The sequence below is a fragment of the Bos indicus genome, chromosome 1 (assembly GCF_029378745.1).
Source record: "Bos indicus isolate NIAB-ARS_2022 breed Sahiwal x Tharparkar chromosome 1, NIAB-ARS_B.indTharparkar_mat_pri_1.0, whole genome shotgun sequence".
NCBI lineage: Eukaryota > Metazoa > Chordata > Mammalia > Artiodactyla > Bovidae > Bos > Bos indicus.
Genome location: NC_091760.1, coordinates 57523691 through 57576970, shown reverse-complemented (window position 1 = coordinate 57576970; position 53280 = coordinate 57523691). Strand labels below are relative to the sequence as shown.

Here is a 53280-nt window from a genome sequence, read left to right as displayed (position 1 = left end):
AATTTTCCCTTTCAAAACAATCATCCAAAAACTCTTTTGTCTTTCAATTGTTGGCCAGCCTTGCCACAATTTTTTAAAATCCCATGTAAATGGTTTCAATCCTTCTACCACAATGCTTCATTCTATCATTTTAATGAAAAGTACGAATTGTTAGTTTTGTTAGCTGTTTGATGGTTTCTCTGCACACAATACTACCGTGTTATTGCTGAAAAAATGTCCCTATGATATGGTTAGACCAAATATTGGAAAATGACAATATAGGTATTTCCTCTGCCAGTAACAGAGTTTGCCTTTATTTGCATTTGTGAAGGAGTCATTTTATACATTCCATTAGAACACCAAAGATCAGGTGTGGCTTTTTTTATGGAACTTATTTCAATAAATCATTTTTACCTAGATCTTTATAAATATCTGCCCTTGAATAGGAACATAAATTAAGGTGTGGATTCCTGAACATCTCACCGACTTATCATTTTAGAGGCTTGGTTCATGGCATTACATTGGTTTTCTTCCATTCCTGAATCGAGGGCCCTTTGATCCCTAAGAATGAATACAGCTGTATCCTAGATGCAATTTTTCTTGGAATAAAATACATATTAATCTTTCTATCTTTCAATCAATATCAAATGTATGCAATCTGAAATTTCCAGAAGAAAAAAATTATCTCATTTTATTGACACTTACTGCATTCCTTTTAAAAGAATCTATCACATAAAACACAGTCAAAAATCAAACTTGCACAATTACAAAAGGGAAGGGACATATTTATGAATCCAGGGAACAAAGTTTGACACCCTTGTGTAAACACCAGGAAAGTTTGGTCTTCCACATCCATGACCCCAGCTAACAATGCCAGTCAAAATCCATTTTCCATCACTCTTTCTTCGACAGGATAAAGGTCCACCTGAATCTCCCTATAGAAGAAGATAACGTTAAGTAAAAAGCATTTTTGTTCCATGGTTGTCAATTTTGTTATTAAAGTGCCTAATGAATTGTGTTCAAACTCCCAGTCTTACAGGGTTCTTAGCTAATTCCTATGCAGTTTGGGGAAGTATCAAGAAATAATGTGAAATTTCTAATGTCATTTTAGAATTATTTTTCCTGTAATCAAAAAGGTGCATTCATCATAAGAAACTTGATTCTTTAGGCCAGGAGTAACACTTGAAGATTCTTGCAAAGGAATCAACTTTCACATACCTCCAAACAGATAGAAAATCTCAATAATAAAAGTAGTAGTAATAGTAATAATAATAGCTAACATTTATTTAGTGCTGGGATGTGCTAAGCACTATTTTGGGTCATTGAATCCTCATAATAACCTTTTGCCTCTTCCTGGTTCACAGCCTTGTCATGGTGAAAGGGCTTGCATAACTCAATGAAGCTATGAGCCATGCTGTGCAGGGCCACCCAAGATGACCAGGTCATAGTGGAGAGTTCTGACAAAACATGGTCACTGGAAGAGGGGATGGCAGACCACTCCAATATTCCTGCCATGAAAACCCCATGAACAGTCTGAAAACATGAAACTATATGACACCAGATGAGCCCCCCAGGTTGGAAGGTGTTCAGTATACTACAAGGGAGGGATCAAGACGACTTGTACACGATTGAGTGACTTTCACTTTCATTTAGTGGTAGTATGTGCTAAGCACTGTTTTGGGTCATTTAATCTTCACAATAACCTTTTGAGGCATGGTTATCTTAGAGGATTGGTTGACTTCTACCTCTATGCCATGCAACTTCAGTGTTGGCTCATGGCTGCGAGGAAAAAAAGGAAAGGAGACCCGCTTTAGTTGGCAAAGTCCAATGACACAACCCCAAGGATCACTGGCTGATAGTTGTTACAGAGAAATCACTCTCACTGGAGAGCCCTTTCTAGTATCTTAATTCCAAAAGCAAAGGATGAAATAATAAATGTTTAAATAGAATTTTACAGTGCTCATTATTTAAAGTATAATACTTGAAATTTTATTTTCAGCTAAAGGTGTTTGTGAGTGCTTAGTCATGTTTGACTCTTTGCAACCTCATGGACTGTAGTCCACTGACTCTTCTGTCCCTGGGATTCTCCAGGCAAGAACACTGGAAGTGGGTAGCCATTCCCTTCTCCAGGGGATCTTCCTGACCCAGGGATTGAATTTGGGTCTACCTGCATCGCAAGCTGATTGTTTACCATCTGACCCACCAGATCAGATCGGTCGCTCAGTCATGTCCGACTCTTTGCAACCCCATGAATCGCAGCACGCCAGGCCTCCCTGTCCATCACCAACTCCCGGAGTTCACTGAGACTCACGTCCATCCAGTCAGTGATGCCATCCAGCCATCTCATCCTCTGTCGTCCCCTTCTCCTCTTGCTCCCAATCCCTCCCAGCATCAGAGTCTTTTCCAATGAGTCAACTCTTCGCATGAGGTGGCCAAAGTACTGGAGTTTCAGCTTTAGCATCATTCCTTCCAAAGAAATCCCAGGGCTGATCTCCTTCAGAATGGACTGGTTGGATCTCCTTGCAGTCCAAGGGACTCTCAAGAGTCTTCTCCAACACCACAGTTCAAAAGCATCAATTCCTCGGTGCTCAGCTTTCTTCACAGTCCAACTCTCACGTCCATACATGACCACAGGAAAAACCATAGCCTTGACTAGATGAGCCTTTGTTGGCAAAGTAATGTCTCTGCTTTTGAATATGCTATCTAGGTTGGTCATAACTTTCCTTCCAAGGAGTAAGTGTCTTAATTTCATGGCTGCAGTCACCATCTGTAGTGATTTTGGAGCCCAGAAAAATAAAGTCTGACACTGTTTCCACTGTTTCCCCATCTATTTCCCAAGAAGTGATGGGACCAGATGCCATGATCTTTGTTTTCTGAATGTTGAGCTTCAAGCCAACTTTTTCACTCTCCATTTTCACTTTCATCAAGAGGCTTTTTAGTTCCTCTTCACTTTCTGCCATAAGTGCTGCACTCAATATGCCAGCAAATTTGGAAAACTCAGCAGTGGCCACAGGACTGGAAAAGGTCAGTTTTCATTCCAATCTCAAAGAAAGGCAATGCCAAAGAATGCCCAAACTACCGCACAATTGCACTCATCTCACACGCTAGTAAAGTAATGTTAAAATTCTCCAAGCCAGGCTTCAGCAATATGTGAACTGTGAACTTCCAGATGTTCAAGCTGGTTTTAGAAAAGGCAGAGGAACCAGAGATCAAATTGCCAATATCCTCTGGATCATGGAAAAAACAAGAGTTCCAGAAAAACATCTATTTCTGCTCTATTGACTATGCCAAAGCCTTTGACTGTGTGGATCACAATCAACTGTGGAAAATTCTGAAAGAGATGGGAATACCAGACCACCTGATCTGCCTCTTGAGAAATTTGTATTCAGGTCAGGAAGCAACAGTTAGAACTGGACATGGAACAACAGACTGGTTCCAAATAGGAAAAGGAGTACGTCAAGGCTGTATATTGTCACCCTGTTTATTTAACTTATATGCAGAGTACATCATGAGAAACGCTGGACTGGAAGAAACACAAGCTGGAATCAATATTGCCGGGAGAAATATCTGAGCCACCAGGGAAGCCCTAAAGCTGCCTACTCAGAGGCAAAGTTAAAAAAAGCATTCCAGATTTGTCCTTGGATGCCACCCTCACAATTCTAAACCTGATTAGGTAAATTCTAAGTAGTAGAGAGACTGGAATCTTTTTATTTTAACTGTTCTCACACCAACTCTCTGAAGCCTCATTTAACCTCTAAACCTTGGTAGCTATAGAGAACAGGACTATATAACCAACTACCTGCAGGTAGCACCCAAAATACAGTCGCTTTCAGAGATAAGAGTTCAAATCCCAGCTCAGCTAGCTGACTTAGGCTCTCTGTGCCCCAGTTTCCTCTTGTATAAGATGTGGATGAAAGAATAATTTGAATGAATTTGTGTAAAGATCCTAGCACAGTCCTTGTCACAAAATAGGAATTCAGAAGATAGAAGTCATTTTTATAACTGAGGTTTTGTAACACAGTGTCTAAGGTTATGGAAAGATGTGGGAACAACTCCTCTGCCTGCACGTGTGCTCAGTTATGTCTGACTCTTCACAACCCCAGGAATTGTAGCCCACCAGGCTCCTCTGTCCATGGGATTCTCCAGGCAACAATACTGGAGTAGGTTGCCATGCTGCCCTCAAAGGGATGTTCCTGACCCAGGGATGGAACCTGAGTCTCCTGCACTGGCTCATCCTCTAAAACATCTGCTCACTTTTTGGGAATCATATAGGTATCTGCATAGATTGGAATCTAAGACTCATAGAAATATCCCCCCAAAGGTGACCTTCAACTTCACCACTGTCAGGAGGCCTCCAGTCACCTTTCCCACTCCTCTTTTCTTTCCCCCAGCCTGTGTGTCAAAGGAGTAAGTGAATAAAATACTTGTTATTTTAGAAGGTACACAGCCACTGCTAGGGAAATGGGTAGCAATCCTAAAACACTGTGTGTGGGTGTCTTGCTATGTTTTTTAGTTTCTGGTATAAGACAACCATGCTGCTGCTGCTGCTAAGTCACTTCAATTGTGTCCGACTCCGTGCGACCCCATAGACGGCAGCCCACTAGGCTCCACCGTCCTTGGGATTCTCCAGGCAAGAACACTGGAGTGGGTTGCCATTTCCTTCTCCATGGCAAAATGATAAATGCTGACCCCATTCTAACTGTTGGAGAAAAATACATGGGACTAGAAAATGAGTTTTACAGATCCAATTAGTATTTAATCCTTTCCCTCATCTCAGACAAGTGGATTATAATTAGTATCTGAATTAAGGCAATCACCTGCCCAAGTTATTGCCATTATTATTATTACCATTATTATTATTACCCAGTATGGTATAGATTAAACATGAAAGCATTTATGGAAAGTACAACATGTTAGGCAAAGAAAACATAAGATGACTTACTCTGCAAGCATCTTTCTTGCCTGACATGACACCCGCACAGAGCATCCTCGAAGTGATGATGCCATAGGTGGAAACACAGAGGGTTTGGTCAATGAGTTCTACCTCTGCTTGCTGCAAAATGGGGGAGCCTTTATTGTCTGGAAAATACACAGAAGTGGAAATCAAGGCAATGGTTACATTTATTTTATTAGACAATTTATTAATTTTCTCCTTTTACTCTATAACAATTTTTTTAGGTAAATTCTATTATGATTCTCATTTTTTCAAATGAAGACATGGAGGCTTAGGAGAATAAAGGACTTATCTAATGGCACACAAATAGCAAAAAATAGAGCAGGATTCAGACCCAAGGTCTGATTCAACCATCTGAGCCATCTGATGGTGCCAATGTCAGACTCAACCATCTAAGCCATGGTGCCATGGTCCTTCTCCACATACCTCCTGCCTTCAAGACTGTGAGTCAGCAACAGCCGTTACCAACACTCCCTGGTTAAGAGGGCCCCTTAAGTGGAACATGATAACTGACATCTGGGAGTATCCTAGGAACCGTAAAAACATAACAGTTCGGATACAGCCCTTTCACTTCCTTTTTAACCTATATGGCTAAGATAATTCATTGACGCACTCATGCTTGTAAAGAAAATACCCATCAGCAGTGTCAGGCTGCCCAGGCTTCTGGAAAGGTGTGGGAGTGACCTCCACCTGCTCACAGCTGCGCGGCAGCTGCAGTGGTGGTCACGTCCACCTCTGGGGTTGGGGAACACAGCAGCGTCGTGCAGTTTTGTACTTTGCACGAATGTTAAAAATGTTCTTTGTGTGTAGTAAATATTCAATAATACTATCAGAAACATTAAAGTCAGCGGAATGATTTTTTAAAAAAAGAAAAGAAAACCCCCATGATAAAGTGGTTGAAGAAACTCTTTCCTCTTATGATATACGATGATGTAATGAAAGCTCTGAGCACAGTCCTGATGGTTTATAGGTGTTTGAGCAGTGATCTGCCTTCTCCCAGAAGGCCCAGACAGGTGGTGAATTTCGTGAGTTCAATAGCTAAATGTAGGTAGTTAGCACTGGAGAAACTGCCCATAGTGACTCTTTAGAGAGTGTCAAAGCAAGGCCAAGATACGGTTCAAGATTTAAAGATAATGTACCTGTTCTAAGCAGTTAGAAATGACTATAAGGGAATCCAAGATAAAGACTAGGAGATCGAGGGAAAGCATCAGCTCTCACCTCTGGGGAGATGTTCACAAAGTTTTGGATTATTCTCTTTACTGTGTATTTAGAATCCTAAGCCATAAAACCTTGGCAGGACAGATGTAAAGACTTCCCTGCCATATAATCTGACCTTTGTGCATATGATAAAGATGCCCCCTCTGGGCGGGGTAATTGTAAAATGGCATTCTCTCTTGGTGGACCATTCCTAGACTAATGTGACCACCCTCCAGGCCTGAATCTGCAGTCTGGGGAACTGAGGACAATCTGGGTTTCAGCCTTCACTCTCATCCACTTGCCCAGTTGCCCTCGTGAAGGACATACTTGCACAATCCTCCAGACAATTGTCTATGAGCTGACATAGTAAATTGTGTATGGGCAACCTTCTCTTTTTTATGAAAATGAGTCATTTTTTTTTTTTTTGCATGAAAGAGAACCTAAAAATACGGAGGAAATGTTCTTTTATAGCAGAAAACATAGCAAACTCCTCCGAGATTGAAAAGGGCCTGTACTATACTATCCTGTCTTGCTCATAGGCCTTCCCTTAAGAAGAGGTTCTCACTTCTTTGGGGGACAAGGGGAGAACATCATAAAACCGGAATTCTAATACTCTCCTCCAGCCTATCTATCAGAGTTGTCAGAAGGCTCAGATAAGATCATATATGAAAACCCTCTCCATGAACTCCAAAGCACCACATCAACATGAGTAACTGTTATCTGGAGGGGAGGGGAGGGCATTCACTGACACACACCTGCTTCGTGCCTGCGCCCCCAGCCGGTCACCCAGCACTTCTCTCCACTGCGCACTTTCTGGCCGGCAGGAGGAATGCATATTGGCTGGATGAGCTGCTTCAGGGTCTCAGGCCAGGCAACACTGAGCTGTAGCAAGGCAATATCATAATCAAAGGTCTGGCTGTTATAGTATTCATGGACCACAATTCTTCTCACTGGGGAGATGAACTTGGCATTCCCCTGCACATTCATGCCAAGGTGAGCAGTCCACGGTGTGGGATCAGACAGCCTGGTACAAAAGGAATGAAGCAAGAAGTCAGAGGCTTGTAGAACCATATATGGTTTGGAAAGAGCACTCCATGGAGAGAGAGGGGCTGCGGGAAGGGAGGTCTGACTTTCACTCCCTATTGTAGTAACTGACTCTGCCTCTGAGCCTCCCTTGTCTCCTTAGTAAAACCGAAAATGAAGTAAGGTAGAGTAGGGCTGGCAAATGAGAGCTGGGTTCCAGAACATTTCCTCAGTGAATTCTAAGGACATGCTGGAAATTTTCTTGCCATCGGTATTTCAGGAACCACCCACAAGTCAAGATTGTTAGTGACTGGAATTTATTTGGTACCTTCTCCCTATTCATGCTGACAGTGGTATTTGACAGAGACAGACAGGGCCAGTAAGACAGTGATCTGGGGATCCTTTTACCAAATTCAAGTGATACCAAGACAGATTAGAAATCAAAGTGTTTCAAGCAGGAATTTAAGGAGATTTCTTTTTGCAAACTACCAGAAGCCTTAAAGATTGCTGTTCTAACTGCTCAAGCTTGACTATTCACAGGGCCCCACTCCCTATGAGCCCCACAGTGGACTGGCATGAAGTCATGAGGGCTTTGTAATCTCCATCTGGGGTTTCTTATCTCCAGCAAAGAGATAGCAGCCTTGCTCTGGTGGGGTGAAGAAAATGTGGACGCTTTGGAAGAAAAGTAAGGACAGATCCCAAAGTGCTTGGTCCCTAATCCCACCTGTGGTACAGGGACCCAGGGGAGTATTAAGGGTCATATATTACATAAAAGACTAGCGATGGAACAAAAGCATAGCCATTTCAGTCATTAACATGAATCCTGTAATTTCCAGGAGAAACAAATACTCTAACTGTATAAATTCATTGAAATACTTTTAAAAATTCTAAGTGAGAAATAACTGATATATTTTTGTACCTAGGATTCAAACTGGTTCCAATTAAGGTTACATTTTAAGTGAAGTTGTTTTCTGAGCTTTCCTTTCACCCTTAGCGGGGAGAACGTCTGGCCCACGATAATCCCATCGGTAAGGGCAGACACAGCCCTCCCGACAATTACCCTAAAGGACTTGTTTGTGATCCTCCTCTGTGATATTGTGATTTATAATAAAAAACATACATTTGGTCATCCTTCCATTCCTGGCACAGAGCTCCTAAAACTCATAGAATTTCCTAAGTGATGAGAGGGACCAAGGTGTTTTTTGTTGTTACTGAGGTTACTTTGGGACTGCAACGAGGGCTGAAGGGGCTAAAGGTTGAATCTGTGTCCAGTGACCAATGATACAGTGAATTGTGCCTGTGTCAGGAAGCCTCCATAAAAGCCCAGAAGGTTTGGAGAGCTTCCAGGTTGGTAGACATGTGAAGATTGGGAGTGAAACTGTACATGCATGGAAAGCTGCACTCTTTCTCATACCTCACCCTATGTATGTCTTCCATCAGGCTGTTCCCAAATTGTATCTTGTTATAATATACTGGCAAGCCAGCAAGTAAAGTGTTTCTCTGAGTTCTGTGAGCTGCTGTAGCAAATTAGTAAAATCCAAGGGAGGGGGTCACTGGAACCTACACTCTATAGCCGGTCAGTCAAAAGTGCAGGTGACAACCTGGACTATCTACTGGTGTCTGAATTGGGGGGAGGGGAGTAGATTTGTTAGACTGAGCCCCTAAAGTGCTTAATCTGTCTATCTGGGTAGACAAAGTCAGAACTAAGTTGAATTACAAGACACCTAGCTGGTGTCAGACAATTGCTCGGGGGTGTGGGAACACTCCCCACCACCACACTGGAAACTGGATACAGAATCGTTGCCTTCACACCCTGAATAGGGATCTCCATACTCCAGTCACCAACTGAATTGATTGATTGAATGGATCCAAATGTGAGCTTCTTCCCACAATGTCGGAGCAGCTATGTGGTCTGTGGTCACGTCAGAGTAAGAATTGAGATGCTCTACCTGCTTCCATGGAAACAGTGGGCAGCAGAGAGGAGCCACTCCCTGGAGATGACTGAGGCACCACAGTAGGCAGATCCAACGAAGTGGAGGCTGACTTGCCACGGCCAACCCCCCTCCTGGGTGTCAGTGCCCCCGATGATGCGGTGGAGGGTGGGGGAACTGCTGCTGCAGCCTTTAGGAGAGGAGGGGTCCCATGAGTTAAAGGCAGACTTGGAAGAAAAACCAAGCATTCAGTCAAATTTTGAGCTGGGTTGGGAAGTAACTAACCAGGTAAGCAACTGGAAATCCCTTGCTTATCTAGAGAGGCAATACGTGGGTCTGTCTGAAACCATCACCAACAAACCACTACCTCCTTCCTGAAAACAGGCCTTGATGCAGAGTCTCTGTAAAGTAACACACATGTGGGGAGGAAGGGATCTATTAGTAACAGCTGTATCGATAAAAACAGCAGCTATGGAGTTCAGGTTGTTAGGCAGAGAAGAAAGATTAGTGCCAAAAGCAACCAAATTGAGAGTGTCCTTGAAATTGTGTTGATTCAGGAGAGAATTTGTAAGTCCAATACAAATGAAAACCTAGTTAAGAAAAACTAGGTATCAAAGCAATTATTTTCCAGTGTAAATAGTATTGCTGCTGCTGCTGCTAAGTCACTTCAGTCGTGTCTGACTCTGTGTGACCCCATAGACGGCAGCCCACCAGGTTCCCCCATCCCTGGGATTCTCCAGGCAAGAACACTGGAGTGGGTTGCCATTTCCTTCTCCAAAGCATGGAAGTGAAAAGTGAAAGTGAAGTTGCTCAGTCGTGTCCGATTTAGTGACCCCATGGACTGCAGCCTACCAGACTCCTCCATCCATGGGGTTTTCCAGGCAAGTGTACTGGAGTGGGGTGCCATTGCCTTGAGAAGGATATATAATTAATATGTCGGCACATGGCCAATTAGAGATCCTGTGGTTAATAATAACACATGGCAGACTATAGTTCTCAGGTTATAGCTAAAGAAAGAACCAGCTCTTGACATTGATCACAACATAAGGCATAATTAATAAAATCATCCACAGTATTCCAGTACCTATTTCTTTTCTCATAGGTTTTTTTTTTTTTTAAGAGCTTATGCCTTGATTAGGGTTATTAGAAAGTGGGAGTTCTCTATGTAAACATCTAGTGCATGAATAGTTATTATCAAGAAATAAGGCAGAAAATAAGGAATAAGTAATTTTTAATTATTTCTTATTCTTAAGAATTAAGAAAGAATGAAAAGAATTCACTCTAGAATTTTTAATTCTGAGAAACCATTTCAGATTCCGTTCATCAGTATCTACTCTTCTTCCCTGGTCTGTGGCAACTTCTGCCAGGGGAATTATACCAAGAAGGAAATTAAAATGAAAAACAGATTGAGGGAGAAATACAAAAGATCCGAAGGAACATGTTTCTACTCACGACAGCCTTCTTCATCGGTTCCATCCGGACAGTCCACGTTGCCATCACATTTTGCATTTTGTTTCCTAATGCAAACATCATTGCCACACTTAAAAGTTCTGTCATTGCATGGAATACCTAAAAACCAACAAAAGAAGAGACTGATTTGAGTGAATGACACTGAGCTCTGTCCACCGAGGATGGCTGAGCCACAGGGTCAGTATTTGCTGCACATGGCAGAGGGAACTGAAGCAAGCCCACAGTGTCCTGTCCCTGCGTCTCAGCAGAGCCACAGAAAGGCAGGCAAGCACTAGCTGAGAATCAGTCCAACAGCCTCTCCTTTCTTCCACGGTAGGGGAGATGCCAAGCAGTCGGCTGGATCAGTGGCTTAAGCTATGCCCTCTTTGCCATTACTTTGACTTGTTCTCCAAGAAAATTTTAAAGCAAAAATCATACTCAGTCCTTTTACACCGTTGGGGGTGGTGGGGGGAGGGTGGATGGACAGATTTTGTGAATATACAGCACATTTGTTCACAACTCTGGCTGTGTGTGTTTTTGTAGGGGCTAAATAGACTATACCTGATCACAGTATCTGGCACATTCATCTATATCAGATCCACAGTATACTTTAGTCAAGAGCAACATTAAAATTACGTCAGCAAGGAAAATCTTCCAGTATTCTCTCTCGCTCTTTCCTTCTCTCTCTCTCCACACACGTGCACAGACTCCACCCCAGTTAGTGAACAATTCATCCATTTTATCTGGGCCCAGGAGGATTCCTGGGACCTGAGACTTTCAGTGGGGAAACTAGAGCAAGTCGATCGGCCTAGCTCAACAGAGATATTTTGATTTTGGCTTAGAAGAGTGTGCTAGGTGTATATACCCATGTCTGATTCATGTGAGTGTATGGCAGAAACCACCACAATATTGTAAAGTAATTAGCCTCCAATTAAAGTAAATAAATTAATTTAAAATAAATAAATAAATAATAAAATAGGAAAGTTGGAAAAAAAAAAAAAAAGAAGAGCGTGCTAGGGAGACCAGCAGAGTGCAGAGCACTCCTGCTCACTGTGAGTGCAGTTCTGCTCGTCCTGGCCATCCTCACAGTCCTGGAAGCCGTCACAGATCAGAGGGCTCTGCTGCCCGAAGGAGCTGGCATTGCAGGCAGGCTTTAGAGTCACTGGAAGGAAAACAGGCAGAAGCTGGTGAGCCTGACATCAGCAGGACCCCTGAGGACCAGCAGTGCCCCTGGAAACACCTAAGTGGTTAAGATGACTTAAACAAAACAAAATGTGGGTTTGCTCAAAACTGACGGCTCCAAGAGGAAAAGTAGATGTTTAAGCTTTGGTGTAATTCTTTGTACTGTGAGTTTGTCAGATCTGACTTTTGCTGTATGTAAACATATTACATTTTGGTGGTTTATTTCATTATAATTAAATGTATCATAAGATTTTAAGGAAAATAAAAATTGTAAGCTGTTAGCTAAATTGAACTTGTTTAACCTCCTAAACAGGATGGAGTGTCCTGAGATTGGGGATTTTGTCTTACTCATCTCTGTACTTCAAGTGCCTGATCGAGTAGTTGTTATTGTTTAGTTGCTAAGTCGTGTCTGACTTTTTCGTGACCCCAAGGACTGTAGCCCACCAGGTTTCTCTGTCCATGGGGTTTCCCAGGCAAGAATACTGGAGTGGGTTGCCATTTCTTTCTCCAGGGGATCTTCCTGACACAGGGATCAATCTCCTGCATTGGCAGGCAGGTTCTTTACCACTGAGCCACCAGGGAAGCCCGATCAAATAGTAGGTGCTCACTAAAAGTTTATTGAATAGATTAACGAATGTGAGATCTTAAAAAACAACAGACTTGTAGTCTATTGGTAAGGAAAACTCTCTTTAAAATTATTTTACCCTGGAGATATTCATTTCCTGAATTAGGAAATACTAGTATAAATCTATTACAATTTTTCTTCTTTGAAATATTTTCAGGAATTTCCTTTAAACCAGTGACAGATACAACATATTGGCGAGTACTCTTAGAAGGTATAATTTCTTAGACATTTCTGGTTTTTTGAGAAGTCATTATTTGTGTTATCTGCTCTTGTTTTTTCAGAGGTACATCTTGAGGGGAGCAGAAAGGAGGACATTGCTGCTCTGAAATAGTTCATTTATCTATTCTGAGAGTATCTAGTAACCTAGTCAACTCCTAGAGAACAGCTCGCAACATGGCATGATGAGAAATGATGATTACTAAAACACGGTTCTCATTACAAAGTAATAGTAGTCACTTTCACTTGGAGCGTCAAGTGATGCATTAATAGGAAATAATAACATAAAAAACAAAGGCAACATCAATCCCTATATAATAGTATATATTTTCTTAAGAAATAGAAGATCCTATAGATTTAAATTCTTCATGAAGCCTAAGTTAAGAGAGTTTTATTTTGTTTTGCCAATAAAAAAAGGTGTAGAGTCACAGGTTATAAGTTTTCAGTTATTTATGTTCCTCTGAAATATGAAAAAGATTAAATAGCTTCACCATAGCAATTGTACTGGAGTTAATCTCTGGATCTTTATTTATTTCTAATATTTGTTTATTTATTTGGGCTGCACCAAGTCCTATTTGCAGCACACATGATCTTTAGTTGCAGCATTCGAACTCTTGGTTGCAACATGTGGGATCTAGTTCCCTGACCAGGGATCGAACCAAGGTCCCCTGCATTGGGAGCATGGAGTCTTAGCCACTGGACCACCAGGGAAGTCCCAAACTCTGGATCTTTAGGAGAAAGCGTTGCCAGTGGCGTCATATGGTCTGGTGAACTATTCTCCCCATATTGCTCCCTGAAATTGGAGAAAGATTCAGAAATGATGTGCAAATAGTAATGAAAAGCCAAATCAGATTCTTTGCCCCAAAATAATACTATCCAATACCCTACCATTTAATTATCACCATTGTAATATTGATGCAAACAATACAGGGGGAAAAAAAATCTCTTTTTATTTTCAACACCTGTATTCACTCCGTAAACGAGCATTCTGAAATAGTTTACTTCTCCACAGATTCTGAACTTGTTTCTAGAAGAAAGATATGTGCTTTAAAATGAGATCATGTTTAAAATTGTGGTAGATTGAATTATTAGCCACAGTTCTTCACTCCCTATAATAGTATTATGCACCTCCACTTTTGCCATGGTCCCAAAGCGTAGAGAATAAACTCTCCTGCCCTTAACGATGGCCTCACTATTTGACTGATGGAATATGATACAAGTAACACCGTTCCAGCTCCAAGCCCAGGACTTAAGAGGAAACTTGTATTTTGGGTCACCCCTCCTTTGTTTCTACCACTGCGGTAGCCAGTCCACTAGTTCAATGAGGAAAAGAACCGTGAGAAGTAGACCAGACTCCAGCCTGAGAAGAACCAAGCTCAGGAGGACCCACGGCTTAGGTAATGACACCCAGCTGAGTCCAGCCTAGATCAATCATACCTCATACAACCCACAGAGGGATAATCTGGAGCAAATGATTGTCATAAGTCACTGAGTTTGGGTGTGTGTGTGGGGGCCGGGGCGGGGGCGGGGAGGGTTGTTATGTGGCAATAGATAACAGCTACAAAGACCAGGATAGGTATCAGCACCAACAATGGTCCTGGCAAGCTACTTATTCCTAAGAAAAGTCATAGCAAAAGCTTGAATACCCACCACAGAAGAGTTCATCGCTTTCATCAAAGCAGTCATTTACTCCATCACATCGCTGGGCCTGAGGGACACACACACCGGAGGAGCATCTAAAAGATCCAACAGGACAGGCTAGAGACGATAAAAATAGGAAATCTTGTGTGGGTTCCTAAAGCGCACCAGACCACATTAACAAAGAAATGTGAGTTGCTAAGTGACGGGGGTAGCAATGTGGCAATAGTAATAACATAATTTCTCCATCAAAGCAAAGCTATAGCTGATATTTGAAAGAACAAAAGGGAGAATTTAAGAGAGCAAAGAAAGCAAATGAACCCACGAGAAGCTGAGTCAACACTGCACCCAGGTCACCACGTACAGTCAAACTCCTACACCTCCATCCTTGACTCAGCAAGGATGTGAGTCTTGGCTTTATCCCAGACTCGAAGAGAGAGAAAACTGGAGCAGGACTTCGAATCTAGTAGGCTCAGAGTGCAGTCTTTATAGTTTCTGGGGAATTTAAATGGCTTTCTGAAGTCTCTGAAACCTCTATGATCAGATGCATTATTCTGAGTCTGTGCATTTAATTACATTTTCAAGTGGTCTCTGCCATAAAATGTATTAGTAACCACTGATCTTAAAGGTTAGACCTAGAGAGATTAACAATTGTTCTCAAAACTCAGGACTCCTAAGGCACTTCAACCAGCCTATTCATCAAAGATGCATTGCCTGCCTGGCCCAGAATATTTACTCCTGGGCTTGTAGCTAAACATGGTAGTAATAATGAATGTTTTCTCTCTGCCATGGTCTAAAGGACTGTGTTCTTCACCCCCCCAAATTTTTATGTTGAAATCCTAATGCCCAAGGTGATGGTAGGAGGAGATGGGGCCTTTAGGAGGTGACAAATGATGAACACAGAGCCCTCATGAATGAGATGAGTGCCTTTATTTCAATAATAGGCCCACAGAGCATCCTCAGTCCTTCCATCACTCTAGGACATAATGAGAAGTCTGAGGCCAGAAGATGGCTCTCCTTCAACCAAGCTGGAACATGATCTTGGACGTCCAGCCTCCAGAACTGTGAGAAGTAAATTTCTGTTCTTTATAAGCTACCTAGTCTATGCTTTGTGCAGATGAATAGGCATAGTGCATGGTCAGGTCAACCACTGTCTCAATAGCACACAATGGAGCGGATGAGTTCCTAGAAAATATTCATCGTTTGAAAAAATAGTTAAAAATAAGATAGCTTACTATTTACTTCTATCCTCACTGGTGACTGTAGTATTCTGATATTCAGAAGTGTAACATTCTGAATCCAGAAGGAGATATATTAGCTTTGGCAGAGATGGAAGGGTCTAACTGAGCTTTCTCTCAAGTCTTAACCTCATGGATTCCTACGTGGTTAACCCTTACTTTCCCTGCTTTTAAAACAGGTCGTGAATTTCCTGAGTCAGTGTCTACTCACTCCAGCACTAATGACTTCCCTCAGACATTGCCTTTTCTGCTGACTGCTTTCTGGCCATGTTTCCAGTAGTTCTCAGTGTGAAGTTCAACATTCTGAAGATGGACATTTGGACTGTCCTTGGACTCACAGCTCTCCCTGTGTATCAGAGGCCACAGTAAATTGCACCTATTGCCCTTCAATCCACCAAATGATGGTGTAAACCTCATATTTACAAAATATTATGGATAGCAAGAAGAACAATGAATCAAGAAATTGATATTTCAGGAATAATGTAAGACACTATTTTTCAATTATAACAAGCAATTATATTATTTTTCCTATAATTTAGAGTTCAGCAGAATAAATACATAATTGTATGTATTATTTATCATATATTTTGTTTCTACTATACATTTATTTAAATATTATTATAAAAGTATGCTAGTCAATAGCAGAAGTAAGGAAGCAGTTTTCATCCCTTAAATTCTCAAAGTTTAGAGTCACAAAATGTTGGCCTCTGTTTAACCTTTTGTCACGGTTTCTTAAGGCACTGATCTCCATCTTACGTTGACTGATGTTGTAACTGCCATATTCCACCAAAAGCGGCTTGTCCGAAAGCCTTGAACTGCACTGCAGCTGAATGTGAACCAGAGGACTGGGCACTCGGAAAATCGTCTGGTGATCCATGTAGGAGCCGCAGTACCTACCAGCAAGGGTTGGGGGCACACGGCAGGAGACTGTGTTAACTGCTTGTTGACCAAACTCACTGATACTTTGGTCATCTGAGCTTCGTAAACAGAGATGCTTATACTAACACTGATGGTAGTCATCCATCGTATGCTAAGTGGTTGTGACTGAGTCACTTCTGTCCCCTCGATTTTCTCCCCTGCTAAATAAAACAATAGTAGTGCTCTAAACGTTATTACCTGCTACTTTCCTCACCAATACTTAAAATTGGAAGAAATATGGGTTTATATCTCTTAGTCTTCTCTCTTCTTTCAGCATATATATAACTGCCTAACAAAAAAAGAATTACCTACTTTGTTCAGCTACAGACCTTTCTACAGAACAGAGTGTAATCCATCAACTAAAATTAAAAGCATGCAAAAAATTCCAGCAACACTTAAAACAAAAGACAATAATATTTCAGTCTAAATTGAATTCTGGTGAACTTCAGGGCTTATCCTTGGCAAAATTTCAAAATAGTGATATCTATCTGCAATATTTCCCTACTTCAATTTCTTACTTCTCATCAGCTAGTAGAAAATGTCCCTCCTATTAGTAACTTTTATTATATGAGCACTAATTAAAAAGCCTCTTGATGAAGGTGAAAATGGAGAGTGAAAAAGTTGACTTAAAGTTCAACATTCAGAAAACGAACATCATGGCATCAGGTCCCATCACTTCATGGGAAATAGATGGGGAAACAGTGGAAACAGTGTCAGACTTTATTTTTCTGGGCTCCAAAATCACTGAAGATGGTGACTGCCACCATGAAATTAAAAGATGCTTACTCTTTGGAAGGAAAGTTATGACCAACCTAGATAGCATATTCAAAACCAGAGACATTACTTTGCCAACAAAGGTCCGTTTAGTCAAGGCTATGGTTTTTCCTGTGGTCATGTATGGATGTGAGAGTTGGACTGTGAAGAAAGCTGAGCACCGAAGAATTGATGCTTTTGAACTGTGGTGTTGGAGAAGACTCTTGAGAGTCCCTTGGACTGCAAGGAGATCCAACCAGTCCATTCTGAAGGAGATCAGCCCTGGGATTTCTTTGGAAGGACTGATGCTGAAGCTGAAACTCCAGTACTTTGCCACCTCATGCGAAGAGTTGACTCATTGGAAAAGACTCTGATGTTGGGAGGGATTGGGGGCAGGAGGAGAAGGGGATGACAGAGGATGAGATGGCTGGATGGCATTGCTGACTCGATGGACGTGAGTCTGAGTGAACTCCGGGAGTTGGTGATGGACAGTGAGGCCTGGCGTGCTGTGATTCATGGGGTCGCAAAGAGTCGAACACGACTGAGCGACTGATCTGATCTGATCTGATGGTCAGTGGAACATGAAGTATAATCATTAATACACTGGGTACCCATGGTATGTTAGGCTCTGCCGTGTGTGGTCAAGACTTTTCCAGATGAAATATGTAAGTTTCCAAAGGGAACCAGTAAACACTAGGCTTGAGGGGGGGTCATTCTCCTTTGGAATCTGTGAATGGCAATCACTCCAGGTCCCCAAAGCATTTGGGAACCACACATGTTCCATGGATCAGATGCTGTTGTTCAGTGGGAAGAGCCTATCATTTCACAGTTCAAAGTAAGTGAAGTGAAAGTCGCTCAGTTGTGTCCAACTCTTTGCAACCCCAAGAACTATACTGTCCATGGAATTCTCCAGGCCAGAATACTGGAGTGGGTAACCCTTCCCTTCTCCAGGGGATCTTCCCAACCCAGGGATTAAACCCAGGTCTCCTGCATTGCAGGTGGATTCTTTACCAACTGAGCTATCAGGGAAGCCCCACAGTTCAAAGCATTCATGTATAATTCAGGAAGAATCTTTTGCATTTGGCTGAAGTTCAGGAGCTGATGGGTGAATATACCAGCTCTGGAGATATGAGGAGCTGCAAGGGCCCAACTGGCTAAGTGGGAGCCAGCATCCAAGAGGCACCTAAAAGCTGAGTCAAGCTCTTGGGTCCAGAGTCTACTCTAGGTGTTCATCTTGGAATCAGAATCCTGCTTTCTAATATCATGATGATTGTATCAGTATCTCACAGTGATTTTAACATTTACTAGAGTTTTCTTGCAAAGATGAGCCTCACTATGATGTTAAGGAGAAGTCAAGGGGAAAGGGACCTTTGAAACCTTGCTTGGGCTAGACTTTACAGGGGACAGTATGGAAGAGGCATACTGTAGTTCTGATGCAAAGAACTGACTCTTTTGAAAAGACTCTGATGCTGGAAAGATTGAAGGTAGGCGAAGGGGACAACAGAGGATGAGATGGTTGGATGGCATCCCTGATTCAATGGACATGAGTTTGAGTGAACTCAGGGAGTTGGTGATGGACAGGGAGGCCTGGCGTGCTGCAGTCCATGGGGTCCCAAAGAGTTGGACACGACTGAGTGACTGAACTGATAGTGGTAGTTTATGAAACGAACGAAAAATAAAGTAAGAGACTGAGAAGCCCAGCAAATGTTAGTTTACACAGACAGACGGGTGACAGGTAAGAAAACTGAGATGTAAGAAGTGAAGTAATTTGTTAAAGTTCAAATAGCAAATAAGAAGAGACAGGATTAGGATAGAGTTCAACAGATACTAAACATTTACACTTTCTAACAAACCAACTGCCTTCCTCTCAGGAACTTGATTGTATAAAAGCTGTGAGGGAGGGCTGTTTCTTTTTCAGGTTTGTGTAGTGCATTCTAGTTGCCCTGAGCACTCATACCCTACTCTGTGTTCTCTAAATTTAGGATCACCAGGCTTCCTGGTATCAGCGTTACTTTTTCTTCCTTCCCGACTATAGATCCAAAGCCTTTAGGCTACTTAGCAGCAAAGTTTGAGAAATTAATTCAATTAGAGCCTTTCTGATGAAAAGAACTGATAATGAAAAGGGCTGGCATTTAAAATCCTTTGGGTACTGCCAGTATCAAAAGAATCTGACAGGATTTCAGCCAACCCACAAGATGAGGGGAAGAACTGGCCCTTCAGGAAAAGTGTTTAGGGCAGGGAGCTTCCTGGTATTTGTGGGAGGAAACTGTCCATATTTTGGCAGCAATACATCGTGAGTGGTAGGGGTTGTTACTTAGGTGGGGGAAGTATCCCATTTTCAAAGGACTGCTTTAAGCATATAAGCTTACAAAAGATTTGTGAAGATTTGTGTTCTGGACCTCTAATTAAATACCAAAATGCAGTATCTTTAAAGCCTTGGGGCATATGCCACAGTATTTATGCATCTGATATCATTTCCTTAGAAATCTTAACATATTAATCATAGCTAATATATTTTGATGTATGATAAGCATCATTTCACTGAATGCTTACCGAAAAAACTCCACCTTATTACCTCATTTTACAGACCGACAATCAAAGCAATTAAATAATTTGTCCTAGTTAATATAGCTACTAAATAACAGGGCTGCAACTTGAACCTAGGTCTTCTGCCTTCTACATAATAGACTCTTGATTCAAAAATACTTTCCAAAGGAGCATAGGCCACATATTAATAATGGATCCAAAAAAGTCTTTAAAACAAGCAGAAAATGAAAGAAAAGTGTTAGTTGCTCAGTAGTGTCTGACTCTATATGACTCCACGGCCTTTAGTCCACCAGGCTCCTCTGCCCATGGAATTCTCCAGGGGATCTTCCTGACCCAGGTGTCAAATCTGCGTCTCCTGGAAAGCCATCTAAGAGTCTAAAGAAAATCGAAGAAGTTTGCTCAGGAAAATCATTTAGAAAGGGAAGGCTTCATTCATGGAAGAGCAAGGAGCAAAGAGTCAGCAGACAGATTCCTCAGGCTAACTTCACAAGGATCCTTATAGTAAACTGAGAAGCTAATTGGCAAAAACAGGGCATCCTGTAATTTTTTTTAATATGAGACCTATTTTAACTTTAGAAGCAAATAAACAGTAGGAACACCAAAGAACGAATTAAGGGAAAGAGTGAGGACCTACAAGGTCAATTCAGGAAGCCCAGACAGCTAGATTTCTCTCAGTTTCTTTCTCCTGCACAGAATTGGCTAACGGTTTCTAGCTTTTATAATCACCAAGGCTTCTCTTTACTATTTTCCTTCAGGACTGCAATGGTTTATCTACAATTATTTTTGCGAAGTATGGAGTATGTATATCCATAGCTCAACAGCACGGAGCAGCGATGGAAACAGGGATTTATGAATCCTGGCTTAATCTTTTATGAACTGAGCAACCTAGAGAAAATTACTTAACTTCTGTATTTTCAGTTCCCCTGTCTGTAAATAGCAAAGTGAAAACTCTGGAGAAAAGGCACCCAAGGCTTTGAACTTCTGGGCAAGGCTTTTCATTAAATTCTTCACATACAGTAAACACTTACGTGTGCTCATTAATTTCCCACCATCCATGGTCACAGCCTTTCATACTCTTCTTGGTTATTGAATAGTTATGGAATTTCAGTGCTATGCCAAGAGTTGACAGGGGAGACTATGAAAAACAAAGGTAAGTCAGTGTCAGAAAAATGATTCAATTGAAGAATATGTTTCAGACGACGATTTTGTTACTCAGAGCTCACTCCCTGGGCTTGCTGTTTAAAAGGCAGTTTATTCTTTGTGCACTGTGGCACTTGGTGAAGTAGACCAGTTCCCCTGAACACGCCGAGCTAGGAGAACATGAGAGAGATGGAAGTGAAGCACTCAGCGCTTAGGGAGCAGCCGTGAGACACCAGCGTGATGAACCAGGTGACCTGGGATAGACGCACTAGTTCATCTCTACATTTCTGCTTCCTCCTAGTACATGAGCTCAACTTTGAAAACACCCACTTGTTAGCAAGTGTACACACTTTCCTCCCTAGATTCAATAGTGACATAGTTTATTTAAGACACTACTCTGATTCTTTAGAAAAAGGAAGAATGAATCAATATCCTCTTTATATTAAACCTTGGTATTCCGGAAGGCAGTAAATGAGTCATCCCTATTATCAGAAAAGATCAAATAAGAGAAGTAGTTACCTGTTTGGTACACGCACAAGTGAACACACACACACACACAGTGCAACTGGCCTTGTTGTGGCATTGTATGCTATGCACATCCATCACATCTGATATGCCACAATACTTGCTTTATGTTCTCTTTGATCTAGGGATTAAGAGAGAGTTCTCACATTTTAGGGAGTAGAATTTTGATTTCCTTAGTTTCAAGTTTTAGTTCTATCCAAGTTAGATAAGAGATTATTTATTGCAGTGTAGCTTTTAACTTTTTAATTTACCAAGAATTTTGTTGTAATCAAATGTATGAAGTCGCCAAGGTCATTTTGAAAAGGAGGGTAATTTCTGTTTATACACATATTACCAAACTTATTATTTGTATGATTTAATACTCCTCCTAGCCTTATTTATTGACCCCTACCCCCACTGTCTCTGTCATGAGCCAAGAAAAAAGAAATCTCTTATTGAAGCACTCTCCACTTCTCTGTGTACTTCCTATAAGTTTTACAAGCAATAACACTATGTCCTTTGGTGCATAAATACTTGTAGTACTTAGATCCTTGTGTGGATTGCCCTCTATATCACCGTAGATTGCCTTCCTTTTCTCATTGAATGCCCTGATTTCAGCATTGTCTGGCATCAAGGTTGAGATCCCTGCTTTCTTATTGTTTATATGGTCTGTTATAACTGCCTATTTTTATTTTCAGCTTTATTAAATCACTTTTTAAATTCATTTTGTCTTTTAAAAACAGTATATAGTTAAGTTTTAGGTAATATTTTGTGATTCAATCTTACTGTCTTGTTCTTTTAACATATGAATTTTGTCCATTGGCTGTTATTTCTCTGACAGACATTTGGTTTTTCAGTTATGTCATCATATTTCATGTTACAGTTTCTTTGCTGTGTGGTGTGCTTCTTTCTAATGTGTGTTTAAATATAGTAGATTTCCCCCCTTAGCCTACCTTTAAGAGGAAATGGGTTGGATACTTTATGACTCTGATTTAAATGTCACAACATCACCATTAGGCAGGTAGTATGATACCCATCCTACAGAAGAAGTCTAGGCTAACCAAAGACAAGGAACCTTCCCAAGGTTAAGAAATGAACTACTCCTGCATGTCCAAACCAGTCCTGCATGTCTCTGAAGGCCTCCTTTTTCTTAGTCCCAAGTAGAGATCCATGTTAGGAACTCAACAGGATTGGTTTTTATTCACCATAAGATTCATGAGAACACATATCACATTTTTTCCACTCATCATCTGACTATTTCTTTATACTAAAAAAAAAAAAAAAAAGATGCAAACTGAGAGATAGTAAACTCTTTAAGGAATCAATTAAATTGTACAGCATAAGAACATATTCCAGTGTTAATCCACCAAGAAACTCACTTAGGCATTTTCACTTAGTTCCAGGGCACCGAAACAAAATGAACTGATAGGCACCACTACCCCTCTCCCCAGCACAAAGGCTGTCTACAGTGAAAGGAAATATGTCCCCTTGCACACTGATTCCACTGATGCAGAATGGCACACTTCTACTTTCATACTCAGATTAACCAGGAGGAGCTGTTGATATTACTGTGATGATAAATAGAGGGGCAAAGTGCAGTTCCACAAAGCATTGCAAGTTATTTTGACAAATGAACAAGAAACATGAACAATCTGCTAAGTACTCTATCTCCTTCTGCTGCTGCTGCTGCTAAGTCACTTCAGTCATGTCCGACTCTGTGCGACCCCATAGATGGCAGCCCATCAGGCTTCCCTGTTCCTGGGATTCTCCAGGCAAGAACACTAGAGTGGGTTGCCATTTCCTTCTCCAATGCATGACAGTGAAAAGTGAAAGGGAAGTCGCTCAGCCGTGTCTGACTCTTAGCAACCCCATGGACTGCAGCCTACCAGGCTCCTCTGTCCATGGGATTTTCCAGGCAAGAGTACTGGAGTGGGGTGCCATTGCCTTCTCCAATGTTCTGTATTCTCTATTCCCACTGCCCAGCCCCTGCCTTTTCTTTGTGAACTTTAACCAAATAAGGGGAGGAATTCTCCTGATCTGGACCTGCTGTATTTAAATATTTCTCTAGTCAGCGATGATGACAGAATGCAGGACATGCCTTATCTTCAATCACCCCTAGCTCGCCAGTGGTTGTGTACACACAGCTCAGATGAACTTCAGATGAACACTGGGGAATTCTGCAGCAAAGATGCTTGTCACAGAAGCATGGAAGAGAGACTTCCTTCTGGGAATCCCATCTGATATGAGGAGGTGAACGTCCATGGCCCACGGTGATCCCTGCTTATGTCTGGCAGAACATACCTAATTGTATAGGGTGTTGGGCTGATAACATCTGTGATAAAGCAACTCAAAAGACAGCTTCTTTCTTTGCTTCTGAGACTCTAAAGCAAAACCGATCATTTGGGGGGGGAAACAAAAGGAAGAGAGAGGGAGGTGAATGTTCAGTGAAGTGATTGTTATGACACACAAGGGAGCTGAACATCTCTGTTGTTGTTTTGTTCAGTTGCCCAGTTGTGTCCTACTCTTTGTGACCCCATGGACTGCAGCATGCTAGGGCTGTCTGTCCCTCACCAACTCCCAGAGTTTGCCCAAGTTCATGTTCATTGCATCAGTGATACCATCTAGCCATCTCATCGCCTGACACCCTCTTCTCCTTCTGCCCTCGATCTTTCCCAGCATCAGGGACTTTTCCAATGAGTTGTCTATTGGCATCAGATGACCAAAATATACTGGAGCTTCAGCTTTAACATCAGTCATTCAGTGAATATTCCGGGTTGCTCTCCCTTAAGATTGAATAGTTTGATCTCCTTGCTGTCCAAGGGACTTTTAGGAGTCTTCTCCAGCAGCACAGTTTGAGGGCGTCTGTTCTTTGGCTTTCTGCCTTCTTTAGGGTCTGAACATCTTTAGGAGCCCAGAAAAGAAGGGGCTGCTGAATTTATTTATGGAGGAGGCATGATTCCTTCTAATTCCACATGGATTGCTCACTATTGGAGTAGCTTCTGGCAAATGACTTGCCCCCATTTCTGTTTTCTTATCTATAAACCATAACTAGAGTATCTACCCTACCTCAGAGCTATATTTTGAAGAGCAAAATGTATGTGTGCTGAAAGCACTAAAGTACTAGACAAAAGTGGGGCTTTCCAGGTGGCACTAGTGAGACGTAAGAGACTTGGTTATATCCCTGGGTTGGGAAGATCCCCTGGAGAAGGACATGGCAACCCACTCCAGTATTTTTGCCTGGAAAATCCCATGAACAGAGAGACTAGTGGGCTACAATCCGTGGGGTCACAAAGAGTCGATGCCACGGAGCACAGTAAACAAAGGTAGACAACATATTATAATCTCAAAGTCCTTTTTTGGTTTTTCTGATTTAATATCTCCCTTCTCTGTAGTCTGCAAGCTCTGCCAAGGACTTTGGTCACCTTGCTACTAGGCAACCCTGTCCAGGTACAATGCCTGACATGTAGCAGACATTCTATAAATGTTCATTGAGTTAACAGGAGAGCTTGGGAGAAGAATCAGATGGGCTCTAAGTTGGAGCAAGAGTTAAACTTTCTCAGATAAATAAGACCTTAAAAACTCAGCTGAAAGTGAGTTGGCAAAGGGAATTGACTGTTCTTCGGTAGATTTGGAAATTGGACCAGGCTCTAAGAAGGACTGTGGATGACATAATCAACTCTTGCATTAAAAAAGGTTTATCGTGACTCGAGTCAGTATTTTTGTTGCTTAAGTCATCTGATTCTTAATCATTTTTAATAAATGCAAAGTTATTTTGCAGGTGACAAATTATTTTTTACATGATTTCCATTCAGAAACATGCTCTCACGCAGCTATCGGTGGTTGCTCAAAGCTTTCTAAGGAAGGAACAGCTTTATTTAACCTTCACACTGAGAAGGACTGACCTTGATCTCTGGGAAATGGTGTCATCCCATAAGCCTGGCCCCAGTATTTCCTGTCTCTCATTTCCCATTTCCCACCCCCAGGCTCTTTTCCTTATAAAGATTTCCTTTTATTCAGCATTTCTAACCCTTGATTCAGTGAAACAGAAAGTGATTTGATATTTTTATTTGTACCTTAAACTAAAACTTAATCACAGCAATGTTTAGGAACTTTTAAGTTATACGTGGGATCAATAGCTGTTTTATCTCAAAAGGAATTTCAAAGTCATCTGGAGGTTTTAGGAATGGAGTCTTTCTTGTTCTGTGTGTTTAGTCACACAGTCATGTCTGACCCTTTGCAGTTCCAGGGACTATAGCCTCCCAGCTCCTCTGTCTATGGTATTTCCCAGGCAAGAATACTGGAGTGGGTTGCCATTTCCTACTCCAGGGAATCTTCTCGACCAAGGATGGAACTTGAGTCTCTTGTGTCTCCTGCGTCTCCTACATTGACAGGCAGATTCTTTACCACTAGCACCACCTGGAAAACCCCTTTCTTTTCCTAGGTATTATAAAGAAGATAACTGTTCATTGAAGAGATAAAAGAGACAGATTTGATGTCTTTCCCTTCTCTGTCCCCAACTCTTCTCATCTTCTCTTTCCCTCTTCCCGCCTCCCCCACCTTCATACTAGCTAGCCACCTGAGGCTCTGAGCTTCTGCTTCCCTGAGGCACTGAGAATCTGGCAGTAAGCCAGAGTTCAGCACCTTTATGTCTTAAATATATTTTAAATGTTTATGATAATGATCAAAAAAATAATTTAAGGCTGCATGCCAGCAGGACATTGACACCAAGTACAGATTTGGGTATAATGAAATTATTTCAGTATTTAAAGGTTATGACCTTGCATAAATCCTACATGTGCAGTAAGCAGGCTCCTGCCTGGGAGGCTTTGCCTCAACTTTTCCCTTTGCCTGCAAACTGTTGTCCTGGGCACACACCAGGTTAGTTCCCTTGTGTCTCAGGGTTCTGTGCAAATGTCCTCTTGTCAGTGAGGCTTTCCCTGATCACCCTGTTTGAGACAACAAATCCTGACTTCCTACCTTTCACACCCCCACTCCAACTCCACTACGAAGCCCCTCCCCAGCCTCATTTTCCACAGCATTCTACCATCATGGGATGCGCTATAAATATTTTTGTTGCTGTTGTTCAGGCGCTTGGTCGTGTCTGATTCTTTGCAAGTCCATGGACTGCAGCATACCAGGCCTCCCTGTCCTTCACCATCTCCTAGCAAACATGAGTTTGCTCAGACTCATGTCCACTGAGTTGGTGATGCCATCCAACCATATTATACTCTGCCCTCCTCTTTTCCTTTTCCCTTCAATCTTTCCCAGCAACAGGGTCTTTTCAAATGAGTCAGTTCTTCACATCAGGTGGCCAAAGTATTGGAGCTTCAGCATCAGTCCTTAAAATGAATATTTAGGATTAATTTCTTTTAGGATTGACTGGTTTGATCTCCTTGCAGTCCAAGGGACTCTCAAGAGTCTTCTCCAGCACCACAATTCCAAAGCATCGATTCTTAAGCGCCAGCCTTCTTTATGTCCAACTCTCACATTTTCACATGACTACTGGAAAAGCCATAGCTTTGACTATATGGACCTTTAAACATTTTACTTGTTTATTTGTTTGTCACCAGGAGTATGTCAAGGCTGTATATCGTCTCCCTGCTTATTTAACTTATATGTAGAGTACATCATGAGAAACACTGGACTGGAAGAAACACAAGCTGGAATCAAGATTGCCGGGAGAAATATCAGTAACCTCAGATATGCAGATGACACCACTCTTATGGCAGAAAGTGAAGAGGAACTCAAAAGCTTCTTGATGAAAGTGAAAGAGGAGAGTGAAAAAGTTGGCTTAAAGTCCAACATTCAGAAGACGAAGATCATGGCATCCGGTCCCATCACTTCATGGGAAATAGATGGGGAAACAGTGTCAGACTTTATTGTTTTGGGCTCCAAAATCACTGCAGATGGTGACTGCAGCCATGAAATTAAAAGATGCTTACTCCTTGGAAGGAAAGTTATGACCAACCTAGATAGCATATTCAAAAGCAGAGACATTACTTTGCCAACAAAGGTCCGTCTAGTCAAGGCTATGGTTTTTCCTGTGGTCATGTATGGATGTGAGAGTTGGAATGTGAAGAAGGCTGAGCACCGAAGAATTGATGCTTTTGAACTGTGGTGTTGGAGAAGACTCTTGAGAGTCCCTTGGACTGCAAGGAGATCCAACCGGTCCATTCTGAAGGAGATCAGCCCTGGGATTTCTTTGGAAGGAATGATGCTAAAGCTGAAACTCCAGTACTTTGGCCACCTCATGTGAAGAGTTGACTCACTGGAAAAGACTCTGATGCAGGGAGGGATTGGGGACAGGAGGAGAAGGGGACGACAGAGGATGAGATGGCTGGATGGCATCACTGACTTGATGGACGTGAGTCTGGGTGAACTCCGGGAATTGGTGATGGACAGTGAGGCCTGGCGTGCTGAGATTCATGGGGTTGCAAAGAGTCGGACACGACTGAGCGACTGATCTGAACTGACTCCCTCTACTTTATAGTGAATTCCATGAGAGCAGAGCTTGTGTGTGTGTGTGTGTGTGTGTCAGACTTCATGGATCCTAGTGTCTAGAATACTGCCTGACACATAGCAGGCATTTAATAACAACATGCTGAATGAATACAAACTAGACAGTTCTTGCTGCTTACATCCAATATCTACATCTCATAGCTATTGCATGGTCTCACAAAAATTACTTCATATGCATATGCTGCAAGAGCAAAGGTGGCACCTTGCCCTATCTCCCTCTACATGAATATTAAGTTGAAGAAGGAAAAATAGGTAACAGACTGAGATTTTAAAAACAAACAGAGAAACAAACAAAAACCAGGAGCTCCCTGTCTAGCACTAGAAGAAGTTGTATGTATTTCATATAAATTTGCACTGATTTGTTTATACAATGAAATATATGTTTTTTGTTTGTTTTAATCACTAAATCATGCCTGACTTTTTGCAACTCCATGGACTGTAGCCTTCCAGGCTCCTCTGTCCATTGGATTCCCCAGGCAAGAATACTGGAGTGGGTTGCCATTTCCTGCTTAATCCAATTTTTATTTTTTAAATTATCTTGCTGACAAAGTAATTAAAAGTTAATAATAAATGAGGTCTATCATAATAAAATAAGTTGTTTGATCCTGTAATAATGTCTTTGCATTTTTTAATCTGAGCCATCAGCGAAGCCCCTGGAATACTCGAGTGGGTAGTCATTCCCTTTTGCAGGGAATCTTCCCAATCCAGGGTCTCCCACATTGCAGGCAGATTCTTTACCATCTGAGCCTCCAGAGAAGCCTTTATTTTTTAATACAAACAAAATAAGAAACTGGATAAGTAAGCTCCAGGTTGCAAATGGCAGTTAATTTGTGGGAAACAAGTTGAAATTACAACAAACTTGCATGTTGTAGGTAAAATATTTTAATAAAGCTTAAATATTATAAAACTAACATTCTTTTCAATCATTTAAACAATCAGTATAATTAAATTCAGAGATAAATTGTTACTAAGAATAAGATAACAATATTTTTTCTAAGATAGTGGTAAAACTAGGCTACCTGAAATTTCCAGGTACACTTGCATTTCGGAGGACAGTAGCTTGGGTAATATGGACTTGAAATTTTCCCTTCAAAACCAGTGATTTCTTTGACCAACACTGTGTTTTCACATTCTGAAAAAAATATCCAGTAACACACAGTGATTTGCAGTTGTGAAATTATGAGAAATAGATAGCATACATTTCTTTAACAATAAATACACATTTTCTTGATCAATAAATACTTATCTTTGAAATGTAAGCTACTTTTTAAAAAGAAATAGTACCCTAGGATATATAGCTATTATACTGTTCAAAGTCTACACTTTTTTTCAAATAATTTATTTTGGTTACAGATCTATAGGATGCTATTCCTTTCTTTAAAAAACATGGTTTAAATATATTTTTTCTTCCAGTTTTATTGAGCTATAATTAAAATATTAACTCTGTATATATATTTTGACATACAGCACTATAAATATATATTTCTAAAGCTCTGAGTTAATTTTGTTCAAATTAGTGTGTATTTGTTGTCAAGGGTATACCCAGTTTACATAACATGTTATACTCTTTAAGACAATCTAAATGTCTATTCTTACTGATACAGTCATCCCTCTGCTGGAATATAAGCTGTCTGAGAGCACTGATTTTTTTTATCTATTTTGCTTATTATTTTCCTAACACCTAAGTAGTTCCTGGCATACAACAGACATTCAGTAAGTATATTTTGAGTGAAAAGACAAATTCCAGTACCATATTTCTGTTATAATTCTTTTTTTTAACCATTGGAGTTACAGATAACTCAAAGCAACAATATCTCAAATATCGAGTTCAATTTTGTTCAATAAATTAATTTTACATTTGGTTTTGTAAAAATTTATCAAAATGAGCCACTGTCCTAAAAAATCGATGAATCTGTAGCTCTCACCATCTATTTAAACCAAATTCTCTTCCCTCCTTACCCTCATCTCCCATTCTGATCTTTCTGTTGATGTTCATAAAAAAGTCAGCAGAACATGACCTGTAAGATTTGAGCAGTTTCCAAGGCAACAAATGTTATAAAATCATGAGAGTTTCAGTGAGGGCTCTTTTCATTCTGTTCTGTTTGACTATTTCAACCCAAGTCAAAAAAAGAAGAATGAAGACAAAGGTCACTTTTTGCTCACTAGAAAACCTCTGGGTTTTACATCACAAGCACCTTCTAGGATGGCACTCATGTGCATGCATGCTAAGTCGCTTTGGTTGTGTCCGACTCTTTGCGACCCTATGGACTGTAGCCTGCCAGGCTCCTCTGTTCATGGGATTCTACAGGCAAGAACACTGGGACGGGCTGTGACGTCCTTCTGCAGGGGGCGTTCTCAGTGCAGGGATCAAACCCACATCTCTTCTGTCTCCTGCGTTGGCAGGCTGGTTCTTTAGCACTAGCACCACCTGGAAGCCTGGCACTCATGTGCATTACTATAAATGGGAATTTACAAAAGAAGGTGCTAAAAGAATGTGCTCTGCTGAGCCACTGTCCCTCAGCTCCAAACCCATCCCTCTCTGCTCTGCAAGGCTGGTCTGGCACTCTGCAAACTTCTCTCTTTTACCCCCTGATAGACTCTGCCAGAGGGCTTCCCCGGTGACACTAGCGGTAAGAATCCACTTGCCAATGCAGGAGACGTGAGAGATGAGGGTTCGATCCTTGGGTTGGGAAGATCCCCTAGAGAGGGCATGGCAACCCACTCCAGTATTCTTGCCTGGAGAATCCCATGGACATAAGAGACTAGAGGGCTACAGCCCATAGAGTTGCAGAGTCGGACACGACTGAAGCAATTTAGCAGGCACGTACACAGGCTCTGCCAGTAAGGGGTGCTAAAGAGAGGCTAGAAATCTGGAGAGGAAGAACAAGACTTGTGCCTGTTTCTTATTTCTGGGAGTGTCACCCCAGCAATGCCGCTTCACCCCTTCAGGTTCTCTTCCGTCTTGTAGCAGAATTGAATACTGCTAGCAGTTTTCCCACTCCCACTTTATTTTGTCTCCCTCAAAGATACCAGCTCAGCTGTCTGGCACCCTCCCCTCAAAGGCCTGGGTCCCAAGTTAATGAACTTCCGAAATCATAGACATGAACACCAGCTAGGCAGGACCTCCTCCTCAGAGGCCTGAATTTCATTCCACAGACCCCCTCCTCCAAGTCCTAAACTGTAATCATTCCAATTGCTTTTATTTGTTCCTCCAAATCTACCAATAGTAGTTGCTTCCTACCATGTGTTACATCTGTGATAACTTACAGTCTTTTTGTTTTCATGTTTTTATGGGATTTTTTTGTTTTTTGCCTTGTGAGATACCCATTTTCACACCTTTGCACTGAGCTAAGAGTTCTTTATATTAAATCCTCTCTGTTAGAATAACTAGTAAGATCTCCCTCTTCTGACCAGACCCTGACTCAGGATCCTGACTTAATGCAACTAGTATTACAACATAGCCTCAGGAGAGATATGACTGGAGTATCTTATCAAAACAAGTATTCTCATAACTTATTTCAACTGGGAAAGACTTACTTTGCTCTGGGATGACTTCAAAATATGCCCGAATTCCTGATAGCCTCCATACCTGAGGAGACTTAAATGTCACCAACATGAGATTATTTGTGGAAACAAATGATTTTAATGTTCTTGCAGGTTCACAAATTCTGAAACCAGATAACAAAACAAAAGCACATAAATAATAGGTTGTTGAGGGCTGGACCTTCATTCGCCACTACTTCTGCACATTTCTTGGGCCCTCTGCACGATTCTCATGTCTTGGACTTTGCCAGCCAGGTCTTCATCAGTTAGTTGCCACAGGGCACTACAGATGGAGGGGAGCTGATCTAGGTACAGAAATTTTTGTCCAGTGACTATGGAAGAATTCTGGATGGCTGTCCCAGGACCCTCCTTGAGAGCAAACAAGGTATACCTGAAGGGTATTTAATGACAAAATTCGTCAGCTCTTCACCAGGGAAAACTGGGCTCGAAACTTAGCTCCATCACTTAACTGAGCAATGAAGTAACTAATTCTTCATAAATGACAGTTTCACAACTCTGAAATGGTAGTAATAATAATGGTATACTCCTCATAGCATTGTGATGGGGATTAAATGAGATAATAACTAACTGTGTCTGGGAATAGTGGAAAGAAACCAATAACAATGATTGAGGGATGAGAATTAGTCACAAGTACTTTTCATTACAAATTTTTAGACACTGAATTTTTAACATGTTCATTCACCACCAAAATATGAAGAAATAACACTTACAAAAATATTATTCTATACATGCATAAACATTATTAAAAATGATAAGATAATTTGTATGTCTCTTAGCACAATGAGTAAAAATAACAAATTCTTAATAAAGCCTAACTGACGTTACTATGTTATCAAACTATTAAGCAATCACAAAAAGATGTCTACTAGTAAGTAGAAAAAACTAAGATATGTATATGTATATACGTGTAGAATAATGTACATGTATGAATGAAAAAATGTATGCAAAAATATAACATTTATTTTTTCTGGGTAATGGAAATGCAAAATAATTGACATTGTTTTCTCTGATTGACCTCACTTTCACATTGAACATTGTGTTATCTTTATAATAAGGAAAAAATTTATTTTTCTACAGCTATGTAATCATAATAGAATATTTATTCAAATGGGCTTCCCAGGTGGCTCTAGTGATAAAGAACCCACCTGCCAATGCAGGAGACATAGAGTTGTGGGTTGAATCCCTGGGTCAGGAAGATCCCCTGGAGGAGAGCATATTTAAACATTCTATTGAAACAATGGTCTTCATTGTGATTGTAATGAAGTAAAATTAAGGTTCCCCACCCCCCAGAAATCTGTTATATATCAAAACTATTGACCGAAGTTCCCACTGTACTGATTTTGACTGTTGTATGCTATAAATGAAAAGAAACAGAGTCTGATAGGCTCTGGCTAATCCGTGGGGCACTAAGTCATGGGTCAACCTCTGACCTCATGAACATACACAAAAATGGTTAAAAAAAAAAAATCCAAGGGCAACCCCGACATTGTAAAAAAGAGACGTTATAAAAACTCTTTTCACTTGCCAACTAGAGTGCCGGCATCATACCTGTACAAGATGGTGCTCCGGATTGGCAAGAGAGAGTCATAAATGGTCAGGGAGTCAGTGACACAGTTGTCGGCTTCAATCTGGACAGACTCTATCGAGAGTCGGATCAGATGGCCCACTATGGCCACCAGCTTGAAGTGGCACATCAGCCTCCCTGAGGTTGTTGAAATCTCCAGAGGGTAGCGGAGAGACAGATGATCTGCGTAGAAGTCCTGGGAGCAGCCTTTGTCTGCGGAGACAGCACTGGGTTTTGCTTTGTTTTGTTTTAGGAATGATTTTTCTAGAAATCTTTATAAAAAATAAACGAAAGTGCTCACATGGAGAACATCTGCTGCTTTTGCCAGCCTAGAATCCACTCTCATATCTTCTGATAACAGTGCCTAGATTTTACTTTGAGAAACCATCCTCTACATGGCTTCACTGGGGTTAAACTCACCCCTAGATCCAGAGGTGAGCACACAATCCAGACTGACCAATCAGAGCCAAAGAAGCAAAGAGGCGGCATATCAGCCAGTTTGAGACAATGAGACTCAGTGCCAGGACTTCTGCAGAAACTATCATGAAATATAGGTGAGATTTTCTTTTTTTCCATCATGGTTGCTAAACTGATAAATTATAAGCTTGGATCTGCTAGTGGCCATTTACGCCACCACACTGGAAGAACCACTTGATAAAGCCTCAACAGAAGAAAGCAAGAATGCAGAGTCCTGATGACATTTTATCTTAGAACCTGGACCCAACCATGCCTGCAGCCAACATACTCCATGTATGTCCCAGTTATATGAGTCAATCAAGTTTCTTTCATGCTTAACCTAGTTTGAATATCCATCTGTCACTTGCAACTGAAAGAACACTAACAAATACCACTGAACAGGAAAGCTACAGCCGGAAAGGATGTAGATTTGTAGGCAGGGACATGGGTGGGGGGAGGAAGGGCAGGGAAGAAACCACAGATAGAACTTACTAGATCCTATGGTTGAAGAGTAATCTGACCGAAGACCAGCTGCAATGAAAAAGTACACAGAAAAAAAAAACCTGTCAGTCCCAGAAATCAATTTGTCAGAATTTTGCTTAGTAAAAATATTTTCAGTCATTTAAAAGCAATCAGTGTATCTGAGATTTGCTTTAAAATAATCCTGGAAGGTAAAGGAGGTCATGTGGGTATTTAGAGATCAAATAGAACAGTAATGAGTTGATAGTTGTTGAAGCTGAATAAAGGGTGTAAGAGTTCATTAAACTATTCTCTTTACTTTTATGCTTCAAATCATCTGTAGTAACAAGTTTTAAACACTTTTTATGACAAAAAATACCCCAACAAAATATGAAAATAACTGCTTTTGCATCTGAAATAGTGTATGTGGTACAGAATTTTCCACTAGACATTTTCCATTCATTCATTACTTATTCCAAATACTTTTCATCTACCTACTACATGCCCACATATCTATCTATCTAATTTAAATCAAAATAGAAAGGTGCATAAATTTGGGGTTAAACAATAATTAAACCACTTTTCTGTTAAGACAAGTGATGGAGTTTGCATTTTGACTGTGCTATGGAGCAGGCCATTTTGGAGCATTGGAACACACTATAGAACATAGACACAGTTCTGTCTGAACGAAGAAACAAGGAAAGTAAACCTCAGCAAAACTTTCCTTCTTCAGGACTTTGTCCCTTGGAGCCTCGGTTTGAAGATGCCTGAAGCCAAATTAAGTATAGAGAAGGGTTTGTTGTTTAGTCACTCAGTCCTATCCGACTCTTTTGCGACTCCATGGACTGTAGCCTGCCAGACTCCTCTGTCCTTGGGATATTGCAGGCAAGAATACTGGAGCAGGTTGCCATTTCCTTCTCCAGGGGATCTTCCAGACCCAGAGATTGAAGCCATGTCTCCTGCATTGGCAGGCAAGTTCTTTACTACTGGGCCACGAGGGAAGCCCCATAGGGAAGGATATCCTTTAATAAATTTAATTTCATAAATATATTTGACTCCAATTCTATTGTCTAATCATTGTATACAACATTTAGCAACTTTCTTTATCAATGTAGCTCCAGAGTCTTTAGCTAATCCTGTTCCACTGAGATTGTGGAAAAGAATACAGTCATTCCTCAGTATCCACCAGGAACTGGATCCAAGACTATGCATCCCCATCCCCAAGGATGCCAAAATCCAAGGACACTCAAGTATAAAGTGTATAAAGTGGAATAGTATTTGCATTAAAATCCATGCACATCCTCCGGTATACTTCAGAACATCTCAAGATTACTTATAGTAGCTAATTCAACATAAATGCTGTGTAAATTTGCCAGCCGGCAGCAAATTCAAGTTTTGCTTTTTGGAACTTTCTGGATTTTTTTTTCTGAATATTTTCAACCCATGGTTGGTTGAATCCATGAATGCAGAGTCCGTGGATACAGAGGGAAGACTGTACTTCGTGACAACATTGATTACAATAAAACAGTATCAAGAGTACTGCTGGAAGGAGAGCTTGAAGGAGAATTACCCAATAATCACCATTTAATACCACAGAGTCCATGTCCACAGCCAGACCCTGCAGGCTCCCCACAGAGGTCCGGTTTATGATGCTCGTCTGGATGGAGTCCTTCAAGATGGCAGCCACACAGTCCTCACAGAAGATGTGGCCCTTGGCATGAGGTATGACAAATACAAGCCAAAAGTGGACAAGGAGGCCACCTTTGTTGTTACTGCTACAGTGAAAAGAGAAAGAAGTTCAGGGATATACCTCTTAGGAAGCAGACATTCACAAGGAGCCAGTGACCCAGCTGATAAATTCAAGATGAAGCCAATGAGCACACCCTTCAATAAACATAACTTCCTTCTTTAGGAAGCCATTGACCACTTTTATGGGAATTTAGAAAGAAAAGCATCTTGATCTGTGTATTCTTGTGCTGGGTTCAAATCTAGAACCATTAGTATATTTTGCATCTCCATGGAGAATACACTGTTTCTATGGGTATCAATTAATGTTCACTGTCACTACAAATAACAACAGTTAGAATGCTTGATACCTCAGGAGCTTTAGACACAGTGTTAAACCTGCTTCATCCCATTAATCCTGTGAGGAAGGTCCTATTACTCTTCCAAATTTACACATGAGGAAATGAGGGTCAACTCGAAATCATACAGCTGCTGAGTAACAAATCTAGAATTCAAGCCTAACTTGGTTTTCAGGTAGCTGCTCCTGCTTCAGTTTGCTCTTGGAGCAGAATCTCCGAAGATGTAAATATTGTCATGTTTTATGAAAAAAAACATAAGATAGTGTTCTACCACACATATTTTGGGAAATGGAAAGTGAAGGAAAGGAAACAAATTGCTTTACTACAAGACTTTCTTAGTGCCTTTAATCTGCCAAAATGAATTGTGAATCTCTGTAGATATAGCAGAAGTGGGGGAAGGCAAGATACAGGACACAGCACACAAATTTTCCTAAAAACCATTTGAACACGGGATGCTTTTTTCTCAGAAGATTTCTAGCAACTAGTTTTTTACTGAACATATATTGAAATGCATCGATCAGTGTTTTATTTTTTCCTTCACCTAATACTAGTGGACATGTTTATGGCCATTTTGCCTAGCAGCATTAGTACAGAGGTCCAGGTTAATTCCTGGTGTTTGTGTGTGTTCAGTCTCTCAGTCGTGTTTGACTCTTTGTGCCTCCATGGGCTTTAGCCCACCAAGCTCCCCTGTCCATGGGATTTTCCCAGCAAAAATACTGGAATGGGTTGCCATTTCCTTCTCCAGGGGAGTTCCTGGTGAGTTTTGGTAAATGAACAGAAAAACTCAGCATGACAAAGATCTGGGTCATAATTGTGCTAAAAGGGTATTAACCCACAACTATCCCCAAGAAGTTACTTGAAAATGATGTTATTACAGCCCTTCCACACTGTTGTGAGGAATTTACAGCAGTGAATGTAGAAGTCCCAAAGCAAGGGACTTTCCATACCTGACATCTGCAACTACAGACTGCTTGTAAAATTTGGAGAAGGCAGATGTTGTGTAAACCAGGTTTATCTGCAAAAGAAGAACAAAGGTATCTGAAGTCTTTCAAACTTGGCTTCCATGCACAGTACCCAGCGTTCTATAGGTCCAAGCTTTGACAGTTAGCAAGGAGAAAAGCCAGGCTCAAACTAAAGGCTTCTAATGCCAAACTCAGGCATTATTCTTTGGATTAAAATAATTTATTACTTCCTGTATCAGAGTTACTGTCATTCTGCTGTTGGTGAAAATTAATCAGTTACCTTTATTCATTTATTGCTGTATTTAGATACCTTAATCAAGCTTAACTTCAGAACTATGCTACTCCAATAGTAAATTTTCCCCACAATAAGTAAAATTCCTTTAAGCACATTTTCAAAGTATTTGACTCCATCTCTTCAATCAGTGTACACCGTGGAAAATGTATATTCTCAAGGACATATTCCTAAATTAGCCATTAGAGGGCGAGTAATACCCACGGTAGGGTCTTAAATCTCCCTTCAGAACTCTCCAGTCTCCAGGAATTTTTTTTTTTTAACACCATAAATGGATCTCAAAAAGAGAGCTACTTCAATCAACTGACATGGTGTGCCCTTACTTAGCATTTCTAAAACCAGTTTCTTCTACCAAGTCTTCCCCTGTATTCCCCTTCCTGCTGCTGCTGCTGCTAAGTCCTTCAGTCGTGTCTGACTCTGTGCGACCCCATAAAAGGTAATCCACCAGGTTCCTCCATCCTTGGGATTCTCCAGGCAAGAACACTGGAGTGGGTTCCCCTTCCTCAGTTCAGTTCAGTTGCTCAGTCGTGTCCGACTCTTTGCGACCCCATGAATCGCAGCACTCCAGGCCTCCCTGTCCATCATCAACTCCCAAAGTTCACTCAGACTCATGTCCATCGAATCGGTGATGCCATCCAGCCATCTCATCCTCTGTCGTCCCCTTCTCCTCCTGCCCCCAATCCCTCCCAGCATCAGGGCCTTTTCCAATGAGTCAACTCTTTGCATGAGGTGGCCAAAATACTGGAGTTTCAGCTTCAGCATCAGTCCTTCCAATGAACAACCAGGACTGATCTCCTTGCAGTCCAAGGGACTCTCAAGAGTCTTCTCCAACACCACAGTTCAAAAGCATCAATTCTTTGGTGCTCAGCTTTTTTCACAGTCCAACTCTCACATCCATACATGACCACTGGAAAAACCATAGCCTTGACTACACGGACCTTTATTGGCAAAGTAATATCTCTGCTTTTCAATATACTACCTAGGTTGGTCATAACTTTCCTTCCAAGGAGTAAGCGTCTTTTAATTTCATGGCTGCAGTCACCATCTGTAGTGATTTTGGAGCCCAGAAAAATAAAGTCTGACACTGTTTCCACTGTTTCCCCATCTATTTCCCAAGAAGTGATGGGACCGGATGCCATGATCTTCGTTTTCTGGACGTTGAGCTTTAAACCCACTTTTTCACTCTCCTCTTTCACTTTCATCAAGAGGCTTTTTAGTTCCTCTTCACTTTCTGCCATAAGGGTGGTATCATCTGCATATCTGAGGTTATTGATATTTCTCCCGGCAATCTTGATTCCAACTTGTGCTTCTTCCAGCCCAGCGTTTCTCATGATGTACTCTGCATAGAAGTTAAATAAGCAGGGTGACAATATACAGCCTTGACGTACTTCTTTTCCTATTTGGAACCAGTCTGTTGTTCCATGTCCAATTCTAACTGTTGCTTCCTGACCTGCATATAGGTTTCTCAAGAGGCAGGTTAGGTGGTCTGGTATTCCCATTTCTTTCAGAATTTTCCACAGTTTATTGTGATCCACACAGTCAAAGACTTTGACATAGTCCATAAAGCAGAAATAGATGTTTTTCTGGAACTCTCTTGCTTTTTCGATGATCCAGCCGATGTTGGCAATTTGATCTCTGGTTCCTCTGCTTTTTCTAAAACCAGCTTGAACATCTGGAAGTTCACAGTTCACATACTGCTGAAGCCTGGCTTGGAGAATTTTGAGCATTACTAGCATGTGAGATGAGTGCAATTGTGTGGTAGTTTGAGCATTCTTACATAGTAGATACATAGTAGCAAAATCACCTACCTAACCTACCAGAGCCTCTTTATGAAGGTGAGAGGAGAGTGGAAAAGCTGGCTTAAAACTCAACTTTCAAAAAACTAAGTTCATGGCATCTGGTACCATTACTTCATGGCAAGTAGATGGGGAAACAATGAAAACAGTAATGGATTTTATTTTCTTGGGCTCCAAAATCACTGAAGATGGTGACTGCAGCCATGAAATTAAAAGATACTTGTTCCTTGGAAGAAAAGCTATGACCAACCTAGACAGCATATTAAAAAGCAGAGACATTACTTTGCCAACAAAGGTCCATCTAGTCAATGTTATGGTTTTTCCAGTAGTCATGTATGGATGTGAGAGTTGGACCATAAAGAAGGCTGAGTGCTGAAGAATTGATACTTTTGAACTGTGGTGTTGGAGAAGACTCTTGAGAGTCTCTAGGACTGCAAGGAGATCAAACCAGTCAATACTGAAGGAAATCAATCCTGAATATTCATTGGTGGGACTGATGCTGAAACTGAAGCTCCAATACTTTGGCTACCTGATGTGAAGAGCCAATTCATTAGAAAAGACCCTGATGCTAGGAAAGGTTGAAGGCAGGAGGAGAAGGGGACATCAGAGGACAAAATGGTTGGATGGCATGACCCAGCCAGTGGACGTGAGTTTGAATAAGCTCTGGAAGATGATGATGGATAGGGAAGCCTGGAGTGCTGCAGTCCATGGGGTTGCAAAGAGTCACACATGACTGAACAACAAATGGCCCATGAGAAAATCACAAAACTCCCAAAACCTTAGAAATAATACAGCATCATGGAAAAATATGATCCATGGAGTTTAAATTCACTATGCAACACAGAACATGTTACCTTGGCCTACTGAGCTTCCTTTCCCCCGCTGCCTTCTCTCTTTTTAATTCTATAAAGAGGTGATAAAAATGCCTACTTCTTTGGGTGGGATGATAAATAGTTATAGTTAAATGGGTTGAGCACAGTACTAACTATACAAACAGGGTCTACACAAAGCCAGCATTGAGTTTGCAGGAGGCCAAGGAAGGTTGCTTTGAGAAAGAGGTTTTTTGGATGGGTCATGAATGACGGGTGGAATTTCATTACCTAGAGGTTGGACAGAAAGGTTTAGGTCCAAAGTGAGTAACACGAGAAATCAGAGCCACCAGACATGTAAGTGCAACAATTATTCATAACCTGCAACGATTATTCATACCAAGCAAAGATTGCCTTATTTCACAAAGTTTCTGTGGGAGAAAGTGGTGAAAAATGAGGCTGGGATGATCAGGGGACAGATTTAGAAAAGTGTTTGCCTGCCATTCTTCAGAATCAGTATGTTATCCTTATGCCAAAGGAGAAATGTTATTGTTGAAGGATCACTCCAGCGGTAGAGAGGAATGATTTGGGGTGGGGATAGAGGAATACTGCCTGGGATTGGAAAAAACGTTAAGGAGATTTAAAAAGAATGCCTCCCTCTTTGGGCTAATTGGAGAGATAACTGATGTTTAGGAAAGGCCATGATAGATATTTTTCTGTTCGACCAGTTATACTTTTAGGAACTCAGCTAAGGAAGTAATCAGAGACACACAGCTTCCCTGTAAGAGCAAAAATCGGAAACAACTTAAATATCTAATAAAAAGGGACTTGCCAACTTCAAAGCTATCAAAATTTATGTTTTTTTCCCCCAAAGACTATGTACTCACATAGAAACATGCAATATTAAGAAGAAAAGGTCAGATTGTAAAACTGAATATCTACTAATACTCCAGTTCTGTGCTATATCCTATGTCTGTGTGGTCAAAAGTCAAAAGAGGCTGTATCTCTGGAGATTGTATTAAATGAGGTTTTATTTTTTAAATACTTTTTCTAAATTTTATAAATGTTTATAATAATACAAATTAGTTCTATAATAGGAAAAGTGGGTTTTTTTAAGTGAAGAGATGCCAGTGTATCAGTGTTGAAATAAATGTGTATGGATCACAGAATTAATCAGTATGCATGTAATTTCTGTACTAGAAGGCATTTTAAAGTTCACCTGATCCAATTACTTTATTTTATAGATAAGAAAAACTGAAGCTCAGGAAGTCATTTCTTTTTATTTTCAGTAGAAAAAAAAGAAATAATTTTATAAAATAGCATTTTATCTTACAGCCACGATGAGCTAAATCCCATGTTTTCCTGAGTTCTTCCTTCAGCCCCCGTCCCTCCCCCACTGACCTCACCTTTCCCAGCCTCTCCCAGCTCCCGCCATCACCTCACCACTTGCTGCACAGTTCGCGCCACTGACAGAAACTCCCTGGACTCCTTCTGTCGGTATTCAGGAAGAAACTCAATGTTGGTGATGCGAAACATCCCAGCAAAGTAAAAAGCATCTCTGCTTTCTGTCTTACCTGTAAGACAGGAGGGAAGGTGGTCAGGAGGCTTTCCCATCTGTGGGGTGGTAAGGCATGATCTATGTCTGTATCACCGTTCTAAAATGCTTTTATTTTAGACAGTTCTGTATTTTACTGGTCGTAGCCTGAGAAGCTCTAAATGTAGTTTACAACATCTCTTCCATCAGCAGTAATCATCATAGCCCTTTATATTCTAATCTTTCTATCATCTTCTGGCAAATGCTTAAGAATAAGAATTTAAGGTCACAGACTTCTTTGACTTTACATCTGTCCTGGAGTCACTAAATAAGGATTTTTGATAGCTCAGTTGGTAGAGTCCGCTTGCAATACAGGAGACCCTGATTCAATTCCTGGGTCGGGAAGATCCACTGGAGAAGGGATAGGCTACCCACTCCAGTATTCTTGGGCTTCCCTTGTGGCTCAGCTGGTAAAGAATCCATCTGCAATGCAGGAAACCTGGGTTCGATCCTTGGGTTGGGGAGATCCCCTGGAGAAGGGAAAAGCTACCCCCTCCAGTATTCTGGCCTGGAAAATTACATAGCCTGTTTAGTCCATGGGGTCACAAACAGCCCAACAGGACTGAGCAACTCTCACTTTCAGAGTCACTAAGGGGCCAGAAACATAGAGCATAAACAATGTTCACAAGTCTCGCATCTGTGGCAGGTGAAGAGGTAAGAAATGTACACTGCCAAGCTCTGGAGTGTCATGAGCACAGTGGTGAAGAGGGAAGGACTCCCCCAGCTGACCTCCACTCAGCCCCAAGTCTCTCATCCCCTTTCTGACTTTTGTGGATGATGCCCCGGGTGCTGGGCCGATCTTTAGCTCTGAGAAATGCATGGAGAGCTTATTCACAAAGAGTGGTCCTCAGTCCAGTGTCAGATAACTCCTGCTCAAAGATTCTGTCCAAGGAGGACCATGGGACTGGGTATCATTTGGGCCAGAAACTGCTGCCAAGACAGACAAGGATATTGCCATGTTTGAGATGCCTTCAGGTCCCTGAGAATAGCCTAGGGAGATGAGGGACTCTCTTTTCAAATGTTCCTTTTTGTTACAAGGTTTTATTGCTATGAGGCATCACCCCCAGGCTCTCATGGCCATGGTATATTTCTTTCCTGAGACACATGTCCCATGGTATCAGAACTTCTATCTGCATTTCTGCCTTTCTAAATGAACAGTAAATTTTTTTGTCCCTCAGCCCCTAACATAGGGTAGTGAGTGCCTGACTTAGATTTCAAGCCCAATAAATGTCGGTGGGAAGGAAGGGAAGAGGAAAAGAAATAGTCTCTCTTAGTACAATGCCCAGCACCTGGAAATGCTAAATAAGTGATGGCTGAATTAAAAGAAGGTGCAACCAGGATTTCCTTGGTGGTCCAGTGGTTAAGAATCTGCCTTGCAATGCAGAGGACACAGGTTCAATCCCTGGTCAGGGAACTAGAATTCCACGTGCCCATGTGCCACAACCACTGAGCCAGCACACCACAAGTAGAGAGTCTGTGTGCCACAACGGAAGGTCTGGAATGATGCAACAAAGATCACCATGCATGCCATAGCTGAGACCAGACACAGCGGAACAAATATTAAAAGGAAAAAATAAAAGAAGGCGCAACCTGTGTGAAGGTGGGGGGCCACCTCCCTGTGTGATCCATTCAGGGGTCACGTTAGCCATGTGGTGAGGCTGTGGAGGGTGGGAGAGGGGCCAGAGACCTGAGCTCCTGTCCTAAATTTATTCTTTCAAGTTATGAAGCTGAGCCTCCTAAAACTGAATTCCTCTGCCAAGTTTAGGACTAACCTTTCTGCCCCAAACTCTCTTCCTTTTCTTGTCCTACAACTGTTCACCTCAAAGAAAAGAGGGAACTGAAACAGAGAAGGACCCTATGGGACCCTCTTGGGTATAGAAGCCTTTCTGTTTTCCCCATTTCTTTTTTGTAGGAAAAAGGATTCATCCTCCCAGACCTTCCCTGAATTACAAAAGGTAGATTCAAATAGTTACCAGTTAGAAATGTAGGAATGCAGAAATAAAGGAAATGTGGTCATGAAACAAATAGTTCAGTGATAAAGCAGAGACCTAGTTCCTCCTCAAGGGATACACATCATGTCGGGGGAGTGTGTAATTTCCTCAGTTCTGTTTCGTCACAACAAAAGTTTGAAGTGGCAGACCGGTGTTACAGCCCTCGGACAGGCCAGTGTCACAGCTCAGTTTTATTAGAAAATAAAGGAAAATACATCCTCGAGGCATGAGGGCTTGCCGACCCAGAAGACACAAAGAGAAGAGACAGAGACAGAGAGAGAGCCCTGGCCCTTTGGCTCCTCTTTTTATATGTTTTTTCTCCTCCCCCTGGACTTGCCCTATGTAAATTCGGCTAGCCAGGAGTGCTGTTTGCTCTACCTGAGGTCCTCACTCTGGTCCTCAGACCTTCCTTTGTTCTATTTTCGAGGGCTTTTCCTTTCCTTGTCTTTTAGCCACTGCCATTCTGGACTCCTTTTTCCTATTCTTACTGCCTAACAATCACAATCTGGTCTACATCTTTGAGTTCTTCTATAGGAACTGATAGGAATTAAGGCCCCCAAACAGGTGGAAAATGGTGAATTCAGGCTGAGCACAAACATGTGGACTCCAGACTGGCTTGAACCAGAAGGCTGAGATTGAAACAGATTGAACCAGAAGGTTGAGATTTCTCACATGCCATCCTGTTATCTCACCACCAACCATCAGAAGAAAGTCACACACCCCTCAGCCCACATTCACAAAATTTTCCTTTAAAAACTTTTCCTTGAAGACCATCAGGGAGTTAGCATCTTTTGAGCATGAGCTGCCCATTCTCTTTGCTTGGCTCATAAAATAAACCTTTCTTGCTCCAAATTCTGACATTGCAATTTGCTTGGCTTCACTGTGAGTTGGGCACATGAACTTGGGTTCAACAACAGTTATGTAACCTTGGACACACTGCTTTGCCTCATTAAGCCTCTTGTATAAAGAAACATTTGTTTCTGTCTCTGATTTTACCCAGAAAGTCATCCTTAGGTGTTTCTTTTTTTTTTTTTTTTTCCTGTTGCAGATTCTTAAAATTTAAATGAAAGCTCTGACCACCTGGAAGCTCACACACATCCTTCTTCTATCCGTAGGTATTCAAGGGATAAACAATGCAAGAGAGTTCAGTTTAGCCAGCTTACATTTATCTATCTCTTCTGCTCAGGTCAACATACAATCCCTGCTTGTGAAACTGAGCAGGACCCTGTGGGGCCCTCCTAGGCACAAAAGCCTTTCTGTGTTCCCTGTTTTCTTATTCATAAAAAATCAGGGAAGTAAAGGAATGCAGAAACAAAGGAACGATCAAGAAACTATAGTCCAGGATCCTGGTTCTTCTGCAGGAGCCACCTATACAGATGGAGGATGGTAACTTCAGGCTAAGCACAATAATCCTTAAATACCACCCTGTTAGCTAACCAACCAATTAGAGGATAGTTGTATACCCCGCAGTCCTCACTCCAGATTTTACCTGTAATAACTTCTCCCTGCAAACTATCAGGGAGTTAAGAGCATAAGTCACCCATTCTCCTTGCTGAGCCCTGCAATAAACCTTTCTCTGCTCCAACCTCCAATATTACGGTTTATTTGGCCTCACGGTACATTGAGCAAGCTTGCATTCAACAAGAAATGGTATTCCAGATGAGCTGTCTACCTCATTTCTGTTAAAAAAAAAAAAAATCACATGGAAATTTCCTGTTGCTCCAGTGGTTAGGACTACATGCTCTCACTGCTAATGGACAGAGTTTGGACTCTGGAAATAAAATCTCACAAGCCTCAAGGTGCATCCAAAAAAAAAAAAAAAACCACAAGCCCCAAATGGAGTCTTTTGCCCCCATGATTGCAAATTAAGACTTAATTGCAGAACTTCTCTAGGGGTGCAGTGGATAAGAATCTGACTGACAGTGCAGGGGACACAGGCGTGATCCCTGGTCTGGGAAGATGCCACATGCCCTGCCCATGCACCACAACTACTAAAGCCCATGCACCCTGGAGCCTGTGCTCTGCAGCGATGAGAAACCACCACAATGAGAAGCCCCCTTCCCCCACGCACAAGAGAAAGCCTGCACAAAGAAACAAAGATCCAGCACAACGAAAAAATAAATTAAAAAATAATAAATAAATAAAATTCTAAAGAAAAAGGCTTAATTGCAGTTTCACTCTCCCCCGGGAATGTGACCTTTAAACAGACAATTTGAAATTTCCTGATCAACACTAGAGAGGCAAACTTTATGATAAAGACCCCTGCTCCCCCAAGATCTGAGGGCCTACCCAGAAACAATCCTGTCTTTTCTTCTGCTAATAGCTTCCTTGCCCCACCCTCCTTCTACCTATAAAAGCTTCCATTTTGTTCATCAGCTCCAAGGTTTTTATTTACTATTAAATAAAATAGTATTTATTGATTTATTTGCTATTATTTACTTTTTCTTGCTGCTGCTGCTGCTAAGTCGCTTCAGTCGTGTCCGACTCTGTGCAACCCCATAGACGGTAGCCCACCAGGCTCCCCTGTCCCTGGGATTCTCCAGGCAAGAACACTGGAGTGGGTTGCCATTTCCTTCTCCAATGCATGAAAGTGAAAAGTGAAAGTGAAGTCGCTCAGTTGTGTCCAACTCTTCGGGACCTCATGGACTGCAGCCTACCAGGCTCCTCTGTCCATGGGATTTCTTGCTAGTATTTACCATTTACTATTTTATTAACTATTAATAGATGGGATGCTATGATTCATGAGCAACTGCATAAAGCCAGTTATATCACTAGATTTACTTGGTTGAATTTTTGTTTTTTAATATTTTTCAAGGCCACCCTCCATGCTCAAATTTCATGTATCAAAACTAACCTCTGTTGTTTGTGAAACAATTCTCTTATTCATACCTGTTTTCCTTTCCTCATACTAGCCTGTCTTTCTGAAATGCCCTTCTCTGATGTTTAGACAACAAACAAATTACCTCATCATAGTGACATCCCAAAACTTTATACTAATGTGCTGCTGCTGCTGTTAAGTCACTTCAGTCATGTCCGACTCTGTGCGACCCCATAGACGGCAGCCCACCAGGCTCCCCCATCCCTGGGATTCTCCAGGCAAGAACACTGGAGTGGGTTGCCATTGCCTTCTCCAATGCATGCAAGTGAAAAGTGAAAGTGAAGTCGCTCAGTTGTGTCCGACTCTTAGGCAATGCAAATACATCAGTTTAGGGCTGGCAGAGAACTGATGGGAACTAAGTTGGTTTGCTCTGGGATGGCGCTGTGTGTCTTTTGTGTTTGTCTTAACTGCTCATTGACTTGACTGCCTCAGCTAGTCTGTAAAGACAGATTCTTTCCTGTCTACCACTCTGTTCCATGCCTTTTACAGGGTCCAGCTCATAGTGGGCACTCCCAAGTTGTGTCAAATGACTTTTCAGAAGCCACTTCATGAAGCCTTATCTAGACTCGATCCCTGAACAGGTTGTTCAATGCCTCCCTTCTGTGATGGCAAAGTAATTGCTTAAGGAAAAAAAAAAAAATCAATCCTCACTCCCTCTCCAGCACTGAGCTGTGAGTTTTTTGAAAGTAGAAAATGCATCTCTGAGCTTTTTAAAAGTAGGAGATGCATCTTGGTGTGCCTGATATCTTACGTCGTGCCACAAAAATCATAGGGATCAATTTCTATATATAATTGACCTGAACTGCTCAAGAATATTCATTAATTCTTTGCCTATAATCTAGTTTTCCAATCAAATTTTAATATCCTTGAGAGTATCTTGCATTAAATATAATAATGTGTAGGGTGGGAAGTCCAGCATAAATCAATAAATGCTGTAGTTACTGAGCTGCTTGGGTAACTACTCTCTAAGGAAGAATTTAGTTATTACTCCCATCCAAAACCATCAGTAAGATTGACAAAAACATAATCAACTGGATAAACAACATAAAAACAAAGAAGAGAAAGGTGCATTAGTAAACTGAAGTGCAGGGAGCTGGAAGCATGAAGTTGCCTAGCAACAGGCCTGAGCGGATGGATGAGGAAATAAAACAGCTTAGCATTCCATTCATTTTTCACAGCTAAAGATGCGTTACATTTCTGAACCAGTCAAAAGCTCCCAAGCATTTTCCTCAGTTTTCTTATTCTGGCATCTCTGCTCCTCTGGGAAGAAAGCAGTGGTGGTAAAATAAGAAATGGGAAAGACAATTCTGGCTTCTTCCTTAAAACCTCAACAGTTTTGAAAATGGCTTTCAGTCTGAGAAGTAAGAAAATTCTATCAGTAACACCCAGGGGCAGATGGGACCCGCACTGCCAATAGAACCCTCAGGGCAAGCCCTAACACCAAAGGTACCAGGGATTTCAACTCACCGATGTAGAGCCACAGCAGCGTCCAGGCTATGACTGCTAGGATGAATAAAAATACTGTGAAGAGAATGATTTTGTTTTGGACGTTCCAAAAGGGAGCTTTCTTCTTGAGCTGCTTCTTGGGTTTGGCTCTGGCGATGGGTTTTCTTGGTGGTCGTCTCCCTGGCAACTTCCCTGGGGCATTGACCACCTGAACTGAGATATTGGATATCTTCAAAAGAATGAAAGATGTGTTAACAATTAGAAGTAGTCTAGGGCTTAAATACAACCACTCAGTAAGGAGAAAATTAGTGCTAAAAGGCCTGCATAAATCAAATGATTTACACAAGCAACTACTTGCACTGAATCACACAATTAAGACCAATCAGAAAAAAAAAAAACAGACAGTATATGAAATCCAGTGAAATTGTATCCAGGTTCTCCCCTCAACTCTCCAACTCTGCTAAATAGATGTTAGAGAGGATAGACCTGAATTTTATGTAGTGAAGACTAGAGGACCTAAAGGGCAGACAGTTAGGATTCTATGTGGGTTGATTCATGAGTCCACATCTCTGGGGATGTGTGTGTTTGCAATATATATAGTTTTCCTCCCACAATCAGTGTCTTCTAGGCTGAGGCAGGATTGACAGTAAGAATAGAAGTGAGTTCCTCAGAGAAATGAATTGATTTCCTAATTACGGCTTCATGAACCGGTGGTCATGAAACCAAGCAGGATCCTATGGGGTTCCTGGACACAAAAGCTGTTCTGTGTCCCCAGTTTCTTGATTACAGGAAATGGGCTTCATTCAGCCTCCATTACCTTTCCTGAGTTCCAACAAGCAGGTTCAAACTGTTGCTAACTAGGGAAGGGTGGATGCAGAGACACGGGAGGAACAATAGTCCAGCCTTGGGTCAGAGTCTTGGTTCTCCATCAAGGGATACACATAACAATATTTTTGAGCCATTTTGCAGATACTGAAATCCCTACCAGGTAGGAGAAATTAATGGTATGCTGCTCACGAGCATGTAAATCCCAGACTGGTTGGAACCAGAAGGTTAATGATGCTGACTCCCACTTACCTCACTACCAACCAATCAGAAGGTGGTCCACAAACTGGTCATAACCTCTTTGAACCATTACTATAAAATTTCTCACTATCCCCTCCAGGTTGGGACACACAATTCTGAGGACATTAGCCTAGTGTGGCTCCTTTTGACTAACAAAGCAATAAAGCTATTTTTTCCTACTTCACCAAAAACTGTCACTGAAAATCAATTCCTTGTCCAAGTACAGAGGCTGGGTTTGGCTTCAGTAAAGAGAAAAGTTCAGAATGATTCTCTTGTTTTGTTGTAGCCAAACGCTCTGGGAAGCAAACTCACTCAGAAGGACAGAGTGGATAGTGGAGTGCAGTGTATTACACTGGCAGGTCCGAGGCAGAGTTTCCTCTTTAGTCAGGGACCCTGACCGACTTTTGTGAAAACCTTATATACCTGAAGTGTATGTGCTCAAGATCCCATCCCCAAATTCCCTAAACCTAGCCTGGAAAATGTTAAAGGGAGATACAATCAGGTTACAGCCATGATTCATAATCAGAAGGGTCAGCTGGTTATACATTGTAGCCTACACCAATGGGTGCCATAAAGATTATAAAGGTGATTGACTACATAGGGGATTACTGCATTCTTTCTGACTATGGGAAATCTTGGTATGGAATCTGGTGTTTATCTGTCTGGGAGGCCTGTTCTGCTGTAGGTTATGTTATCTCCATGGCTACCAGGCACATAGTCCAAAGTTCACTGAAAATCCAAAGTTCACTGGGAATGTAAGATGGAGCTTCCTCCTTTTTCAAGATGGAGTCAGCTCGGCCTGTTCCTTTCCTCCTTCAGTTTGTGTAGTGATGAAGGACAGGGGTCAAGTGCTTGTTTTACCATCACCTCACAGGCATGCTCTAGAAGTCAGTGACTGGACTGAACAATAATTCAGTTTCTCAATCACAAATGAAAAAATGATCAAAAAATAAAGAATGAAATAGGAGACTCATGTTAGATTAAAAAATTACCAGTTTTAGCACACTGACATAAAAAGTGTTGTGTGCAACAGGAAAAAAAAGTATATTATTTACCTCTTTGCCTTCCTCTTTTTTTTCTCCTCTACCCTCTGTCATTTGATGCTGTGAATTCTTTAATAATGTAAGTGAGAGTTCAGCTTCTTTGAAGGAGAGATTTATACATGTCAAGGTAACTAAACATCAATGATGAAATAACTTTTAACCACACATTCTTTTAAAGGCAAGAATGCGGAACACCAATGTTAAAGAAATAATTCCTCTTTCGAGCTCTCCTCTAAGAGTCTTCTCATTCTCTCTTACTCTCTCTCACTGTTCCCTACAAAGTACATGTCTTCCAGTCTTTAATGCTACCAATTAATGGGATAATGTGTGGCCAAGAACATTCTAAATTATTCATGGCTCCCTCATTCTTTGTGCCAAACACTCTTGTCAACCCCTGGAGTGAAATGTAGCCTGCATGCCTCTCAGTGAAATTGAACTAGACCAGAGTTCATCTAATGTGATGTTCTGTAGGACTGAGGGTGGTGTTTCTAAAAAGAAAACATTCTCTTATAGGATGAGTTGACTACGGTGTCAAGCTCCTTTAAAATTTACCCCCCAACAAGTAAAAATGGAAAACATAGAGAAGTGCTAGGCCATGATGAACTAACAAGGCCAAAGTTGGGTCTTTAAGTGCGGGAACACGTTACAGGCAGTCTCAGTTAGCCCTGATTAAATTTTAAAATGGAATTTGTATAAAGATCAGTACAATTTCCCTGGAGTTTTAGAAAAACAGCTGCGAATCAATTACCAAGTATAGCACTTTAAAACAAGCTCATATTTGTAAAGTCCATTAAGTACCAAAGGAAGGTTAAGTATTTTATTATTGTTTCCTTCATTTTTGTAAAGTGACTCAGTCTCATTTTACTAACAAGGTCAACAATAAATGGCATTCAAGTAACAGAGAAGGTTTCTCACAATGTACTTACATTCACATCAACAGGTTTGGATGAAATATGACTGTTTTCTTTGTCCATTTTTAGATGTTCTGCAGGTGAACATCCAGAGGTGCCTCAGAGCCAGCTTTTCAGTCCCTTACATTCCCGCTTGAAAAGAACTGGTTGCCATATTCAAGCTAGCTAGAGGGACGGAGTCAATTTACCTCCACCGGGTCCAGTTCAGAAACCGAAGCTGCCTCATTGCTGTATAGTGAATGTTAAAGGGACCTAGCAGAGAGCTTCGCAAATCCAAACTAAAGGCTTCTTCATGTTACTCTGAATCAGGCCTCCTAGAGCCCAGCCTCAAGGCAAGTTTGCCTCAGGAGGATACAGGCCAACAATCCCCAGATATTTACAAGTCTTTTAAATGTTTGCCTGCATCTACAAAGGAATATTAAGAAATCTAACTTCTAACCCTCAGCATTGCTTCTTAGAAATCCCCACACTGCCCAGAGAAGGGTGAAATGCATAAAGGAGGTCAATTGTATGGTGATGGGTCGTGATTAGACTTAGGAGGACAACCCCTTTTGTAATGTATATAAATATCAATTTATAATGTTGTACATCTGAAATTATATAATGTTTCATGCCAGTTTTGCCTCAATTAAAAAAAAAGAGAGAGAGACTTCCCTGGTGGTCTAGTGGCTAAGACTCACCCTCCCAGGGCAGGGGGCTCAGGAACTAGATCCCACATGCCACAACTAAGAATTTATTTTGCATACAGCAACTAAAGATTCCAAGTGCCCCAACTAAGATCCAATGCAGCCAAATAAATAAATATTTAAAAAAAATTCTTCCCCACCCACACACAGACCCATTTTTTTGGCTGGTATCTCATGCCAACTCCAGAAGCCTCACTTTCTAATTCTGCTCTCAGCTTTCTAGCTACACTCTCTAAAAATCCCTGTTCAAGAGGTTTTTTGGTTTCCTTTTTTACCCCCTCTCCTCTTGCAGTCCTCAGAAAACCCAGGCCCTTGCTGATGAAAGTCCCCTGTTTCCATTTCTCCTATTCTTCCCCAGGTCAACCTGAACTAGATTCAAGGTAAAGCTGCAATTTTGAGGGTTGAATAAGGCTCACACATTGCTCCCCTTGTCCCTGTGAGACAGGCATGATTCCCTCTGGGCAGTGGGCATCAGTGGAAAGTTGATCAATCGCCCTTTAAAGGGGAAGCACTGCTCTGCTGATCTGGACACAACTCTGCATCATTCAGGGAACAGTCATCAGAAAGCAAGTGAGAAACTGCCTTCTGAAAGGGGTGGAAGATAGCTAAGTAAAGCCTGACAAACGAATTATGTCATGTTGTACACATTTGCTTCCTGGCTTTTTTATTTATTACTAGCAGTGATAAAATGACTAAGAATGCTTTAAGCTTTATAATGGTAAGACAGGGAATTTTAAATTGAAGTCCTTTTTAATTGCCTGTCCTTTTTGTATTTATTTCCTATATTTTTAGAACTACTCATTTCACAAATATAAGTAAAATATATGTGCTGGGCAGTGGCCACTGAAAAGACCCTCTCCTTGAGAATCAAACTTTAGACAGTCTCTTCTGAGCCCTCTTTATGGCCAGACCTCATTCTGGGATCCTTATCTCATCTGCCTGCCCAAATGTAGAAAGAATCCTGCTGTCAACATGGAGAAAATCCCACTACCTTGATATCTGATTACCCCTGATAGCTGATTAAGTTCCTCAATCTCTACCTTTGATGTAGAGAATCTCAATCTTTGGCCTGCCTTTAGTAAGAATCCCTTGACATTTGAGGTTTCTTCTTAGTAGTTTTCTATCCATTGATACCCTCACCCTATACATTTGCTATCTTTGGGGCTTTTCTGGTGTCTCAGCGGTAAAGAATCCACCTGCCAATGCTGGAAACTCAAGTTGTATCCCTGGGTCAGGAAGATTCCCTGGAGAAGGAAATGGCAATGTACTCCAGTATTCTTGCCTGAAAAATCTCAAGGACAGAGGAGCCTGGAGGGGTACCATCTATGGCGTTGCAAAGAGTCCAACATGACAGCAATAAACAGCAGCAACAACCAGCTGTCTTTATTCAATCTGGAATTGAGCCAAGTTCTATTCTGAAATCTCTTCCCCCTATTACACCATTCTCTTTGAATAGAATTCTTTCAACTATGTGTTTGAAACACCAAGAATGGGAAGGGGCAGCAAATCATAGGAGGTTGCACTATATGTATGGAATTTTAAAACAATCATGAAACCAACTACAGGCTGATTTTTTAAATCTCTATTTGCCAACAGTTCTGAATAATGTCAGTGATAAAATATTCTTCTCTGAAAAAAAAATCTTTGTTGTAAATTCTAAACAATTGCTTCCATTACAATTAAGTTTTAATAATATATATATAAGCTTCAAATGGCACATTTTTATTATTCATTATTTAATAAATAAGGAATGTTATATAGAAGTTAATTTGAAGAACTCCCATTTGTGTGAAAGTGAACGTGTTAGTCACTCAGTCTTGTCCCACTCTTTGCGACCCCATGGACTATAGCCCGCCAGGCTCCACTG

At 41.3% G+C, this 53280-nt stretch overlaps 1 protein-coding gene across 2 annotated transcripts; it reads right to left on the bottom strand.

Moving 5' to 3' along the window:
- Positions 1 to 673: 673 nt before the first annotated feature.
- TMPRSS7 (transmembrane serine protease 7) lies at positions 674 to 50790 on the bottom strand. Of its 2 annotated transcripts, XM_070777883.1 has the most exons (18): positions 50743 to 50790; positions 47730 to 47937; positions 41243 to 41373; positions 36888 to 36955; positions 35438 to 35631; positions 33890 to 33928; positions 32926 to 33154; positions 31351 to 31481; positions 28833 to 28945; positions 20679 to 20785; positions 16189 to 16325; positions 14207 to 14314; positions 11585 to 11695; positions 10537 to 10653; positions 9103 to 9274; positions 6886 to 7154; positions 4922 to 5058; positions 674 to 914 (listed from the first exon to the last, which is right to left on the bottom strand). In XM_070777883.1, exons 1-18 carry the CDS (start codon positions 50788 to 50790, stop codon positions 744 to 746), a joined length of 2490 nt encoding a protein of 829 aa, XP_070633984.1. In that variant the 3' UTR covers positions 674 to 743. The 2 variants fall into 2 exon arrangements, with proteins under 2 accessions (XP_070633984.1, XP_070634024.1); XM_070777923.1 differs by lacking the exons at positions 47730 to 47937; positions 50743 to 50790 and having other exon boundaries at positions 31351 to 31503; positions 32936 to 33154.
- Between the last annotated feature and the right edge of the window lie 2490 nt (positions 50791 to 53280).

Coding starts and splice junctions, on each gene's coding strand:
- TMPRSS7 (XM_070777883.1), bottom strand. CDS start 50,790: ATGGACAAAGAAAACAGTCATATTTCATCCAAACCTGTTGATGTGAAT. Junction 47,938..50,742: donor CCAAACCTGTTGATGTGAAT/GTAAGTACATTG, acceptor ATTCTTTTGAAG/ATATCCAATATCTCAGTTCA. Junction 33,929..35,437: donor GGACTCTGTGGTATTAAATG/GTGATTATTGGG, acceptor TTTTCATTGCAG/CTGGTCTTCGGTCAGATTAC.